General features: G+C 41.8%; 2 protein-coding genes across 2 annotated transcripts in view; both read right to left on the reverse strand.

Annotated features, from left to right (window-relative positions):
- Nucleotides 1-318: 318 nt before the first annotated feature.
- UPK1B (uroplakin 1B) lies at nucleotides 319-38071 on the reverse strand. Its single transcript, XM_056109373.1, has 8 exons — nucleotides 37987-38071; nucleotides 23096-23183; nucleotides 21127-21327; nucleotides 17898-17972; nucleotides 16099-16221; nucleotides 8771-8950; nucleotides 5888-5971; nucleotides 319-1386 (listed from the first exon to the last, which is right to left on the reverse strand). Exons 2-8 carry the CDS (start codon nucleotides 23162-23164, stop codon nucleotides 1336-1338), a joined length of 783 nt encoding a protein of 260 aa, XP_055965348.1. The 5' UTR covers nucleotides 23165-23183; nucleotides 37987-38071; the 3' UTR covers nucleotides 319-1335.
- A 33717-nt stretch (nucleotides 38072-71788) lies between these two features.
- Nucleotides 71789-72089, reverse strand: part of TEX55 (testis expressed 55) — a 7903-nt gene continuing 7602 nt past the window's right edge. Inside the window, exon 3 of the mRNA XM_056109132.1 lies at nucleotides 71789-71857. Within this exon, the coding sequence (XP_055965107.1) occupies nucleotides 71789-71857 (69 nt within the window). The remainder of the gene's footprint in view (nucleotides 71858-72089) is intronic.

Raw genomic sequence — 72089 nt, forward strand, 5'->3', positions numbered from 1 at the left:
GAGCAGAAATGTTTTCTTTATGGTGGGCACAGCTTGGTGGTTGGAAAGAGAGATGCCTCCATTGTTTCCAAGCACAGGGAGGGCAGGACTGAGCAGTGATGGCTCTATCACCACAGGAGTGAAGTAAAGGGAGAAATTACAACCAAGTAATTGTAGATCAGGGTTGCCTGGCATTGGGTTGGAAGCCACGCCCTGTCCTGTTGCAATTTCCACCCCTTTATCTTTAATTCCCATGAATCAAGTAGGTTCTGTTGGAAACCCGTTTTATTCGACTCATACATGATGACACCATTGAAAACAAAAGGAGGTGAATATAGTTAAAAGTTTGCTTTATTTTTTAAATATTAGACGAATACAGAATTCTAAGAACCTCTTTCAGGAGCACAAATGGAAACAGTTTAGAAGAGAAATATTTTGACAGTACGCCAGAGTCGCTAGAAATCCCTCATGTATCAACATCCCCGATTTAAAAGGTGTTTTAAATTGAGACTGATTAATATATAACAAGCAACTATTTTGTCCCTCTAGTCCACATAATCTTTTGAAAAATTATTTTGGTTTCTGAGCCATCTCCGGTGGTACTCAGCGTCAATGTTTTCGGGGGGTCTCTCCCTGCAGTGTTTGCATGACCAGGAGGTCTCTGCGTCCCAGCATGTGCTCCAAGCATTTGAGCCATCTCCCTGACCCCTGCATAGTTTTAATTAAAGGAAAGTTTGAGTTTGCTAAACATCTATCACTCTGCCATGTCTGACAGGAAATTTCACCCATTGTTAATTCAAGATCAACTCACAATCAGGCATTGTTCTGGAGAATAAAAGGGTCCCAGAGTAGCATTAAGAAACCATCTTAGTCTCCTGAGGTGGAGGACCTCATAGAACAAAAGGCAAAAGATACGTTTCAGCAGCCTTTTTCTTATTTCTTTCACCAGACAATGCTGAGATAAAGGAAAATCTTTGAAGGTTTCTTTTTATAAAATATAAAAAAAATGCAGGCAGATTTGCTCTCCAAACTTAGACTTCGCTTGCCATGATAATATTAGTTCTTTTGAAATGTCTTTAACCCTCAAATTAAAAATAAACAGGGATGGGCACTCTTATTATTCATTTTCCGTATCTCTTCTCTCTTACAGTCTACAAAAATGTAGCTGACTGAGGTGAAAACATGAGTGATGAGAATTTTAGAGTTTCAATAAGCTTATTCCAACAGACTTGGCCATTTTGGTGAGGATGCAGGCGTTCCTGGGACAATGCACAGATGGAAAATATTAGGAGAGCTCATCTTCAGCACCTTAAATTGAAGTCATTGGCAGAGGCGATAGGATGACGATGCTTTATTTTAATATTCAATTCTGCTCCAGTAGAACATGGTACCCAGCAGAACCCAAAACTAGAATACAAGGGGGGGGGGGAAAGAGAATAACAGAACATAAATAAGGAATAATTTCTAGAAACATACTAGGGGCAAAAGGTGTTAAGTTCATTCAGACATAGGTGATCCCGGTTTTTAAAGAAATCTTGAGCGTCATTTTAGGGACAGAATGAGCACTGGGACTCAGCTAGAATGGTCTGAAGAATATGTAACAGAACTCAAGATACTTAACTCAGGCAAGGAGTTGCAGTATCTAAGATCTGTGCCAGACATTCAGAAGAACAAAAACAACCAGTGCTGGCATGGATGTGGGGAAAAAGGGACGCTCTTTCATTGTTGGTGTGAATTCCCACTCGTCCAGCCTTTCTGGAAAATAATATGAACAGTCCTTCAAAAACTAGAAATTGAGCTTCCATATGACCCCGCAATACCACTTCTCAGAATATATCCTGAGGATGCAAAAAGCACAGTAGAAATGACATCTGTACCTATATGTTCATTGCAGCACTGTTCACAATAGCCAAAACCTGGAAACAACCCAAGTGCCCTAGAACAGATGACTGGTTAAAGAAACTTTGGTATATCTATACAATGGAATACTATGCAGCTGTCAGGAGAGATGAAGTCATGAACTTTGCTTAGAAATGGAAAGACATGGAGAGTATCATGCTAAGTGAAATGAGTCAGAAAGAGAGGGACAGACATAGAAGGACTGCACTCATTTGTGGAGTATAAAACAACATCACATGAGACTGACGCCTAAGGATAGTAGATACACAGGACAGGAAGATTGCTCCACAGGTGAAAGCCTGCCTTATGAGCAAAGGGGAGAAGGCAGCTGTAATAGAGAAGGGATCACTAAGAAAATGGTGGCTTGAGGAACAATTCGGGATGGGAGATGTGTGAAGAAAGTAGATAAAGGACCAAACATGATAACCCCTCAGTGTTTGTATTGCAAACCATAATGCCCAAAAGGAGAGAAAGAGTATGGGGAATATTGTCTGCCATGGAGGCAGGAGGAGGATGGGAAAGGGGGGATATACTGGGGATATTGGTGGAGGGGAATATACACTGGTGGAGGGTTGGGTGTTTGGGTGTTGGGTGTTTGATCATTGTGTAGTTATAACCCAAACATGAAAGCCTGTAACTATCTCATGGTGATTCAATAAAATTAACATAAAAAATCTATTTCTTCTAAGATGGGGGATTGGCCGCCTATATGGCTACTATTGTGCGGGTTCAGGGGCATGTGACTCCTTGTTCATAGTAGACCTTTACTACATTTCCCTTCCTTTCTAGAATTTCAGGAGTCCATTTGATGCTTGTGTTTCAGATGGTCCTGGAATTCTAAGATACTCAAAAGGCTTGAGGCATGATTGCTGTTAACATGATCTAGACAGGACCTTCACTATTACCCCTTTTCATTCTTTTGGCAAGTTATTATGCATTTAACTATGCACTGGGGGTATAAGTGGTACTTAGTTTCAGACTCCCCACCCCCCAAGACGAACACATTACAGAGGAGTGACTATAGCAGAGGGATGCAGGGTGTCATGAGAGTTCCTGAGAATGTAAAGAGGGTCATACTTCAAGAGAGTCATGCGGGGCCTATTGAGGAAGGTCATTTTTCCATGTTTGCTTAACTCAGTTTCTCATGTCAATCCAATCTTTCCAATCTTTCTATTTTTACTACTATATGCTTTTGGGGTGGAGTCACACCAGGCCAGAGCTTACTCCTGGCAGGGCTTGGGGTACTATATGCAGTACTGGGGATAAAAGTCAGGTCGACTGAGTGCAACCTGACTCTAACCCATTTTTCTTAAAGTTAGGCTTTTATTGGGGAGGTATGACCTGAATATTAAGACTGTTTGGACAAAGATAGACTTTATTTGCCTTTTTCACTGTTTCCATCTTTGGGTTGGTAGTACAAAAGCAGCGGAAGATAAATCTGTTGCAATGTGAGCAAGAATTAAGGAAGAGCATGGAAATCCTTCGATTTGCTCAAGGAAGGGCTGGAGTGATAGCACAGCGGTAGGGCGTTTGCCTTGCACGCAGCCAACATGGCCGACCCAAGTTCGATTCCTCTGCCCCTTTCGGAGAGCCCAGCAAGCTACCGAGAGTATCTCGCCCGCACGGCAGAGCCTGGCAAGCTCCCTGTGATGTATTCGATATGCCAGACACAGTAACAACAAAGTCTCCAATGGAGACGTTACTGGGCCCGCTCGAGCAAATCGACGATCAATGGGAGGGCCTTTACTTTACTTTACTTTATGAAAATCCTTGTGTTCATCAAGGCTCTTCACCTGCATTAAAACCAATATTTGACTTGAGATGGTTTTTGATGAAATATTGGGAATTCCTGATTGTATTAAATGTTCACCTGTGAGTACTTTTTTTGAGGTTTGGGGGAGGAATATCTGGCTGTACTCAGATCTTACTCCTGGCTCTACCCTCAGGTATCACTCCTGGCAGTGCTTAGGGGACCATATGGTGTCCTGGGGATTGAACCTGGGTCATCAAGGTAAAAGGCAAATACCCTATCTATTGTACTGTCGCTCTGGACCCATATCTATCTTTTTAAATATTCTGTATGATGCAGAGGAAGTATGAATAAAGTAGTTTTGTGATGCATGGAAATATGTAAAATATGTATGACTTATGGAAAAATGTGAGTTGTGCACTGAACTACCCGTTATTTTCATAAACACTGTTTTTGCTTGGAAATAAAGACTAACACATGAGCTATGGTGTTGAGATTTGGGTGTTTGGCAGGCATTTTCTCAAAAATTCACAGCCTGTCACTTCCAAGCAAACAACTGACAATATTTATTGGCAGTGATAAATTTGTCTTTGAAGGAAATATCAGAAAACATGTATTTGTTACTGTGAGCTTAAAAGTATCCTGACATTTAAGGTCTCTTCAATGTTGCAATATCAATGAACACATTTTATTTTGTTTTGCATGAATAAGTCAGTCAATATTAAAGATTGGTATATCAGTGAACTGTTTTCCCACATAATTACTGCATAATGTTATAGACTCATTCACCAGTAGAAGAGTTCTGAAATGTATAAGATGACTCAGTATTGTGTATTATGTACTCAATATTGCAATTTGAAGAGTATGTGGACAGAGTTTCATATTTCATCTTGTAGCTAACACCTAAGTACACTACTTGCTACTTGACCAATTTTGTGTAGTGTCTAGGAAAGATACTGAAAATATATTTAGATAAGCCTACTAAAATATTAAATTTTTTTAGTTACAAATCTCTGTTGGGCTGGAGCGATATCACAGCGGGTAGGGCATTTGCCTTGCATGCGGCTGACCCAGCCAACCCAGGTTTAATTCCTCCGCCCCTCTCAGAGAACCCAGCAAGCTACCGAGAGTATCTCACCCACATGGCAAAGCCTGGCAAGCTACCTGTGACATATTCGATATGCCAAACACAGTAACAAGTGTCACATTGGAGATGTTACTGGGCCCGCTCGAGCAAATCGATGAACAGCGGGAGAACAGTGACAGTGACAGTGACATATCTCTGTTAAGATAGAGTTTTGTCAAATCCTTCAGCCTAAGAAACATAACTACTTTCATGAAGCAGCAAATGTGAGGATCCAGTTGTCTTCCATTAATCCAATTAAATTAAGACAATTAAGACAATAATTAATGCAATTAAAGAGTGAAACATTTCCACTTTTCTCACTATTTTTTAGTTTGAAAAATAGTTATTTTTTTCATGAAAAGTTAAACATTAACATGTTATTGACTTATAAGTGAGTTAATCAGTATTAATTTTTTGTGTTAATTTTCCAAAGGGTAGATACCAATAGATACAACTCATAGCAAAACACTTTGTAACATCCTCAATAATATTAGATAGTATAAAGGGTTCTGAAATCATATTTTGGGATTGCTTTCCCAAAGCAATGGTTTTATATTCTGATGGCAAATCAGGCACATTGGTAGTGGTGGGGGAGTTGGATTCTTTCCCTAGTGCAATTCGAACTGAGTTAGACTCTCTGAGGTCAGGATCCAACCCCTCAAAGCTCCCTTCGGAGGATTTGGTGAGCAGCCAAGCCTCCAAGGCTTGAACCTCTCTCTTGAAACATGCACATGAATCGAAGTGGGCAATATGGTCGAAGGTGAGACTGGTGGAGGCAATTCTTTGGAAGAAGCCATCTGGAGAATCTTCAAAAGATCTTGTCTTTGATCTCGAATTACCATGATTTAATGAGATCAGAAGACCTGGAGAAGTTGTCAGGGGCATCCAGCTCAGACAGGAGAAAGATCTGGCCAGCCAGACTTGTTCTCTCTCCCTGATTGGGAATTAACACCAGCACCTGCATGCAACAAGTCAACAGCACCTCACTGTCCCTGTTCTTGTTCTGGGCCCACCAGCTGCCAGAGAGGCCCCAGAACCGAGGTTGTTTCCAGGCTAGTGTGGTTGGCACTCCCACCTGAAGGTCTTGCCTCATCATCATTCTCTCACAGATACAAATACCCTGAAGTACTCACAGTCCAGCAGAGAATGGCAAATCCAAACCAGGCAACTCCCCAGGCCTGTCGGTTCAATGGGCCAGAGATCAGTTCATAGCAGCCCTGGAGGAAGCGTTGATTCCACAAAGCAAAGGGACCAGAAAGGGAGAGGGGTGAGAACACAGATCACTATGTGAATCAATAACACCCCAAGTCCTGTTTAGCAAAACTCACAACCTGGGGACAGTTAGATACTTACATTGCCTTGTTGAGGGAAAGAATTCTGGCTGTTAGATCGAATGTCCTTCTCTCCCAGAAGGGAGCACAACATGACACCATAACCATGCCACTGGCCCCCGCACCAGGCTGTTTTACTCGGGGTGCCCCAGAGGGAGGCGGGTGAGACCCCCTCCTGGCCCCAATGGATCCAGCCCCAGCAGCCGAAAACCTCCAGAACTCAACAGTTGCCATGCTTGGAACGAGCCTCACCCATGAGTCAACCTATTCCTGGACTGCGTGGCCGCATTCTTGGCCATGCGACACTTCATAGGACACAACGTACCTAAACTCTAAGAGTACTACACCACATTTGATGGTGTTCAAAGTAGGAGGGAAACAGTCTTAGAGGAAAAATTTTTTTAAACAGATGTTTATATAAAAGCACACAAAGATCAACCTTTAACAACACATTAGTGATCATTTACAGAAGGTCTTAATGACCCCTAGATGAAATACAACAATCTTCATACTCTTTCCTCTCAGGATACTTTTTTTGTAGCATTTTAAGTGGTTTTTCATAGCAAATAATACAAAATATATTGTTTTGGTTCTGCTTTGGGACAGGGGTTGGGGCTTAGGATAGAAACATTCGAAATATAGTGGTGGGAAGATGTAATGGTGGTGGGACTGGTGTTTGAATATTAAATGTAATCAAATATTGTGAACTACTTTATAAAATAAAAAAAAGGATTCTGGCTGTTTTCTACCCCATTTATTAGGGCTATCACTCAGTCTCACAAAGGTGCTATAGTGAACTGTGGGTATCTCCCATTTCCCCAACCCTGTGTGGATGGGGAGATATTCTAAGAACTAGAAACCCTGCGTTGTGGAGGACAGAGCCCTGGAGATGAGGTGTGTCTGTGAGAGGAAGATTTAGGAGGAAAGATGTGACAAAGGAAAAGTCTCTGAGGCTGGAGAGAACATGCTAGGGAGAGTGAGAATGTGTGAGTTGTGGGCAAGCATATACATATTTGAAATTAATTTTCCTTTTTGCTAATTTGTTTTTGTTTTTGGGCCACCCCTAGTGCTGCTCAGGGCTTGTTCCTGGTTCTGAGCTCAGGGATTACTCCTGGCAGGGCTCAGGGGACCATACGTGGTGTTGGGTATTCAACCAGGGTTTGCATGTGCAAGGCAAGTGCCTTACCTTCTGAATGACCTTTCTGGCCCCCAATTGCTTTTCTTAAAAGACAAAGCACCCCATAAATGTTATGACTGTTAAGCCTGAAAATATCTACGTCCATTCCTAGATGGACTTCACTCATTTTGACTCTTGTCATGCTGATCTTGTTACTGTTCCTCCCAATCTGGGGTCTTTTCATAGGCAATTTACTCTTTCTCTGTCTTTGAGTGGAATTATTTCCTCACTTAATTCAGATCACTGTGTGACTATCACCCAAACAAAGCCTCTTCTTCTTCTTCTTCTTCTTCTTCTTCTTCTTCTTCTTCTTCTTCTTCTTCTTCTTCTTCTTCTTCTTCTTCTTCTTCTTCTTCTTCTTCTTCTTCTTCTTCTTCTTCTCCTTCTTCTATTGAATCACTGTTATATAGACCCTTACAAAGCTGTTCATGATTGAGTTTCAGTTATACAATATCCCAACACCCATCCCTCCACCAGTGCAATTTCCCAGCACCAGTCTCCCCAGTTTCCCTCCCACCAATTCAACCCACCCCCCCATCCCAGCTTGCCTCTACAGAAAGCACCTCTCTTCTCTCTCTAGCTTTCTGTTTCTCTATTTTAGGCATCGTGGCTTGCTTTACAGATGCCAAAAGGTTATCATCTATATCCCTTTACCTGAAACAAAGCCCTTCTTGAAAATCAGAGAAAATCTTTTGCTCCATCATTCTATGGGCGCATCATTTCTTAGCATGACCTATAGTGGCAATTGGGGCATTTTTCAAAAAACGTGTAAGGTACCACTGATGCTTGGTGCTTGGCCCAGGACTGGGTCTTGCCCTCCTGGAGCCTGAGAGTTTTTTAAACTATCAATACATTTTTCATTTACTGCCTCTACATGATGCTTTCCCCCCTTAAGTTATTGTAAGGGTGCTTAAAAGATCATTGAACGGTCTTCCTTCATTCACTCATAGTATTCTTGAAGTGTAGTTATCAGAATTTGCACAAAGCACTCCTGGGACCAATGAACCCAGAATTATAATCCTTATATTTGCATCTAACACATATATCTATGCATACATTATAATATAGATACATACATATGTACATTATATGTACACATATATGTGTGTCTATATATATAGACACATATGCACACTCATATATACAAATATACTCTCAGAATTACCATTACTTTGATTTTTCAAAAACTAACAAGGCAAATTTTGGTTTAAAATAAATTATTTTTTGAAATGCCAATTCTATGCATTGTACAGATAGTTATAATTTTTTAAAAAAGCTGAATTTTGCTATTACTATGCTCATGTTTTTTTTTAAATGTAAACTCTTTCAGATTAGGTCTGGATCAGCATTCCCATTTTACTAACAGAGAAGGAAAGAGTTAATATTTCCTAAAATTTAGGGGAGAGGAGGCACAATTCCTTACTGAGAGGTTATTACCGACTGTTAACAGTATTTACCCGTGAGGAGCAGAAGAGGTTTGGCAGGTGTTGAGAAGAGCGAGGACTCACCTGGCTGTGATAATAACCAGGCACTCCTAGTTTGCAGGCATCCAGGTTAAGAGGCTCTTTAAGTTTGCTCATAACACAGCACTGGCGAGGCCAGGGATAGTCGGCATCAATATTCTCCTTCCGGAAGGCAGATGTGTATTTCTGCCAGTCTGAAGGGCCGTTGACGCCACAGCAATTGTCCTGTCAGCAGAGGAAAGGCATGAAATCCTCTTCATGGTTTTTGCTAGACACATTGATGTAGTCACTAAGATTTTTTTGAACGAAAACAATATGGAGGTGTATCTTATGATACAGTTACTAAAAATTCTCAAAGGAAAGCTGAAGGTATTGCTAACTTTTTAAGGTATTGCTAAATGTTTAGAATTTGCCAACTGTTTTTATGTTTATTACTTTACTAATCGCTAACGACTTTGTAAACCTTTGACAAGTTAAATTCTCAAAATCTCATTTTTCAGCCTGAGTGCCCGAGAACAGATGACTGGTTAAAGAAACTTTGGTACATCTACACAATGAAGTACTATGTAGCTGTTAGAAAAAATGAAGTCATGAAATTTACATACAAGTGGTACTACATGGAAAATGTCATGCTAAGCGAAATGAGTCAAAAAGAGAGGGATAGACATAGAAAGATCGCATTCACCTGGGTAACATAAAGTAACAAAATAAGAGACTAACACCCAAGAACAGCTGTGATAAATACCAGGTTGTTCACTCCATGGCTTAGAGGCCAGCTGCACACTCTAGGGGTAAAGGCAGCTCAGATAGAGAAGGGAGCACCAAATAAAGGGTTCTGGGAAGATCCGCCCAGAATGGGAGATGCATGCTGAAAGTAGACTATAGATTGAACATGCTACCCAATGTCTCTTCTGCAGATCACAGCACTCAAGGAGAGAGAGAACAAAAGGGAGTGCCCTGCCACAGAGACAGGGTGGGATGGGGGAAAGGGGGTGGGAGGGATACTGGGATTGGTGGGGGTGGAGAATGGGCACTGGTGGTGGGATGGGTACTTGATCATTGTACAACTGAAACCCAACCACAAAAACTTGTAAGTCTACAACTGTACCTCATGGTGTTTCACTAATAAAAAAAAACTCATTTTCCTTGATTATACAATTGGAATAAATATAGTACCCACCTCATGTAGTGTAAGAATTACATTAGTATACTTAGTATACAATGCCTAAACCTAAAAAAACTTTAATTCTTAGTAATTCTAATATCAGTATAGCAATGTTAAAGAAGTATAATTATTCTCATGAGAAAATTGAGAATCAGAAAGTTAAAAAAATTTAGTGATGATATATCAAGTTTTAAGTTTCTATCTTAAAAAAACACATTTTTAGAGTAATTATATATTACACTTACAACATGAGAAAACTGAATGGAAAAAATGGTCCAGGTCTAGTGCACACCACTATGTTTTCACATAGAAAAGGAAAACTAATGATCACATAAGCTAGCATGGTAAGCCCCCGGATAAAATTGAGGATAGAAGCTAAAAACAGATTGCATTACTTTCTTCCTCTTTATGAATTCTGCTAATGTATTTTGAGGAGAGAAATTAAAACTATAGGATCTTTTAACTTTGAGAATAAATATATCCCAACAAACCTAAAGATAAATCAACTACTTTAAAAAAAGCATATTCTACTTTGCCTCTGAAGTGTGGAACCATATAACCAAAGGAAAGAATCAGTGATCAGTGTGCATTTTGACCTGAGCTAAAAGTTTAGGGAAAAGTCATTAAGTTTGAGCTATCCTTCCTTCAGAATGGCAAGGTAGATTTTTCCAGTGTGTGAGCACTGACACTGTTTTATGAAGAGCTCTGTTCTTCTCACACAGAAAATAACACTTTACCTGAACTCAGAGGTCCATTTAAATCCTGTCTTTGCTACTGATGCATGATTTGGGATAAATTACTTTATCTTTTGAATAAAATTACTTACATTTGTCTCATGCTTATGCAGAAGGCAGATGTTGGTCAAAGAGTGCAAAGTTCCGGGTTTAAAATGATTATGTTCTCTGCAGAAAGTAGACTATAGACCAAACATGATTGCCACTCAATGTTTCTTTCGCAAACCACAACACCCAAAAGGAGAGAGAGAACAGAGGAGAATGCCCTGCCACAGACGCAGGTGGGATGGGGGGAAGGGGGATGGGAGGGATACTGGGATCCATGGTGGTGGGAAATGGGCATTAGTGGAGGGATGGGTCACTGTATAATTGTATAATTGAAACCCAAGCACAAAAATGTGTAAGTCTGCAACTGTACCTCATGATGTCTCACTATTAAAAATTTTTTAATATAAAAAATGATTATGTTCTGGGGATCTATGCTTCAGTGTTCATAGTTAGCAATCTGTACTTTACACTGGATAATTGTTGAAAGATACTAAATGTTCTCATCACAAGATGAGATGACATTAAGTGACAAGATGGAAGTGTTAATGCTTTCAAAATTACACAGCTTTATCTCAATAAAGCTAGGAAAAACTATTAAAATAGAAAAAATCTTATTAACTTTTGTTAATAAAGATAAGTTACACACATATGCTACAGTTAGATAGTTAGATGGGTTCTGTGGAGGAGTGAGAAAAAGGGAAAAGGAGACAGTATGGGGAAATCGCTATGAGAAGTATATTAGACTCCCTCTTGTGCCTAACTGGGCTGGAGCGATAGCACAACGGTAGGGCGTTTGCCTTGCACGCAGCCAACATGACCGACCCGAGTTCGATTCCTCCGCCCCTCTCGGAGAGCCCGGCAAGCTACCGAGAGTATTCGATATGCCAAACACAGTAACAACAAAGTCTCCATTGGAGACGTTACTGGGCCCGCTCGAGCAAATCGACGATCAACGGGAGAACCTTGTGCCTAACCAAGAACAGAGGAATCTTGAGACAAAAGGGCCTTAAGACTGAGGGTGGAAAGATAATACAGTGGTTAGGCCCTTGCCTTGCATGCAGCTGACTTGGGTTTGATCCCCAGCACCCAATGTGGTCCCTTGAGTCCCTCCAGGAGTGATCCCTGAGCACAGAGCAAATGTTTAAGGCCTGAGCACTGTGGGAGGAGGCCCAGAAGCAAACAAACCCTTCTAACCCAGGTAGTCTGTGGCTACCAACTTCCTGAGAGGGAACTCTGGAAAACCAGTTTCGGCTAAGGCACAGCGTGCTCAGCAAACAGACCCCTCCCCTTATTTCATTTTAATCCTCATTAAGCCCCAAACACATATTAACTTACATTGCTCCCTCCCCCCCCCCAGGTTGCATAATTAAATGCTAATCATACTTCAGATATGTGAGTAAGCATGTCACAGGTCACAGGTCACAGTCCTCCCGTTGTTCATCGATTTGCTCGAGCGGGCCCAGTAACGTCTCCATTGGAGACTTTGTTGTTACTGTGTCTGGCATATCGAATACTCTCGGTAGCTTGCCGGGCTCTCCGAGAGGGGCGGAGGAATCGAACTCGGGTCGGCCATGTTTGTCGCTTGTAAGGCAAACGCCCTACCGCTGTGCTATCGCTCTAGCCCTAAGTAAGCACGTAGTCTTTATCTATATGTTCAACTTTGGCACCACCCCAGTTATGCTGCTCATGCCCAAATCTTCATGCTCAACCTCTCACTCTCTTCTCCTTAGGAAAACCTCCTCCCCTGAAACCCAGTGCAATTCTCTTCCTGGAGAGAGCCTGCATCCACACCTTGGGTGTGTATTCTGTCTTTACTAAATCTCTGCTATAATCTACAATGTCTTAGCCTTGAATTCTTTTTCCAACAGAAATAAAGAACTGAAGTGTAGCAGGACCTGGTGGGCCCGCATCCCTTCATCTCGGGGAGATGGCTTGGAGTAGGCGATGTGAGAACTGGACTGCAATAAAGCAACATGCCAATAGATGCCACCGTCTCACACAAAGTCTCAGCTAAAAAGGAAACATTCAGAGAGTAAACATCTACTTTCACAGTGTTTTAAGTGAAACACTCAATGTGGCAAAAGTATTTTGCCTGACAAAATTCTACTTTTTTTAGACAATTCATTTGTCTTCAGTACCTTTCCCATTAAAATGAATTTCCCCAGAGAGATGAGGAATGAAACAATCTAGTAAGATAAGATACAATTTTGACATTGGTTTCTAAAAGAGATTCTTGAAAAGAGAAGAAAGTCTCACTAGGAGGAATAATCTGGGGGGAAATTTAAAAGCTAAGTACAAACTCCAACCCCTTAGCCTGGAAAGGACAAAACTTACATAAGTGGTTTCTTTTGAAAAAAAATTTAATCCATTTGAATCATTACCCTCTACCTTCGTAAAAACTGGAACAAAGCTCTCATAAAACTTTGTTTATGCTGTGGGACATACATAAACATTAACTCTTTCTTTCTTTTTTTGGGGGGAGGTTACACCTGGTGATGCTCAGGGGTTGCTCCTGACTGCATGCAGAAATGACTCCTGGTGGTGCTCCGTGGACCATATGGGGTGGGGGGATTAAACTTGGGTTGGCTGTGTGCAAGGCAAATATCCCACCCACTGTACTAATGCTACATCACTATTTTTTATTTATTTAAAAATGCTGAAAAGAGGAGGACATAGTTTGAATGGTGAAGACCACGCCTAGTTTATATGAGACCCTGAGTTCCGTGAACCCCAAAGCACCACTGGGTTTGACCACATTGTCTCCTAGCATCATTATAGGGGCCTGCAGCCCCTAAAAGATCTGAAACTAAAAAGATGTTGTGACCCACTAAACTGAGTTCAAAACCGACGAATGGGCTCCAACATGCAATTGAACAACTTTGACTCATACTAGACCCATTAAAAACAAAAGGTAGAAATTTGATATGACATGAAAATTTTTTCTCCCCTGAAGGCAAGAAGAATTTGTGTAACTAAAGGGAGGAGGAGAATCAGATACGACATGGCAAAAGGTAGAATGGGTCTGGTTCACTGACAGAGAGAGGGCTGTGTGCCATTTCTGTTCTAGGATATCATACTCTAGGGCATAGGGTAAAGGTTAAATGTAGTTTAATGCCCAGATACAAAGAGTAATAGTCTCTCAATTGTCAAAGAGCCTCTCTGGAAGTTCACTAGACCACTAGGAGTCTCTCACTGAGCATATCAGTAGCAGGCTCTGTTGAGTATAGTTGAGCATCTGTTGAGTATCTGTTGAGCATAGTTGAGTAAATTGCCTAGAACTCAGCTTTATTTTGCCAGTGTAGCACAGAGAATGCGGCCAGATATTTCCCAGATAGAACCAACAGGGCAGAGTAGATGAATGGAAGAAGATGAAAAGAAAGTTGGCTTGATTTCTTGACAACATAACAGATTAGAGACATCACTAATAAATAAACTAAAGATTACGCTTGAGCAAGTGTTAGTAGAAGCTAGTATAGAAAGAAGGTTTTGAGAAGAAACACAATTTCTCTATGCTAACATGTAAGCTCCCTGGAAATTAAATCACCAGAAAGCAAAATGGAAAAGAAGAAAGACCCTTGAATTTGATTGAATAGACATTATTATTATTATTTTAACTTTCATTGATTCACTGTGAGATACAGTTATCAGCTTTCATGTCTGAGTTACAATCACACAATGATCAAACAACCATTCTTCCACCAGTGCACATTTCCTGCCACCAATATCCCCAGTATACCCCCACCTTTCCCACCCTTCCACTACGTCCATGGCAGACAATATTCCCCATACTCTCTCTACTTTCGGGAATTGTGGTTTGCAATGCAGATACTGAGAGGTTAGCATGTTTGGTTCTTTATCTACTTCCGGCATACATCTCCAATCCCGACCGATTCTTCCAAACATCATTTTCTTTGTGATCCCTTCTCTATTCCAGCTGTCCTCTCCCCACCTGCTCATGAGGCAGGCTTCCAACTATTGAGCAATCTTCCTGAGCCTTCTATCTACTGTCCTTGGGTGTCAGTCGTGTGTTATGTCATTTTATACTCCACAAATGAGTGCAGTCCTTCTATGTCACAGAAAGTATCATTATCTATGGTTAATATAGACTGATAACAGGAGCTTCATATATTTGAAGAAGAAATGAAAGAAGAGAATGGAATGGTAATCAAGGGAGCAAAAAGGATACTGAAGCAATTCCTAGGTCTTATGGATCATAGGAAATGGGAAAAAATGAGAGGGTGGAGAGCAGGCATGGTCAACAGGAGACAGGAAGTCTTCTGGTGAAACAGGAGACTGCATTCAATTATAGTCATTGGTGTTGACTAGGAAAGAAAGAGAAACTGAGGCAGGAAATAAAGAGGGCAGATGCAAGAGACGGTAAAACCAGTTCAAAGAAGGGAATTTGCTGGTGATAGATTGAATTGTTGGGGGTTGGGTGGGTAAGGAAAGTAGAAGAGAATTAGAGGGGCAGTGAGACAGTTGAGCTAGACCTGGAATAATGAACGGGATTAAGAATTTACATACATAAAACAATGTAGACCTGATAACAGGTATTCTGAAAGACTTGGAATTATGGATATTTAAGGTCTTGATATAAGGTCTGAATGCTAGTTGGAAAAAAACTGCGTGATCACGTCAAGGCAGCCCATGGTTTTCATAGGAAATATGAAAAGGCACTAAATAGGCAAAAGCAAAATAAATGGATATTGTCTCTTGAGCACCTTCCCTCCCTCTCTCCCCCCTCCCTCCCTCCCTCTCTCCCTCCCTCCCTTTCCTTCACAGGCGGTTACTGCCTGTGCTATCTCCTTAGCTCAATGTTTTTCTTTTAATGTAAGTGATGCCTGAGTTTTAAGACTCCAATATAATTTTTTTATAATGCCATTGCAACTTTAACAGAGATCAACGTCATGTTTCAAAATAAAATAGAGATCTAGGGATTTCACTGATTAATGAATACAACATTTCCCTCCCTCCTCCAATAAATGAGAGGATTAGATGAATATGCTTATATCAAAAGGTAAAGGTAAAGGTAAAGGCCCTCCCGTTGATCGTCGATTTGCTCGAGCGGGCCCAGTAACGTCTCCATTGGAGACTTTGTTGTTACTGTGTCTGGCATATCGAATACTCTCGGTAGCTTGCCGGGCTCTCCGAGAGGGGCGGAGGAATCGAACTCAGGTCGGCCATGTTGGCCGCGTGTAAGGCGAACGCCCTACCCGCTGTGCTATCGCTCCAGCCCCGAGTTCGATTCCTCCGCCCGCTCTGAGCAAATCGACGATCAACGGGAGGGCCTTTATGCTTATATCAAGTCTCTTTTTAAAGAAAACCCCCTTGGAGGCTGACTTATCTTCCCATCAGACAGATAGCCCTTCCAATCACACATACGCTGGTTTACATTCAAAACAGCACCCAAGACTACAAGGCGTTACCTGGAGCATAAGCCTGTCCCAGGTTTTGGTGACACCGTTGTTTTTCCATTGGTCATCGTTGTTTGGAGGAGTATTATTTTGGTACCTCTCAAGCATCTGCTTCAAGAAGAGGTTGGGTGTGAACTATGGTGGGATGAGGAAACATAAGACGGAGAGTTAACGGGACTGGAGACATAGTACAGTGATTAGAGGGTTTGCCTGGCCTGTGGCCAACCCAGATTCAATCCCTGGCATTTCGTATAGTCCTTGCTCATCACCAGGAGTAACTCCTGAGCTTTGCTGAGTGTTCCCAGCCCCTCAGCCCCACACCTCCGCCCCTGTTTCCAAACAACAACAACAACAACAGATGGACGGTTAACACACAAATCCCTAAGGAGGCAAAGTGATTTTTTTTTTGGTCTGTTGCTGGGAGCACTGAGCATCATTGTCTCCTGGAGTACAAATGCTCAGAAGCTCCAATTAGGTGAGGAGTGGTAGTGCTCTAGGTTGTTGAGGTCTCCGTGGATGCAGAAGAACCTCATTTGAAATTTGCAATTAGCCAAAAGTGGGCTATGCCCAGCAGTGCTCAGAGACTATTTCCTGCTCTGTGCTCAGGAATGGTTCCTGCTCCCTGCTGGTGCTCAAGGGATTAGATGTGGTGCCAGGATATTCAACTAGAATCTATCAAAGCAATCGCCTTCAAGGCAAGTGCCTTACCTCCTGTACTATTTCTCTGACCCAAGACCTTGATTTATTTTTTATTTTGGCTTTTCGGCCACACCCAGTCGTGCTCAGGGCTTACTCTACACTCTGGAACCATTCCTGGCAGGTTGATACGGGGTGGCAGGATTCAAACCTAGGTCAGCCACATGCAAGGCAAGCCCCCTGCCCACTGTACTCTCTCAAACCCTAAGATCTTTAATTTAAAAGAAATTCCAGTGAGGGGTTGGGAGATGGCTCACTGGCCTTTCAAGCATGAGGTGTGAGTTTGACCTTTCTGTTGTGTGCTGTGGGTACAGTCCCAGCAGCACTGCTCCTTGTGATCCCAGGTACCACAAACAATTTCTGGCCACACTACAATCAGGAGTGTGTGAGCACCATAACTAAGGGATGTGACTCTCCTCCCCAAAAGCACTGTGATAAAAAAAAGAATGTGAACCCCCCACCTCCATCGTGAGCACCATGTCCAGGCGTGGGGCACCAAAACCTGGTGTGCAATCTCCAATGAGCACCATCACCCACAACCTGAGCCTCGCAAACAAGTGAGTGTGTGTGACCCTGAGTCATCGTCAGAGAGAAAGGAAGGGACCAATGAGAGGAGTCCTAGTGAGACCCAAGCTTGGAAATCACACACCCTGGGTCCAGAATTCTGCTTTTTTGTTTGTTTGGTTTTGGGACATACCTGGCTGTACTTAGGACTTACTCCTGGCTCTGTGCTCAGGGATCACTCCTGGCAGGGTCAAAGAACCTATGGAGTCTTGGAGAATGAACACAGGTCGGCTTTATGCAAGGCAGCACCCTGCCTGCTGTAATATTTCTTCGGCTCCCAGAATTCTCCTCTTAACTCTTATAAAGCTGTCTAACTATGGACAAGCGACTTTGGCTTTTTCTAGGTCCCCTTTTATCAACTACAAAATGGCAATATGATGAGGACGTCTTCATAGAGGTATTGGGAAGAGTAAGTAAAACTCTCCTGTGGTTCTTCGTGTGCATTTTAGAGAACCCGCTATAGAGAAAGGGCTACCTGAAAGGCCACCGATCATGAGGATGAGGTGGCTGTCATCACAGTATTCTGTGCTCTTTGACTTTATTATACTCACAAAGTCTCGCTGTGTTGCTGCTGTGATACAAGACGCCACTTCGAAGCCATATACGATAAACATCAGAATGAAATACTGGTGAAAAAAAAAAAACAGGAGAAAGGTAAGAGATCTTCTAAGATACAACCAGAAGAGAGCCACCCCCATATCCCACTGGTCGCTGTCACGAAAGCTCATGTACTGGCCTGTTCCAGAGACTCAGAAATAAATCTTGAAGAGGCTCAACTAGTCGCCAAAATTTCTTGATATCTGAACACTCAGTCTTAGCTGAGACCTCCAGGCTGAGCTGTGGGGGGGCACAGACCAAGTTCTCAACCTCCTAAAACCTCAGCAGTCACACTCACACTCCACAGCTCCCACCAAGTCTCCTGCCAGATTTCTCAGTTAAATATTCTGGATTTTCTGAAGAGACATCTCCGAACTCTACAAGTATACTAACATCCAGGTAGGAGCTCACCAGATTGGATGGGAATATAAAAATCTCGACTAACAAAAACATTCACACAGAAGACTTAATTTGCAACAACCGCTTAGTAAACCCTCAGACAAGGATTTAATGTCCCCATGGTGAGATACAACAATTCTCACAAATTTGTTTAACCGAAGTGGAAAAAGAAGAGAAATATTAGGTGGCTTCTGAAGTTAACAAAATATGACAGCAAAGATTTTAGAGTGAACAATAAGAAACCTGCATTCTAGATCTGCTATTAGTAGTAAATGCCACTTTAGACATGTTAAAAAAAGACCCTACAAGAAATAGCAGTTAATTATTACATTTTTAAAAGCAAATTCATCTAAATACAATCATCCCTTAATTATGCATATTCAACAAACCCTCAGATATCAGCTGCTTGGGCAAGACTTGGTACAAGGTGCTAATCAGTTCTGGTTTCTCCTTTTCTCCAGAGAATAAGCAGCCTCTGAAAACAGAGATTTCTCAGCCCAGTATTTGAAATTTATGTTTTAAAATGGGAAAAATCAATACAAAAGAATAAATATGTGTCTGAATGGTTGTCAAGAGAATTGATATATTGCAAAGTATGTAGATCCTCATAAATATACTCTCTCTTTGGAGAAATTTTCCTTATGCTTCACAAAAAATTTAGTATTGCAGAGGTCAGGAAAAAAATGAACAGGATCATGTTTAAAAAACATTATCCAGACCAAGTGTCCAGTCTATGAGGGTGGACCCAAGCCTGTAATCATGCAGCTTTCACTGTTTCTCTCTCTCTCTCTCTCTCTCTCTCTCTCTCTCTGTGTGTGTGTGTGTGTTATGGGCCACCCCTACACCACACTGCACCTATTTATGGCTGCGAACTGTTTGAACAACAGGTGGCCTTGGAGTCTATGTGTGGAGCCTGGGAGTTCTGTCTGCTTTTCTCAGCCTTTGGCCCCCAGGCTTGTGGGGAAGGGGGTCTGTGTTCCGCATCAGGGGGCTCGGAGGAGCTACCAGCCGGGCAGGGGAGGCTTTCTGAAAGAGCAGGACCCTCTGCTGCCCTCACCAGCCTGCCAGAATAAAGGCTAGGACTGAAAGTAAGCCAGGCTGGGCGGGGGTGGGGGGCCTTCTGCTGTCTCATAAAGCGTCTCTGTACTCACTGCTACTGTGCTCTCTGTGGGAGCTTGTTTTGTGAGCTCCACTTCAGAGGAAACCCCTGAGGGACTGGAGATGTGGTTCAAAAGAGTGAAGCACGCACCTTGTATGTTCCATCTGTGACATTATGCACTGCCCTGAGCACTGCTGCCCACTCCCTGCTCGACCCTGCCTCAGCCCCCAGTACATGTAGTGCTGACTGAGCACTGAATGGTCAGACCTTCATAGCTGGGAGTCTGGAGGGAAGCAGGGCCAGGGCTCCCAGGCCGAGAGCAGCACTGGCTAGGATCCGAATGAAGAGGAGTAAAGAGAGAAAGTTCGGCAGATAAGGGGCAGAGAACAGAGGGACGGAGAGAAACTCATCAGAGTCACTCTGAAAAGGAGGGTTCGGGGGTGTCTCTCTTTCAGTCCCTTGGAGAGCGTGTGCTCTTCTTTGCAGAGAATGATGAGGACTATTACTTTCGGTGGAGTTCACTTGGCTGTGACACAGGTACACACACAGACACACACACACATACGCACACACGTTGTGTGCATGTGTGCTGCCCAGAGCAAGACTGAGACACAGGTGAATGTTGTCTCTAGGGAGCAGCTCCTCCGCCCCCTTTCCTTTTCATTCCTTTCCCCACCCTCCTAAGTCAGGTTCTTTGCCCTGTAAGTGACTCAAAGAAACCAGAAAACGTCAGTGTGCTGCATTCCGTGGGGATGGGGACAGGGTCAGTGTTAGCTTAGCTGACAGGCAAACTACTAGCACCTTGAGCGGTTGGACTTGTTCTAGAAAGGTGGAACTTAGGTCCTGTGGCATTTGGGCAGGGGTGGGGAAGGAGGTGGGAATCCAGCCCCCTGTGAGAGACAGATGTCCTGATCATGGGGCACAGCAGGGGCTCTCAGCTCTGTTGGCTGGACCTTGCTGCAAAGGCACCCCCTTGCCACCTCTACCTTGCCTGTCTGCATCTGGAGCTCAGAACAGCTCTACCAGGACAAGTTGAGCTTTACCACAGGCAGGTAGAAATTGCAGCTGGACTTCCCAGTGCTCTTGTATTTGTCTATTTTTTTTTTAGTGTTTTCTATGTCCCAGAAAAGCAGAGAGACTCAATAATATATGGGAGGTACAAACTGTCGTAAACTCATCAGCCATGAGCTCAAAAATGTCTGACCATGCTCATAATTTCCCTTGAAAATTCACAAATATGTCATATCCTCTCATTGATAAAAAATCAATAATAATTAATGCTTGGTTAATATTCAAATATTTTTAAATGAGTTGTCAATAATCTAGTCCTCCCTCTGCCGTTTCTTTTTTTCATGTAACTCTTGGTTGGACTTGGTGGGCACATTCACACACAGCAGTGAGCCCAGACCTGGGCAGTAAATCATAATCATCCCCAGCTGTCTCTTCTTTGGGTTCTCTGATAGAAATCTTCTGTACTGGCCATTGTGGAGAGCATCCCTGCTCCCACCTCCTGGGGGGGGGATAACCTTCACTGTGGGGAGAGACTTGCTCTTCTTCACTCCCTCTGCTTCTTCTCTCACTCTCTGCATACACCTACCACGCTATCAAAGCCTTGAGCTGGTGGAAGGAGACGCAACCTATCAGAATTGATCAGGAGACAACTGTAGAGAGTGCTAAGGGCTCACCGCTAGGAGAATTTTCCTGCTGGACTTCATGATGCCAACGATTCCCAGCACTGCAAGGCAGAAGAGGCAGATGCCCACAAACATGCCAATCCAGGCTGCCCCATAGATGTCATCATTGTCGGTGGCTTCCAGGAGCGGGTAAAGGCTGTGCTGGTCTGACACGAAGAAGATGCACTCAGCGGTGAGGGCAATGCCACACATCTGCGAGCAGAAGACACTCTGTCAGGCCAGTGGCCAGGAAAGCGGAAGGGGAAAAGGGTGGGTGCTAAGAGAGTAAGTTGTCCCTGGCTTGGGCCCTGATGGCTGACTCAAACTCCTCATTGTCTGGACACCAACAGCTCCGTCTGTCCCACAGGCAGTTAAGTGCTTCCTTCTTCAGGTCACTTTGTCTTGTGCCATTTAGGAAAGGACTCAGACAATTTTAGACCCTTTCTAGGTTTTTAGCTATGAACACTCATGCAACAGCTTCTCGTGGGGTGATCCCCCTCACCTTCTACCACCTCTGTCACTGTCACTGTCCTCCCGTTGTTCATCGAAGCGGGCCCAGTAACGTCACCATTGTGAGACTTGTTGTTACTGTGTTTGGCATATCGAATATGTCATGGGAGCTTGCCAGGCTTTGCTGTGTAGGTGAGATACCCTCGGTAGCTTGCCAGGCTCTCGGAGAGGGGTAGAGGAATTGAACCCGGGTCAGCCCGGGTCAGCCGCGTGCAAGGCAAATGCCTTACCTGCTGTGCTATCACTCCAGCTCACCACCTCATTGATCATATTTCTGGACTGTAACCTTTCAGCTAACCCTGGTTGTATTTATCGGTACTCAAGAGCCAGGGGATGTTAGTTAGAGTGGCAGGAAAGTTGGGGGTTCTCTTTTTCATTTGCATTTTACACATGAGGGACCAGGGCCCTGACAGGCAATAGCTTGTCCAGAATGAAACGGAGCGGAATCACTCATCACGCCCTCCCCCCTCCTTGGGTCCACTCACATCCTGGCCTCCGTATGGTAAGAACAAGACTCACATCTGTCCCCAAGAGTAGGAGCAGCAGAGCCCCAGGGAAATCTAACCCTGGGAAAACAAGCAAGAAACATCAAGTGTGTGTGAGTGTGTGTGTGTGTGTGTGTGTGTGTATGTGTGTAAGCACTGACTATGCTTGAAAAGCACCTTTACATACTTTAATGTGTTTAAAGCACCTTTACATCTTTAATGTTGGACAGAAAATAACTATTTCAGTTATGGTCTTTTGTAATATTTCATGACAATATTTTGTCAATTTGCTCAAGCGAACCCAGTAACGTCTCCATCGGAGACTTTGTTGTTACTGTGTCTGGCATATCGAATACGTCATGGGTAGTTTGCCAGGCTCTGCTGTGCAGGCGAGATCCTCTCGGTAGCTTGCCGGGCTCTCCAAGAGGGGCGGAGGAATCGAACTCGGTTCGGCCATGTTGGCTGTGTGCAAGGCAAACGCCCTACCGCTGTGCTATCGCTCCAGTCCATCATGACAATATGTAATTAGAAATAAAGTTCCAACTAGTATAATTTTCTAACATATTTCTTAAAATGAGATATAGTAATTTTCCTTTAAACACTCAATTTTGACTCATCTACAGTTATGATTACAGGAAAAATAGAACTTCTCGGAAAATATTCCTTAGGGTTTGGGTAGAGTGATGTGGGTAGGGTGCAGGCCTTGTATGTGGCTGCCCCAGGTTTGATCACGATAGAAAAAAAAGAAAAAAGAAAAATGTTCATTCACTAGAAAGATAGTATAGTTAAGCAGGTAAGGTACTTTGGGTTTTCTGTATAGAAACACAGCCGATCCAGGTGTTATCCCAAGAAGCACTTATTGTCCTTCAAGCTCTGCTGGGAGTGATCCCTGAGCATAGAGCCAGGAGTAAGTCTTGAGCACAGCTGGTGAGCAACCCACACCGACTCCTCCCCACCGAAGAAACAGAAGACAACTCATTACTCACACCAACGATCACATTTCCAAATATCAGGAGGCCCTGGAAGCAATGGACAGCAGTATCGTCTTTAGTCATCTTTGGAGCGTCCTAAAAGCTGAAGACACAATTGAGAACGTTGCTGTTTGGCAGAAGCAGGCCATGAGTTCTGCTCCAAGCTCCCTACTGTGACTATCGTGCCATGGCGTACTGCTTTCTTATACGAGAAAGTCCCCAGAACAAGTGTTTTCAACTATCAAGCAGTGGAGAATATTTGATTACTAAGGTTGATCACTGTAATTTTATAAGGAAGGAAAAGAAAATAATTCCTGCAAGAGTCTGATTAGTAACTTTCAAGAGGTCCTCAAGTACATGAAACACAGATTTGCATACTGATGGGTGATGAGCTGAGGCCCTGCAGGTAAAGCAGGCCGATGAGAGGCGGTGACCAGTGGGCAGGTCAAGGTGACCAGGAGGCCCTGCCCTGCTCTTCCCACTGGTGGTAATGGCAAGGAAAACACAAAGGAAAACACTATGGGCAGAGCTGACAGTTGGCTTCCATTTAGACTTTAGACGATTGTTAGAAGCTTCTCAACCATATTTGGCAAGTGAAAAAGCACCCCTGGGGCTCTGCCTTGGGTGAGGCTGCAGCCCCGGTTCATTTCCAAGGCGTTACATATGGTCCCTTGTGCCCTGTCATGGGTAATTCCAGATACAGAGTCAGGAATAGCCCCTAAGCACTGGAGTAGAAAGGAGGAGCTTATATTTAGTGCCTTCTATGTGTCACTTTATAGAACACACAACACACAAACACACACAAGCACACACTGAATTCTGTTAGCCAATTGTGTAGAAAAAAGTAAAGTGGAGGAGGCTCCATTTGTCAGATGGGAAAACTCAAGCTTAAACTGGTCAACTTACTTCCCAGAGTGACACAATCATGCAACTACCAGGAACGGGTTTGGAAACGTGGGTCTGTGGGGCCCTTCAGCTCACTCTCTGCCCGAACGGAGTGACAGTGGGCACTCCCTTCCTGAGGGCTTTCTCTACGGAGCCTGAGACTGAGTATTTGGGTCAATCCATCTGAATTCAGATATCTTGAGAAAGACCATTAACTAATCATTTTATATGCTTTTTTTGGCGGGGGGGATGGACACACCTGGTGGTTCTCAGGGCCTATTCTTGGTTCTGCACTCAGATCACTCCTGGTGGTGCCTGGGGACCATTTGAGGTTCCAGAGATTGAAGCTAGGTTGGCTCTGTAAAAGGCTAGTGCCTTCCACTCTGTGCTATCTCTCGTACGCATGTGTGCTTTAAATCAAAATGCATTTAAAAAGTATATGACTTGCATCCCGAGGTGATCCAAGTTATCCATGGAAGGTTGTTACCTCCTAGTATTGCAGACTCTAGTCAGGGAGCAAGTACATTCCCGAATTTTGATAATACATCTAGTCAGGCTCTCTGTCTTGCATCTGAAAGATGCAGTCTTGTGAATATAAGATGGTTTATAAGTAAATAAGAGGAGGGCGATAGGGGAGGAAGGTAGGGCAGTCCAAATTACAGGGAGAAGTAAAGAGAAATTAAAAACGAAGGAGCAGAGATCTAGTGCACGGTGCCCTTGAGACAGCAAACTCAGTCAGGTTTGGCTCAGGTGCTGGTTTGCGTGGGGCACTTGGGGGCAAGGAAAATCTCTTTGCCTCAGACTTCACTGTGCTTTAACTTCACTGTACACTATAATGTATTAGCAACGTTCCAAGCAATCTTTAACATGGCTAAGTATTTTTCTTTGCCTTTTCCTCTGGCTGACTGTGTATATTTAAGAGGCTAGTACATTTAAGAAGTTAAAAGTCAGAAGGGCTTTGGGAACCTAGTGGATATACCATCAGTGTTTGCTGCATGAACAGAATAAACAAGGTGATGTGGCAAGATCCTGTCTGTCGTTTATACTTGGAGATGCCATTCATTCCTTTCTGCTTGGGAGACTCATTCGTTTGAAATATCATCAATTTCCAGTGATTGTCGCACACTATACTTGAGGGAAGCTTTCCAGCCAGAAAGGAGGCAAATGTACAACAAACTCCCCGAAGGGAAGCCTTACTCATGTGGCTGGCTGGGTGAGTCATATTGTAAAGTTCATTGTGGTCTGCATAGCCCTTGCATGCATAGTTCTGACCTGTTGGGTTACCAGCTGAAGTAGATACACAAATAAATAGACTTAGGTGAAAGTTCCCACAACACACATACAGAGAGGCAAGGGAGAAGCTAAGTTCAATGCCGTTGACAAGTGGCATCGTTAGGCACCCTTTCGGCGGGGAGCAACCACGCTACTAAAAAGTGCCAAGAGCTGAAATTCAAATCCAGGTCTGCCAGGCTTCAGATCATTTCTTATCATGCTACAGTTGATAAAGTCCTGCCAGATTGCTAGTTCTTTAAGTAGAAAAAAGAATACCCGTCAAAGCTCCCGGTGGGCCTCTGGAACGGAGAGCAGGCATCAGCTATTTCTGCCTTTGCAAAATTCACATTTATTAGGCCTTTCTTACCTCACTTCTGCTTTTATTTTCTTTTTGTGTCATCAGCCCCTTACTACCACAGTGATATTGGCACACTTTCCCCAACCTAATGAGCACCCATACATTCCAGACATGGGGCGATTCACGAAGACCCAACCACCTCTCCTACCAGCAGGAACCGGGATTCTTGGGAGCAGCGAGGGAAAAGAGAGAGTGCACTCAACAGTTTCTAGCCTCTTGTTGGTCATTTGTACTTGGATTGGCTTGACGTTTTGAAGACCTAAAACACGGGCTCTAACAGCCACACATGTCAGGGGTACTGGGGGTTAGGGGCCAACTCTCCACTTTCTTTTGCAGTTCTCAGGACAACCCAGAGACTGTAGTATGATAGTGAGCACCCTGGAAGGGGTATCCAAATGCCAAGTCTGACTTACTGGGTCCTTAGGGTAGGGCCTCGAACCAGATGTTCAGGGTTTTCTTCCTCATTGTGAAATAGATAAAATACAACTTGCCTGATAGGGTTGTTGTGATCACTGAGATGAGAGAAACAGAAGTGGTTGGCAAGCACTGAGCTGGCTAGCACTTAAATTATGAAGAGTGACCAGGAAAATATATTCAGGAGAGGCTGTGTTAGGATCTTAGGCTACGGAGCAGTGACTGAGAATCTAGAGTAAAGATCTTATTTCTTATTTTTCAGCATTAAAAAATTTGAGGAAATATTGATTACAAGACTGTGCATGTCTTAGAGCAGTGTTTCTCAACTTCTTTCTTACATGGTCCCTTTCCCCTTGTTTCCTTCCTGACTGCCCCCCTCCCCCTCGGCCAGTCTTGTGCTGTGGCTGTCCTCTTGCCCTTTTCGCCTATGGGTCCTTGGAATGTGCTGGGAGCCTACTGGAGGGGGTGGTGGGGGGATGTCACGTGGCCCTCAATTGAGAAACACTATTTTAGAGGTACAATTTCATACTCCTTCAAAATGATGTTTTCACATTCCAGCTACCATCCAATTACTGATATTTATATTCTTAAAATTGTGAACATGAGGGTTAGCATGAAACAGAGTTTGCAACCCCATGCTACAGAAAGAAATAGAAATTAACAATTTAGGAGCAGATTTCCCCCCCCCCCATCATTTTAGAATTACATTTCCTATAAAGTGAAATGAGAGAAAGAATCTGGAGTTCCGACATCCGTTGACGATCAAGAATCAGAAACGCTGTCTCATTTGCCAAAAATCAGATGGGCTGGTCATGTAATGAGATTTAAAGACGACCGCTGGACTAGAGCTGTTACCGAATGGATTCCACGTTATGTCAAAAGACCATGTGGCCGCCCACCTACCAGATGGTCAGACTTCTTCGTCAAGATCATGAACGATCGATTTGAGGCTCTTCATGTTCCCGGAACGAACAGATGCCATTGGGCTACACTAGCACGCGACAGGGACAAATGGAGACGTTACTGGCCCCCGCTCGAGCAAATCGACGACTAACGGGAAGTTAAGTGATTAAGTGATAAAGTGAAAAAAATTTAATAAGCCTTGTTTAATTTAATGAGAGCATCCAAGTAGGTTATATATACATATATATATATATATATATATACATATATATATCTATCTCCACTGTCCACTGGACACCTGCTACCTTTCAGCCCTGGGAGGGAAGCTTTACTGTGACTCGTCCCATGACCAAGGGTTCCTAGGTTCAGATGTACTAGCCCCTCTGCCATTCCTCTCTCCCTATTCGGGGGCTGCTCTTCTAGAAGGGAGAGGTGCTGGGTTTATCTGTGCTTTTAAAAGTTTTCTGGGGGGCTGGAGCCATAATACAGCGGGTAGGGCATTTGCCTTGCACGCGGCCAACCCGGGTTCAATTCCCAGCATCCCTTATGGTCCCCCGAGCACCACCAGGAGTCATTCCTGAGTGCAAAGCCAAGAGTAACCCCTATGCATTGGTGGGTGTGACCCAAAAAGCAAAAAAAAAAATATTTTTTTTTCCCTTGGAAAACTGTCAGGGGAAGTCAGATCTTTGGGAGAGGGAAGAGAAAGTCTCCCAGCTGTTTTTCGGGTGTGGTCAGAGGCAGGTACCAAGCTGCACGTCTTGTGGGAGAGGCTGGCTATGCATTCCATCAACATTTCTGCCCAGTTAACCCCCACACACGGCATCATCCTTCTGGCTCTGCCAGCTCTGGGGCCTCTGATCCTTCCTGACAGTCAGCTGCGGCAGAGAGGACACTCAGGTTCTCCTCTGTACAGGGACAGCTTTTTCCCCGAAGCAGAAAGGAGTTCAAGAGGACTCTTTCCTGCCCTATTCCTTGATGCTTGTGTGCCCTGGTATCAACCTACAGAGGGATCAGTGTCTTTTATTGCTTGAGTATAGAAAACTGGAAGCACCAGGGCTATTTTGTCTTTCTAGAAGAAAATAAGATGGTACAGTGGTACTGTACCAAAATAAGGTGGTACAGTGCCTCGGAGAAACCCCTAATTGTAGAGGGGTTTCTTTTGCAGGACTTTAAATGCCGGTGTATGAAGGAAGCTAATGAACTGAGTTAGGTTTAAACACACACGCACATTGACACGTCTCTCACCAATGGCTGTTTAAAATGGAAACAAAACAAAACAAAACAAAACAAAACATGAGATTCTTGACTTCCTCAGAGAGGATGATCATGAAAACTGAACAAAAGCAGGGAATAATTGAGTTTCTTCTCAAATACAGAAAATAAACTGTGGTGTTCTCTAGAGCTCGGCAGTAGTAGTACCAAGTGGTAACAAGTACCAAAAATAAGTTCTTGAGTTTTCACTTTACTTGCCTGAAAGTATTTTTATGAATGTGAGCATTAGTTTCAGAAATTATCTTGGCAAGATGATGTCCAGTTGTTTGGTCAAATACCAGTCCAGAAGTTGCTATGGTGCTGAGTTCTTAGATGTGATTAGAGTTCATTCAGTCAGCTTTGAATAAAGGCAGATAATGTGGGTGGGTCTCATTCCGTCAATTTGAAGATCCAAAGACCCAAAGAACAGACTGAGTTTTTCTAAGGAGAAAGTAATTCTCCATCAAGATGCAACACAAAACCCTGTCAGGATCTTCAGAAGGCAGATTTCAAATTGCAGCATCAATTTCTCCCCATAATTTTCAGGCTGTTCTCCACTCTACGTATGGATTTCAGACTTGCCAGCATTCATAACCATGTGAGCCAATTCTCTCTGTATCTCTGCATCTCTCTCTCTCTCTCTCTCTCTCTCTCTCCTGTTGGTTATATTTTTGTGAATAACTGAATATCTGTATCTCTGCATCTCTCTCTCTCTCTCTCTCTCTCCTGTTGGTTATGTTTTTGTGAATAACTGAATAGTAATTTCTCTCCATTCATATATATATTTTAATTTTTTTAATTGAAGCATAACTTATCTATTAAAGGAGATTTGAGCCAATCTGGCAGTTCTTAGGGCTTCCTTCTGGCTCTGTGCTTAGGGATCACTCCTGGAAGTGTTTGGGGTATCATATGTGGTTCCTTGGTATAAAACCAAGGGATGATCTTGTTCAAGGCAAATTCCTTAACCCCTGTAATATCTCTTTGCCCGCCCCACCACAAGTGATTTTTTTTTTATAGTCTGAGACCATGAAAGGGTCAACTTGTTCTAATTCTCACTGCCAGGCTCAGATGAATTCAGTGGTTTCTGCTTCTATGCCGTAAGTGCCTCCAAAGTGAACTTTCTAAGACATTCTAAAGCTGTCTTCTTAAATGAAACAATAGAATATGTCAAAATGAAATAATTACAGTTATTTCACACTTTAAAGAAAAATTAATAATCCTCTGCCCGTCTCTCATCTCCGACAACCCAGCAGGCAGGCCCATAAGCCACCCCTGGCTGGCACCAGATAACCTCGTCATCGGTCACCACCCAGATTGCACTCTCCTGAAGGGAGCATGACATGACATTTGCCATAACCTTGCCACCGGACCCACCACCAGGTTGTTTCACTCAGGGTGCCCGAGGTGAGACATCTCCCCGCCTCTAGGGATACAGCCCCGGCAGCCGAAAACTTCCAGAATTCAACCGCCGTCATGCTCACGGCCACTCTCACATGCTCAGGCAGAGTCTCACCCACAAGTCAACATTTTCCTGGTCTGAACGACACTTCATAGGATACACCCTGTCCATATTCCCAAGAGTACCACACCACATTTGATGGGATTCAAAGTAGGAGACAACCAACCTTATTTTGGTTATGCTTTGGGGCAGGGATTGGGGCTCAGAATGGAAATACCTGAAATATGGTGGTGGGAAGGCATAATGGTGGTGGGATTGGTGTTTGAATATTAAATGTAATCAACTTTGTGAACTACTTTATCGCACTGTCCACTGTAGCACTGTCTTTCCGTTGTTCATCGATTTGCTTGAGAGGGCACCAGTAACATCTCCATAGTGAGACTTGTTCCTGTTTTTGGCATATTGAACACGCCATGAGGAGCTTGCCAGGCTCTGCCATGCGGGTGGGATACTCTCAGTAGCTTTCCAGGCTCTCCGAGAGGGATGGAGGACTTAAACTACTTTATAAAATAAAAAAATTAATTAATAATTAAAAAGAAAATTAATAACCAAAATATGTCATTTAAAATATTTCTCTCTCACAGATTTTTCTTAAATCTTGGGTGTATGCTACCACTTGTAGGTAGTGGAATCTCATACGTAGTATGAACGTAAGTCAAAATTCTCTACCTAATTATTAAAAATTAAGTATATCAATATTTAGTGGAGTTCCCAAATAGCATCTTTTTTTTTAGCTTTCTTTCTACTCATAATCTCTGCCACCAATAACTTTGTGTTACCCTTTTATTTCTTTCTATTTTATTACCTCTTTCCTTTGCCAAAATTAATTTAATAATTTATTCTGAGCCCATAAAGGACTAGATTACTGTACATTAAAAACACAATTTGACAATTGCATTGAAGATACAAACATATGTATTTTTAAAAATTTACTTTTTTTCTTTTCGGGTCACACCTAGCAGTGCTCAGGGGTTACTCCTGGCTTTGCACCCAGGAATTACTCCTGGCAGTGCTCGAGGATCATATGGAATACCAGGGATCCTTTCCTCCCTCCCTCCCTTCCTGCCTTTTTTCCTTCCTTCCTTCCTTCCTTCCTTCCTTCCTTCCTTCCTTCCTCCCTCCCTCCCTCCCTCCCTCCCTCCCCCCTCCCTCCCTCCCTCCCTCCCTCCCTCCTTCCTTCCCTCCTTCCTTCCTTCCTTCCTTCCTTCCTTCCTTCCTCCCTCCCTTCCTTCCTTCCTCCCTCCCTCTCTCCCTCCCTCCCTCCTTTCCTCTCCCTCCCTCCCTCCTTCCTTCCTTCCTTCCTTCCTTCCTTCCTTCCTCCCTCTCTCCCTCCCTCCTTTCCTCTCTCCCTCCCTCCCTCCTTTCCTCTTTCCCTCCCTCCCTCCTTCCTTCCTTCCCTCCTTCATTCCCTCCCTCCTTTCCTCCCTCCCTCCCTCCCTCCACTCCTTCCTTCCTTCCTTCCTTCCTTCCTTCCTTCCTTCCTTCCTTCCTTCCTTCCTCCCTTTCTTCTTTTTTTATTGTTTTGGTCTCTCAAGCATTGTATTCCTAGAAATGCTTGGTTAGCTAGGCCAGGTGCTTCAGTGCTTGGCCTACTGAAGTAGTGCAGCAGGGAGCCCCTGGGTCACACAATTGGTGCCGCAGAAAACGAGTCATGTGGAGCCGCGGTCAAACTCAGGTCCCTGTGTATGTAAACCTCATACCTCTGACCACTGAGCTATCTCCCAGCCCCTGCCCTTTCCTTTTCAAATACATCCTAAGAAGAATTACCAAAAGAAAAATCTGGCAAGAAGAGAGCCTTCCAAAGAGGCCCTCTACTGTCTTTTGATGTTCTTATCCTGATTTTTATGAGCCATTGATGCCAGTTCTCCATTCACAGTGATTTATCAAATCCCTTCAAATCTCCAAAGGGAGTAGGAAGACACCAAGAGAGGGCGAGAAATCCAAGAACAAGCAGACAAGCAGAGCTAAAACAGACAAACCTCCTAACTCATGATATGGGAAGTCAAGAGCTGACTGACTGTGGATAGAGTCGATCTCTTGAGAATATGACGTGTCTCTCTTCCTCCTTTCCCTTTTCACCACTCCCATGCATGATAGAATTTAAAAATGGAGCCTACTGAAACACTCTTGTTATTCCAAAGCAGCACTTTCTATGTAATTATGTAATATATAAATATTGTTTATTTATGTATTATAGATTTAAATATTATATGCATTATATATAAATATTATATATAAATAAATATTATATATTTACACTGACAGGATTAGAAAGGGAACAAATAAGATGGAATGAATATCTTTTGTTGTTCAAGGATCAAGCCATGATGGCTTTACTTTTACTTAATTTATTTTTATTGGGATTTTGGTAACATGGTTACAACAGTGTTAACATTTGTGGTCTTGGTGTTCAAAGTTACCCCACCTCACCACACCCAAGGACCCAAGATCCTTGATCAGTGAGATACCACAAGGATTAAGGTCCTTGCTTGCACAGAACCGATCCTGGTTTCATCCCTGACACCTGACACTGTGTATGTATGTTTCCCCCGCCCCAGCTCTGCCAGGAGTGGCCCCTGAGCACAGAGCCAGGAGTAAGTCTCAAACACAGGTGGGGTTCCCCTCCACATTCCCACCTGGGAAAGTGAGATTGGTAAGAACAGAAAGCAGAGTAGCTGCTGTCCACTTCAGAAACAACATTGACCCTGATGGAAAATGCTCAGCCCATTTCAAAGAGCTTCAAGGAATGACCCCTGAGAGACCCGCCCTGTGGGAGGGCCACCTGATTAACTCACAGACACACATTGCTCAACATCCTGGGAGTTCTTTTGCTTTGAGAAGTACAGATTTATTTATTTTTTTTTGAGATCAGAGTTTTTTTTGTGTGTCTTTATTCAGTTTGTTTGCTTATCAAAATTATTCCCATTCACAGTGTTGATGTTTTCAGACACAGTGAATAGACCTAAAAGTAGTGGTTCACTAAACAAACCAATTTTCAAAGGAGAAGAAAAAGAAGGGAGACCCACCCTCCACACATGAGATCATTTTCTCCACTTCATTACCTTATTTTCCATACCCACCTTTGTGGCAACCGAGACAGCACCAACCACACCTCAAACTCCAGCTCATCACAGAGAAATTTGGATTGACGAGAGAGGGAGAGAGAGAGAGAGAGAGAGAGAGAGAGAGAGAGAGAGAGAGAGAGAGAGAGAGAGAGAGAGAAGCAGGAGAGGAAGAGGTAAGAAACACAGTATGCTAGTACCTTAACCATGATCTTGACACTCAACACCACACCAGACAGTGGGGGGGGACTTTGAGGTGACAATGAAGATGGCTGTGGAAAATTTAGGCTGTAACAGTTGCCGGTTTGTTTAAAGTTAGGGTAGGATGGATCTCTAGGAAGGATAAAAATTAACTGGAAATGGAAAATATCATGTTAAATGAAGTAGGTTAGAAGAGAGATGAATCTTGATGAACTCACTTTTCTGTGGTATGTAGAATAACAGGACAAGGAAAAGCATCAAAGGAAGGAAGCTAGCTTACTCCAGGGCTTGGCTGATGGAACTGAGGGCAGAGACGGAGAGAAACTGAAGGGGGAAAGGAATAAGACACAAAAGGGAGGTAACAGCGGCAGGGGGCTGGAGCAGAGGCCTTGGACACATTGGTGGTAAGGAGGTGTTATTTAACTATATCACACAAGCATCCTGTTGTTCGTCGATTTCCTCGAGCAGGCACCAGTAACGTCTCCTTTCTAGCCCTGAGATTTTAAAAGAGCCATTTCAATGCTCTTTCAGGATTAGGAGAATGAGACCCATCATTGTTACTGGTATTTGGCATATTGAGTATGACATGGGAAGTTTGCCAGACTCTGCTGTGCAGGCAGGATACTTTTGGTAGCCTGCCAGGTTCTCCAAAGGAAAAATAAGATAATAAGATGTCGTGCAGCCGCGAATGTGGCCGCGTGCTTCCGGGAGCTGGGTTTTATAGTCTCTGTGTCTTGGCCGTTGATGGGACCAACCTGGTGCTGGCAGCAGCTGATGGTTATGATGCCTACCTAGTGGAAGATGGGGGGTCTGGTTGGAGAAGGCCCAGTCCCAACCCGAGTAGGCTTGGAGACGTCAGCCCCGGGACCCGCATGCCTGGGTTCCTCTGCCAGTTCTTTCATGCATGAGGCCCGTTTGGATGTGTGGAGAGTGATCCCAGCATGGCCGTGGCTGGCTCTGGAGGTCCTCAGCTGCTGGGGCTCTGCTCGGGGTGGGGTGGGGAGAGAAACTCAACCCTCCCCCCTCCAAGGGGCCCCGGTGAGGACAGCCAGGCACGGGGGCAGGAGACTCTATATTAGGAGACTCTAAATATAGATATATTTTAACTATATATCTGAACCGTAAAACCAGCAAAACTGAAAGCAGAGAACCAAACTAAAGAACTGAACTGAAAACGTGTCTGTCAACGCGACAAGTTGGAGGGTGGGAGGGTAAAGGGGGGGTATTGGTGGGGGGGCGGAGTATTGGTGGAGGGAAGTTGACACTGGTGATGGGATAGGTGTTGGAAGACTGTATATCTGAAACACAGCTATGAATATCTTTATAAATCATGGTGCCCAAGTTAAAAATATTATATAAAAGAGGAGCTTGTTCCTATGGTTTTGACCTCTGTAGCCCACAGAATCCTTTAGTTTTATCATTTTTTTTTGCCATACTTGGAGATACTCCTAGTGGTGCTCTTGGGACTGGGGGTGGGATGGAGGGGCCAACACAGGGCTCCCACATATAAAGCATGTGCTTCTGCTCCTTTCTGCCGTCTCCCTGGCCCTGATTAGTGCTGTTGCACTGAAAACTTTCATCCTCACAGAAAGTGCTTTTAGCTGCCATTCTGAGTTGTTCACCAACTAAATCAAGCACAGAGATGTAGCACTGGCCCAGATGTGTGCATCTAAGTGAGGACCTCAGGCCTGAGCAGCACCTGAGGGATGCCCAGCCCCAGGGCAGAAGTACTCTGCAGAATCACTGGGAATGGTAAGACTAGAGTACCTCTTATCCTCAGGTTTCTTTCCGTGAGGGTCAGTGGGCCATTAGGGGTGTGGGCAGCCTGCCTGGCCGTGAGGCCTAGATTCCAGCATTGGTATCGGATCTGTTCCAGACTTTGAGCATGTGCTCTAAGTAAGTGAGGGGAGGTATAAAGGAAGTGAAATTTCTTTCTTTACTCTTTTGTTTATATTATTATTATTTTGCTTGACTAACAGGTGTTCAAGCTCTCTGTGTATTTATTTATTTGTCGTTGTTTTCTTTTTATACCACACCTGGCTTTCCCAAGGCTTTTACTTAACGCGGAGTTCAGGGGTCATTTCTTGTGAGGCTCTGGGGACTGTATGGGGTGCCAGGAGGGATTGAACTTCGGCCAATTTTGTGCAAGGCAGGGTCCTACCAGCGGTGCTATTCTCCAGCCCTTCCATATTGTATTAAAAATTTATGATTCTTCCCAGGTAGTTAAAAAAATACAGGCAAGTTGTTTTTCTTTATGTATTTTTTTGTTTTGCTTTGTGGTCTACCTTGCAGTGCTTGAAGTCATTAGAGCAACATTCAGTAGTACTTCTGAGGCCAAGTGATGTTGGGTATCAAGTCTAGGACACTGTGCCTTCTAAGTATACACTCCAGTCTTTAAAACTATCTCTCTAGCTCTGCAAGTTGATTTTTAAGCTTGTTATAGTAGAAAGAAAAATAATATTTTTCCTTTTTACTGAGAAGGATTAACAAAAACATTTATTAAGAAGATTTGAAAATTATCTTACCATTATGTATGTAAGACTCTTTATATATTTAGCCAAAATATGTGTGTACATGTATATTCCATATAATCTAGACTATTTTTGGGTAGGGTTTCAGGCCACATCTAGCTTTGGTTTATTCCTGACTCTATGTTCAGGGAATCACTCTAGTGATGCTCAGAGGACCATGTGCAGTGTCCCGGATTGAACTGGGGTCAGCCACATACCTTAATCCCTCTATCATAAATTCTGCCACTTTTTTTTTTAACTGACTCACCATGAAATGAACAGTTATGAAGCTTTCGTGATCGGGTTTCGGTTATACAGTGTTCCAACACCCATTCCTCCATCCGTGTACATTTCCCACCACAAATATCCCCACTATCCTTCCTGCCACCCTCCACCCCCAGCCTGCCTCTATGTCAGGCACTTTTCTTCTTTGTCTCTCTCACTCTACTTTTAGGCATCATGATTTTCAATACAGATACCCAGAGACCATCATGTTTGGTCCTTCACCCAATTTCAGCACACATCTCCTTTCCAGAGCCATTCCTTACAAACACTGTTGTCATAGTGTGTACCATAAGTCATTTTTGTGTTAGCGACTTCATTCAAGCATGAATGATAATAAACATTGGCTTTTATTTTAAGAAGACATTAGGTTCACAAGGGCACCCCATATGAAGCAGGTAGTCTCCCCACCTACTCCAGATGGAATCCTGGTGACCGAGAGCTTCCACAAGCAAGGCCCCGGCATGAGAATTCCAGGACTAAATCTCCAGGTGGCATGGTGGCAGAGGACCCAGCTGTCTCTCTCCAGGTCCCCACCCACCCAGAAGACTGGCTGTCACACCCACAATTCACCTCTGGGCGCCATCTTAGCGCACCAACAGCCCTCCCCAGAGACTCCCAACTGAATCCCCAAATAGATCAGTGCTATACAGAGATGTCTCTGGAACCCAACCATTTACAATCTAGAAATTTATATTTACAATCGTGGCTGCACAGGCTCTCATGATATTCAAAATGAGTAATGGAAAATAATTGATCTAGCATCTTCCCCTGGAAGGTAGGATTGAATAGTTGTGGGAAAATTTGAGCCAAACATAATGACCCAAGTTAGAGAGAGAGTATTGGGGAAATTGTCTGCCATAGAGGCAGGGTGAGAACTGGGATGTGGGGGGTGGGGGATACAGGGGACGTTGGTGGTGGAAATGTGCAATGGTGGAGGGATGGGTGTTCCATCATTATATGGCTGAATCTCAAACATGAAAGCTTTGTAACTCTATCTCACAGTGATACAATTAAAAAAAGAAAAAAAAAGTAATGTGTAGTTCATGCCCAAGTCAATCAGCTTAATCAATGGCTGAACAAACAACAGTACTCCTACATTATAAAAAAATTAAAAAATAAAAAGTAAATAAATAAAAATAAATTGAAAAAAGAGGTAGCACTGTCCTCCCATTTTTCATCAATTTGCTCCCTCCTGTGGGCCCAGTAACGTTTCCATCGTGAGACCTGTTACTGTGTTTGGCATATTGAATACGTCACAGGGAGCTTGCCAAAAAAGTTATTAGGATTAATTTTGAAATACAGGATATCTTAAAAAATAATTAAAGCCATTTTAAGTGGGTTTTAAGCCTATAAATATGAATGAAAAATAACATTAATACTACTTGAAGCTTAATTTATATTTTGCAAACAAATGTTAGAGTAAAAATATGCATTTGTAATCTGTGGTCCTGGTGGAGCAACTCACTGATGAAGAGTAAAAATAACTCATTGGTGAAGTTAGTCAATAAACTAACTTTATCTACATAATGGAATTTTACATAGTTAAAATTGTTATTTAGATAAAGTTAATTATTTGACTAACTTCAGTGGACATATTTCCGAGCAGAAATGTTTGTAGAGAAGATATGAGTAAATTGGCTTTAAATTAGGAATTTCCTTTTGGAATTGTCAGGACCAAAGAATTTCTGACAAGATCAGGAAATTTTCTCTCTGTTGGGTTAAGAGATAGGTTAAGAAAAACACGGCCTATTTCCTTAAATTTCTTTTGCTTTTCTGGCTACACAGGGAAACGGAAGGCTACAAAAAATGTACGTTTGAGATTTAACTAGGAGATAGAGATACTTTCCCAAATAAAGGGTTTTCTTGGAATTTGGGGGGTTTTTCTATGAGGTTATTTGAAATAAAAATCAGAATGGGTTGCACAACTTTCATGATGCAGAAGACCTTTAAGGTTTCAGGGTATGAGAAACCTTAAAGCTTCAAGTTCAATCATAAAACTGCCCTGGGTTTTATCTCTGGCATTCAATACACATACAACCCCCCACCACGCGCGCGCGCACACACACACATACACACACACACACACACACACACACACACACAAAAGAAAATCATTTGAGAAAATAATTTATACCGTTTAAGGAGAACAAAACAGTAACATTAGCCTAAAATTGAAGAAATTATAGTCTATTAGTAGGAAATTAATTTCTTGCCCTTTTAGACCCTGAGCTCCCCTCCCAGGAAAGCAGCTGAACCCTTCAGCTTGTAACCAACTAACCCACAGAGACTTAGATCCCATCACTCACAGTGCCTTCTCCTGCTTGTCAAGTGCCAGGCCTCTGCAAACAGTTCTGGCTGAAGAACTTCTCTGCCCTGCAGCAATTCTTCCAGTGTCTGGGACAGGGGGACGGGTCTGAGACTGGGAGGAGACAGGTCTCATGGGCTGAACCTGTTACTGCCAGAGCCGCCCTCCTGAGGCCAGAAGGAGGAAGCAGCTCTCTGCCAGGATGCTCCTGGGGCTCCAGACTCTCAGACTCCATGAGACGGGAGCACCTCCACAGAGCTTAACTCACATCTGCTCTGGATCCTTGGAGGTCTGGGTTTGCCTCCAACACACGTTATTTTGTTGTTGTTGATTGTTTTATTTTTAGTGTGATTTGATACTTAATTCTCCTCTTGGGTCTTGTATTGACTGTTCATAGTCATGGTGTTACGTGTTTACCTATGAGGGTCATTTCTGTTTCTGTAACTTGAATATGGTACTTTTATAGGGAGAATGATTACCTAAGCAAATTTCACACGGAAGTGGTCCAGAGAACTATGGGCAGGAGACCTTGCCCATAGAGGGAGCAAATAGACCGGGAGACATTCATATGTACTCAGAGGATTCAAGTATCTGTTAACGTCCTGTTCCTCCCCTCTATTTCTTCTCTTTCATCTCCTCCTCTGGAACCAGTCTGTAACATGCAGAGCATCAACCTTTCACTTAGTGCTACTGCTTAGCATATCAGGGTAATAACTGGTGCTGGAAATAGATTAGGGCAGTGGTGTTAGAATTTGCTGATTGCTGGGGGGCTGGAGTGATAGTACAGCTAGTAGGGCGTGTGCCTTGCACGCAGCCGACCTGGGTTCGATTCCCAACATCCCATTAGGTCCCCTCAGTACCGCCAGGAGTAATTCCTGAATACAGAGCCAGGAGTAACCCCTGAGCATTGCTGAGTATGACCCTAAAAGAAAAAAAAAGAATTTGCTGATTGTTTTAACAGTAGATTGAGTTTCTCATGGCTTAAGACCATTATTGTAACAGCTGGGCTCTTTGGGAAGCCAACTCTGAGACAGGGTTTGGTGTCCATCTTAGGGTCCTTGAGACGTACACCTGTGGAAAGGAGAGGGCAGAACTCTTCCCTCCTCTGATCTGCCCATAAGTATGCATCACACTGGGATGCAGCTTTCTTTGGCTGAGGCAGCCATGGAAGGGGACTAGCAGAGAATCGGGCTGGAGCTGCCAGCTTTATTGTGTGTTCCCCACTGGCAGGGTACTACATGGGGCATCTCTGTGCCTCACACACCTTGTTCTTCATTAACTCTCCAAGAACCTGATTCTACCTATCATGGTCATTTACACAATGGAATTTTTGTCATTGTGAACAGTGATATCACAAAGGAATATCTAATATCATGTAACATATTTTACTTATTTATTGACAAACATTTACTGACATAGTTCATGGTGGGGTCTCTCCTGGTGGTGTTTGGGGGCTTCCAGAGCCACCTGGGGCTGTTAGTGATCAAACCCATGGCCTTGCACATGCGGTAACTGCTCTACCACTTGAGCATGACTCTGTCTCATTTATTGATGTTTTATGAAGTACCTGGCATTCTTCTCAGGGTTGAAAGTTAATAAAGCAGTCACAAAACAGTTTGTATTATTTTATAATTAAATATTTTAAATAGGATATGTGTGTTTACGAATTAAATTTAGGAAGAATGTAAATATTAACAGGGTTATAGCTGGACAGTGCAATATGGATGACTTTTTTTGTAGTTCAAGTACTTACAAAGGATCTATGTCACAATTCTAAAATGAGACAAAGGGGAAGTACTTAAAGCGTTATTCGTCGATTGTCTCGAGCAGGCCCTAGTAACGTCTCCTTCATCCTAGCCCTGAGATTATATTCAAGGCTCTTTAGGAGAATGAGACCCATCATTGTTACTGGTATTTGGCATATTGGGTACGCCACGGGGAGTTTGCCAGACTCTGCCGTGTGGGCAGGTTACATTCGGTAGCCTACCAGTTTGTCCAAAGTAGGAATGAGATGATAAGATGTCCTGCGACCGTGTGCGCTTCCGGGAGCTGGTTTTTATAGTCTCTGAGTCTTGGCCGTTGATGGGATTGCACGGCGCCAGGGGGCCAGTTGGTGGGTGTGACCCCCGCCTGCTGGAATTTGGAGGATCTGGGTGGAGGATGCTTGACCCAAATCCGAGTAGACTTGGAGATCTCAGCCCCGGAACCCGCGTGACTTTGTCCCTCTGCCAGTACCTTCATGTGTGCGGAGAGTGGTCTCAGCATGGTGGTGGCTGGTCCTGGAGGTCTTCAGCTGCCGGAGCCCTGGTCGGGGTGGGGAGGAAAGTTCAACCCGCTCCCCTCCAAGGGGTCTCAGCAAGCGAGGACAGTCAGGCGCGGGAGCAGGAGACCGCTCGTGGGGGGCCCAAGTCACTTAAAGCGTATTCTTTAATAAATCGTTGAGTAGCACAAAAGCATATAAGAACATTTCCACTCATATCTTAGGCATTTTTTAAAAAACTTATTTATTTGGGCTATTTTTGGTCACACCTGGAGATGCTCAGGGGTTTTCTTGGTTCTGCGCTCAGGGATTGCTCCTGACTTTGTTCGGGGCAGCAGATGGGATGCTGGGATCGAACCCAAGTCAGTCACATACAAGGCAAATGACCTCTCTGCTGTCCTAACACTCCGGCCCCCCTCTTAGGATTTCATGCTCTATGACTAGGATGACACAAGGAGAAAATACAAATATTCTCAGAATGTATCATGTGAACACAAAACCCATTAAGAAGAGACAAGAGATTTGCTTGGACAAGAAAGACCAATTTTTGCGCTTGACTAGATGATAAATGTCAGGTCTTTAATGTGCAGGTGTGCTTGGTTTATTGGTCCAACAACCGCTTTCTGGGTCCTGCTAATCGCTCCTTTCCCTCTGGCCAGGGGACTTCTTGAAGCACATCCGAACTCGGGCCCAGCGCTTCTGGTGGATTCTCGGTAATACAGCTTCCAGTTGAGTCAGAAAGACAGATACTTTCTGGCTACTGCCGCAGCTTAGACTTGGAAGTGCGGAGGTCTCGGAGGCTGCAGAAGTCTTCTCACCACTCGCTCTTCCCCCTCTTCACTGCTTGCAGTGCTCGTGAGTGAAGCCGTGTCATCTGACAGGCCTGGCAGAGCTACCGCCCCGCCTCGCTCTCACCAGCCCACCATCTAGTTCACCACTACCAGCTTCAGAGTAGAGAGTGGGTGGTGCACTGGTCCAGCTGATGGGTTTTCAGCCTGGGACCCTAAATCCCAAGGGTTGTTCAGTTCTTTTCACTGGCTCGCAGCACATTTTGTGGCTTCCCATCTCCCTTGTCCTCCAGGACCTTATTTCTCAAGCTGAAGCCTTCTGGGGATTCTCTCAGCAACCTGATTCTGAAGGGGTGGTGGTGATGTTCATCCCCTCTGCTTGGCCTCTGAAACCATCATTCTTGGCACTTTCTCTTCTCTGTGGTTCTTCCAGGGAAGCAAGTTTCCGAGTCTGTGGATGTGTGTACCACCTACCTGGCTTACCAGGGTTGCTGCTGCCCATTCACTTATTATTATTATTATTATTATTATTATTATTATTATTTTAAATTGAATCACCATGAGATACACAGTTACAGGGTTGTTGGTGATGGGGTTTCCGTCATACAATATTCATATTGTACATACAACACCTGTCTCTTCACCAGCCATACATTCCACACCAGCCATGTTCCCAGTTTCCATCCTGCCATGTCCCCCCGCCCCTCCCAGCCTGCCTCTATGGCAGGCACTTTTCTTTTGTTTTTCTCTTTCTTTTGCTCTCTCTCTCTCCCCCTCTCTCTCTTTCTCTATTTCCTTTTGGGCATTGTAGTGTGCAACACAGGTACTGAAAGATTATCATGTATATCTCTTTACCTCCTTTCAGCACTCAGATCTTGTCCAGAGCGATGATTTCCACCTATCATTGTCATGCACAGCAGAGCCTGGCAAGCTCCCCGTGGCATATTCGATATGCCAAAGACAGTAACAATAACGGGTCTCATTCCCCTGATCCTGAAAGAGCCTCCATTGTGGTAGTGTTGGGAAAGACGAGTAAGGAGAGGCTGCTAAGATCTCAGGGCTGGGACGAATGGAGACATTACCGGTGCCCGCTCAAGTAAATCGATGAACAACAGGATGATAGTGATACAGTGACGCGTTATCATAGTGGTCTCTTCCCTATTCTGACTGCCCTCCCTCCCATGCCCCACTTGTGTTCACTCACTTCCCGCCAAATTTCCCACCCCATGGGGCACCTCTTGTTGGTCTTTGGGAAGAAGAACCATCACGTTGTTTCTTTTCACGAACACTGTATATCCTGAACAGGCCCTTCTCTTCAAATCCACTTTGTGTGAGTGTGCGTGCGTGTGTGTGTGTGTGTGTGTGTGTGTGTGTGGCTGAGGGGGGGGAGTGCCAATGGGGTGGGAAAGTGACAACCACCTCTGCTTCCAATCTGAGATTTCTCTGAATAAGGAATCTGAGTTCCTAAACATCTTTGAATCAAATCACACGTTTCAGAAAGAGATTTCTCAAGCCGTGCTTACCTGCCATATTTTCAGTACTTGATTTCAGGCACCATCAAATTTACTTTTCATAATCGCTCTGTGCAGTCTACTATTAACGCTCCCCCCATTTTACAGGGGTAGGGGCTGGATGTTGAACTTTAACTTGCCTGTGGTTACAGAATGAGTTAGGTAAAGACTCTGTTCTCATACCCTGCCCTTCTTAGCTCCTTGGCTACCTTGCTTTTTGTAGTTGCACAATCAACAGAACTTTGAAAATGGCATTAACATTTAAATTACTAATCTGATTTTTTCTACTGATTAATGAGTTGAATAGAGGGTTGAATATGATTATTTCTGGAATGTGTGGGAAGCCATCATCTGCCAAATTGGCTCATAATTAAGAATATCAGAGCACCTGGACTCCTCATGGCTTGGAGCAGGTCACTAATCAGAGCTCAGCTTCCTTCTTAAAAACAATTGAGTCAAACCTGCCACCTCTGTACCATTCTCCAGGGTCCAAAAACGTTGCTTTTTCTCCAGGCTGTTTAGACTCTCTCTGAAAATTTTTCTAAAATATATAAATGCAGGCTTTTGGGCTTATAAGAGGTGTTCTCTCTTTAAGGCATCTCCTCACCTTAGTATTGCTGAGGATTTAATCATTTGAATTATGTGCTCTACCACTCACATGTGTGAATTATATGCTCTCCACTGAGCCATATTCCCTGCTCATCAGTCTTTTCTCTTAGGGATATTTTTATTCAATGTTAACACATGCTCTGATATTCCTGTGATATTTGACTCAGTTCATATTTTAGATTATAACCATAAAATATGATTACTTTTATTTTTATCATTTTAGTTAGAAAAATTTAATATTTGGCTTTTATTTAAATTTTATAAAAAGTTTACAACTTCTTTGAGGCACAGGGATTTACAACATTGCTAATGATGGCTTCCTGTGTACATAATTCCAACACCACCCAAATTATACCTCCCTTCTTCCAGGTTCCAATAATCCTCCTTTTCAAGTTTACCTCGCCCCCCCTTCCCCAATTTCGTTTGGGGGATTAATTCTCATGTTGTGTTGCATTTGGCCCTTTGTTGGTATCTTACTGCGTATCTTGAAGTTCCACATACGAAAGAGATTATTCTGTATCTATCTTCTTTCTGTTTGACTTAACTCAGCATGGTATTCCATCCATGTCACATAAAATTGTATAACTTTGTTCTTTTTTAGAGTTGCATTGTATTCCATTGTGTATATAGGGCACAATTTTTTTTCTTTTCTTTTTTAAATTTTTATTAGTGAAACATCATGAGGTACAGTTGTAGACTTACACATTTTTGTGCTTGGGTTTCAGTTATACAATGATCAAGTACCCATCCCTCCACCAGTGCCCATTTTCCACCACCACGGGTCCCAGTATCCCTCCCACCACCCTCATTCCCCCATCCCCCCTGCCTCTGTGGCAGGGCATTCCCTTTTGTTCTCTCTCTCCTTTTGGGTGTTGTGGTTTGCAAAAGAGGCATTGAGTGACAATCATGTTTGGTCTATAGTCTACTTTCAGCATGCTTCTCCCATCCTGAGAGGATCCTCCAACACCCTTTATTTGGTGCTCCCTTCTCTATCTGAGAGGGCACAATTTCTTAATCCATATTTGGGCATTTGGGTTGCTTCCGTGTCTTGGCTATTGTACTAAGTGCAACAATGAACATAGGTTGTGCATATAACCACTTGAATAATGTTTTGCCAAGAAGTGGTACTTCTGAGTCCTATGGTAGTTCTACTTATGCTTTTTGAGAGATCTCCATTTTGCTTTCAATAAAGGCTAAATTAGACAACATTCTTACCCACAGTGTATGAGGGTTCTTTTTTCACCATAACCCTGATAACATTGGTTCTTAACAGACTTTTTGATATGTGCCATTCACACTGGCATGAGATGATATCTCAATTTTGTTTTGATTTATATTTCCCTAGTCATTTTTAGTGAGCACTTTTTCATGTGTCTATTTCATATGGCTCTCTGAATGTCTTCTTTGATAAATTGTCTGTGAATCTCTTTTCTTCATTTTTGGATGGGGTAATTGGAATTTTTTTAAAAAAATGAATCACTGTGAGATACAGTTGTAAAGTTGTTTGAGATTCGATGATAGTTGGAAATGATCACTCTGGTCAAGAACTGAATGCTGAAAGGAGAAAAAGGATCACACATAATATCCTTTCAGTACTTCAGTACTTGTATTGCAAACCATAAATCCTAAAAGGAGGGGGAGGGGGGAGAGAGAGAGAGAGAAAGAGAGAGAGAGAGAGGAGAGAGAGAGAGGGAGAGAGAGAAAGTGCCTGCCTGATACAGAGGCAGGGTGTGGGCAGGAGAGAAACTGGGGACATTGGTGGTGGGAAATGTACACTGGTGAAGGGACAGATGCCAGATGTTGGAACATTGTATGACTGAAACTAAATCATGAACAACTTTGTAATTGTATTACTGACAGTGACTCAATTATAAAAGGAAAGAAAGAAAGAGAAGAAGGTGAAAAAATATAGTTATCCATGATTTGGTTTTAGTCATTCAGTGTTCCAACACCTGTCCCTTCATCAGTGTACATTTCCTTTCCCCCACCAAAGACCCCAGCCTCCCAATTGCCACTCCCCCCACAGAAGACATTGCCCCTATGGCCCCACGGAAGACACTTTTCTTCTCTCTGTCTCTCTGTTTCTCTCTCTCTGTCTCTCTGTGTCTCTATCTCCCCCCCTCACCCCAGAGGGATCATTTCCAACTATCATTGTCATAGTGGTCCCTTCTCTGTCCTAGTTGCCTCTTACTTCCCTAAAAGCCTCCCCTCTTCACACTTGAGGCAAGCTTAAAGCATGGACCATCCTTCTAACCCTTACTTCTACTGTCCTTGAGCGTTATTATTGGAACTTTTTTGGTTGGGTTTTGTGAGTACTTCATAAATCTTGGATATTAACCATTTATTATGAAAGATGACTTCTACTTAAAAAAATTGTGTGTGTGTGTCAGGGGGAGGGGAGCACATATGTTGATGCTCAGAGATTGCTCCTGACTGCACTTAGGAATTACTCCTGGCAGGCTTGGAGCAAAGCTCATGATTGAACCTGGGTCAGCATTGTGCAAGGTAGGTGCCCGACCCGCTATACTTTTGCTTCTGCCCTTACTTTTAATATGTTTTACTGAATTTCTGTAAATTTCAGGTCTCCCAAAGAAGAATAGAAAGAGCTATGCTTGGAATATCACGTTTCACTCAAATGAGAGAACGAATCCGGAGTTCTGACATCCGTCGACGATCAAGGATCAGGGACGCTGTCTCATATGCCAAGGTATCGAAAATCAGATGGGCTGGTCACGTAATGAGATTTAAAGACGACCGTTGGACTAGAGCTGTTACTGATTGGATTCCACGGGATGTCAAGAGACCGCGTGGCCGCCCACCTACCAGATGGTCAGACTTCTTTGTCAAGGTCATGAACGATCGGTTTGAGGCCCTCCATGTTCCCGGAGCGAAGAGATGCCATTGGGCTACACTAGCACGCGACAGGGACAAATGGAGACGTTACTGGCGCCCGCTCGAGCAAATCGACGACTAACGGGAAGTTAAGTGATTAAGTGACTGAATTTCTGTGAATTACAAAGTTTCAGACTTCAATGATGGCATACACTGACTGTTTCAACACCAGTCTCTTCAACCAGTTTCCACTTACCCCCACCAATGTTCCTAGTCTCCCTCCACCACCTAAGCCTGTCTCTGTGGAAGGCACTTTTTCTCTTTTTTTCCCTTTTAGGCACTGTGGTTTCCAATACTGCTACTGAAACAATATTAAGCATATATTTTCTTTCAGCACCCAGTCCTCACCCAGAGTGACCGCTTACGTCCCTCTTTTGTCAGAGTAGTTAGTCCCTTCCTGCCCCTCCTCTCCTCCCCTGCAGTGGCAAGCTTCTTTCTACTAAGGACCAGTTCTCCTGCTCACTATTTTTATTGCCTTTTTTTCTTTATATCTTGCATATGAATGAGAGAAAAACAATTTCTTAAAGTAAATTTAATCTTAAGAAATAAGACGACTTGTTTATAATTGAGAGGACTTAGGTCTACTTCAATAGCTATTTACGATTATCACATGGGATTTTTATATAGGTCAACCATATTCTAATGAGGTAATCATCAACCAGTCTGGCACCCAGTGAAGAAAAGACTCCATAATATTTCTAAAGTTCAACATTAAAGGGCAAGTCTATAAAACTTGTGCTTGTTGCAGAAATATTGTTGAGGAGTGGATCTAACATGCCCTAAGGAAAAACTTTATTTCTGACATCAGTATCTGGAATTGTGTATACTTTTTTTTAAAAAAAAATTTTATTAGTGAAACACCATGAGGTACAGTTATAGACTTACAAATTTCTGTGCTTGTGTTTCAGTTATACAATGATCAAGTACCCATCCCTCCACCAGTGCCCATTTCCCACCACCACGGATCCCAGTATCCTTTCCACCCCCCGTACCCTCCCCCGTCCCACAATTGTGTATACTTTGAATATTAAAAAAATCTACTGGACACTATAAATCTTCAATCCAAATGAATTTCACCTCCATTCTTTTTGCTCCACTGACTCTATTCAAATTAGAGAGAACCTGTAATTGGTCCAAGCCAATGTGTGTATGTATATATAGACATACACACACTCTACAAGTTAGACTATTGCTCCCACCCAACGATGTACATTTCTTTGTCTCCAATTTACAGTTTCACAATTTACAGTGCTTTTTGTACTACTTCCCCCTCTGGATTCCATGCTGTCATGTTCTCCTTGTGCTCCTGCTTTCCTGGTAGTTCTTTCTCAGTCCAACTGCAGTTTTTTTTTTCTTTGCTGCTGTGAAGATTCCAGATCTTGGATCCAACTCCCCATCCTGGATCTAACTCTGCAATGGCACTTCCATAAGAACCAGCAACCTCCTTTCTCACAGGAAATGGCCTCTCTCTCATCTTTCATTCATTTTCCCCACTTCCTAGTCAAATGTTCAGAAGGAGAAAACTAATTTGTCCAGATTTCAGGTCTTTTTTTTTTTTTTTTTGCTTTTTGGGTCACACCCAGCCGATGCTCAGGGGTTACTCCTGGCTCTGCACTCAGGAATCACTCCTGGCAGTGCTTGGGGGACCATATGGTATGCTGGGAATCGAACCCAGGTCGGCCGCAGGCAGGACAGACACCCTACCCGCTGTGCTATTGCTCCAGCCCCCAGATTTCAGGTCTTTACCTTCTTACAATTTCCAGTGAATACCAGAGAGTGCTCAGAAGTACGTGGTATCGGGGACCAAACCTGGGAACAGCCACTTGCAAGGCAAGCGCCTACCCACCATTCTATCACTCTGGGCTGGAGCGATAGCACAGCGGTAGGGCGTTTGCTTTGCATGCAGCCAACATGACCGACCCGAGTTCAATTCCTCTGCCCCTCTCGGAGAGCCCGGCAAGCTACCGAGAGTATCTCGCCCGCACGGCAGAGCCTGGCAAGCTCCCCGTGACGTATTCGATATGCCAGACACAGTAACAACAAGTCTCATGATGGAGACGTTACTGGGCCCGCTCGAGCAAATCGATGAACAACGGGAGGACTGTGACCGTGATCTTCTTACAAATACAGCTGTATTTTACCTGGAATCTTTTTTTTTTTTATACTTTACCACCAGATTTTGAATATTTATGTTGGAGGCTTTCTCAAGGTGATATTTGTTGAGTAAATACACTTTCGATTCCCCCCACCCATTTTAATCGTGATTCACAATACCATTAATGATGCTTTCATGTATGCACTTTTCTAACACCATACATACCACCAGAGTGCCTTCTACTTTTTATTTATAAAAGTTTTTGTTTATCTGGTTATGGATACTGGATAGGACATTATGCAACATGAATTACACCTACCCTCAAAATCAGAAAAGATCTCATAACTTTCAGAATATAAATCCAAATTTGCTATTTCTCTCTTTTAAACAGTTCACTGGCTCCTATTTGCAGTCAGTTTAAGACCAAAACTCCTCGCCGTGGTTTCTAATAAACTCCATGTGTTCTGTAACTCCATTTCTCTTTATGTCTGTTCCATGTCTGCACGGGGCTTTTGCTTTTGTTATTCCCATGAATGGGAATTCATTTCTCTCAGTGGTTTCTAATCAAATCAGGCAGGTACAGCTCTGAAAAGCTTTTTTTTTTTTCTGATAAATTTCCCCACTTGATCCCCTTCACTTTTTTTACACAATATTTTATTTTCTTTTAAAAATTAATGACATGATTAACACCACTATTTTATCTTTTTCATTTCTTTCTTTCTTCCTCTGCCCTTGTTGCCTCTCCAACTTATAAGAGTTTTGAATGGATAAATGGATTTCATATTTGGGAGGTTTAGGGTGAATTCTATCTTGTCAATCATTTAAAAAATGTCATTGCTTTAAATAATGCTTGAAGAGAAGGGGCCAGACTTTAAGCCCTGGCACTTGGGTCCCTCCATGAATGATCTGAGTGCAGAGCCGGTTAGTTCTGAGCACTGCAGAGTATGATCCAAAAATAAAAATAACAGCAATAGGGCTGGAGTGATAGTACAGCTGGTAGGGCATTTGCCTTGCACCCAGCCGACCTGGATTCAGTTCCCAGCATCCCATATGGTCCCCTGAGCACCTCCAGGAGTAATTTTTGAGTGCAGAGCCAGGAGTAACATCAGAGCATCACTGGGTGTGACCCCAAAAGTAAAAAAAAAAAAGCAATAAAAAGGGCATGTCTGAAGTGCCTGTTACACAAGGTGTTTTCAATTCTTGATGTATTGACCCAAATTATATTTACTTTCTTCTATTCTGATTTTAAAAAGGAATGTATGTTCATTGTCAGTAGTAAAATTCACTACACCTTTTTTTCTGAAGAGTGAAAAACACAATGAATATTTTGGTATAGTATCATTTATTCAGCGATTCATTGAGTTACTATTGTGTTCTAACATTTCTACCTTCAAGACATTTCCTTTACAATTCCTCTATATAATTTGAATCATACTTACAATTTACAATTTTTGAAGACAGCTGTTTTCATTTCAAAACATGGAACAATCATTTTTAATCAAAATAACAGCAAAGTATCATCTCACACCAGTGAGAATGGCATATATAAAAATACTGGAAACAGGACTGGAGTGATAGTACAGCTGGTAGGACATTTGCCTTGCAAGTGGCCAGCCTGGGTTTGATCCCTGGCATCCCATATGGTCCCCCAAGCATTACCAGGAGAAATTCCTGAGTACAGAGCCAGGAGTAACTCCTGAGCATTGCTGGGTGTGACCCAAAAAGCAAAAAAAAAAACACAAAAAAACCAAAAAACCAAAAACCAACAACAAAATCAAACAAAACTAAAAAAACAACTAGTATTGGTGGAGATGTGATAAAAATGGAATTCTTATTCATTTCGGGGGGGGGGGGAGAGAATTTGTTTGGTTAAATCCCTATGGAAAAAGTTAGGGGATTTAAGAATAAATTAAGAATAAAGCCCCCATATGAGTCAGCAATTTCATTTGTTGGCATCTAACCTCCTCATGGGCTGGAGCCATACCATAGTGGTTGGGTGTTTGCCTTGCAATAGCCGGCCCTGCCGAGCTGGGTTGATTCCTCCGCCCCTTTTGGAGAGCCCGGCAAGCTACTGAGAGTATCTCACCCTCACGGCAAATCCTGGCAAGCTCCCCGTGACGTATTTGGTATGCCAAACACAGTAACAACAAATCTCACAATGGAGAAGTTACTGGGCCCACTCAAGCAAATCGACCACTTCATCGAGGGTGCTACAGTGCTACCCTCCTCATACAAAAACACGAAAGAGAAAAGACATATGCACACCTATGCTCACTGCAGCCCTAAGTATAATAGCCAGCATATGGAAACAACCCAAATGCTTAAAGACAAATGGATGAACAAGAAGTGTGGCGCATACACAATGGAGCCACAATCAAAGGGGAAATCATGCTGTTTTCTGCAACTTGGACACAACCGGCGGATATTATGCTGAGCAAAATAAGCCAGTGGGAGGAGGACAAGCACCGATGATTCCACTCATCTGTGGTATACAGGGGAAAAAAGGCACGAGTGTAGGCAGTACCAATTGGTTACTACTGGAGTACAAACAGAGCCAAAATAGGAGTGGATTGTGTGTGCTGGAGGCGGCTCAGGGGATCAGAAGTTAGGGTACTTGCCTTGCACGTGGCTGACTTGTGTTTGATACCTGGTACCCTATGTGCTGCCCCCAGTCCTGCCAGGAGTGATCTCTGAGTAAGGAGTAAAGCCCTGAGCACCATCGAGTGTTCCCTAACATTGAAAAAAAAAGAAAAAGAAAAAGTCATGAAGGAAATGACAGCTTTACCTGAAGCCTTGGGTCAGACATGCTTACAGAATTATTACCAGGGCTTTCTCTTTCCATTTCTTCGCTTAGTGCATCTCTTTCATCTGGTGTAAGCAATTTATATCACTTTACAATTAACTGGAAATCTAGTGAGTAAACGTTTCTAAATTAATCAGCGTGAAAAGAAGTATTGTGGATCCTAGGAATATATCCCAGAGAGGCAAAAAAGTCTAGTCGAAGTGACATCTGCAGTTGCCTGTTTATTGCAGCACTCTTTACAATAGCCAGAATCTGGAAAAAACCTGAGTGGCTGAGAACAGATGACTGGTTAAAGAAACTTTGGTACATTTACACAATGGAGTACTATGTAGCTGTTAGAAAAGATGAAGTCACGAAATTTACATACAAGTGGTACCACATGGAAAGTATCATGTTAAGCGAAATGACTTAGAAAGAAAGGGATAGACATAGAAAGATTGCATTCATCTGGGGGATATAAAGTAACAAAATAGGAGACTAACACCCAAGAATGGCCGAGATTAGTACCAGGAATTTTACTCCATGGCTTGGAGGCCAGCCACACATACTAGGGGAAAAGGGAGCTCAGATAAAGAGGGGAATACCAAATAAAGGTGCTGGGAGGATCCTCCCAGGATGGGAGAAGCATGCTGAAAGTAGACTACAGACCAAACATGATTGCCACTCAATGTTTCTTTTGCAAACCACAACACCCAAAAGGAGAGAGAGAACAGAGGGGAATGCCCTGCCACAGAGACAGGGTGGGATGGGGGGATGGGGGGTGGGAGGGATACTGGGATCCGTGGTGGTGGGAAGTGAGCACTGGTGGAGGGATGGTATTCGATCATTGTATAATTGAAACCCAAGCACAAAAATGTGTAAGTCTGCAACTGTACCTCATGATGTCTCACTATTAAAAATTTTTTAATAAAAAAAAAGAAGTGTTGTGGAAACCTCTAGTCAATGGCTAGTCAATAAATAACCTAGACTTGTGTCTGCTGTGGTTGAAGAGGAGGGAGTCTGTACGGGGCCATTCCACATGGCCGAGCCTTTAATCTGTGGATCTGGTTTAAAGTACAGTAGATTGTGTCAGAACTGAATTGCAGAAAGTTCATTTTGTGTCTAAAGATTGTGTGTTGGTGTGGGAAACCTTTTCCCCACTAACCAATGGTGGATTTGGGTACAGAATCCTTAATAACATCTATTATCATCTTATTCATTTTGGTAGTATTAAGTACATTCATATTGTTATCTCCAGAAATTTCCATCTTGCAAAACTTAAGCTCTCTAACTTCCAATTTTCCTCTGCCCTCCAGCAGTGCCTCTATGAATGTTCAATTTTAGATATCTTACATAAGTAGCATCACACAATATATTTCTTTCAGTGAATGGATTATTTTTTTTCCCTTTATTTTATTTTATTTTATTTTTTTTCCCTTTATTTTATTTTATTTTTTTTAAAGTTGTAGATTTACAATTTTTTGTGCTTTGGTTTCAATTATACAATGATCAGATACCCATCCCTCCACCAGTGCCCATTTTCCACCACCATGGATAATATCCCTCCCACCCCCATCCCCCCATCCCCCCTGTCTCTGTGGCAGGGCAATCCCCTGTCTTCAGGATTCTTCCATAATGTAGTATGAAGCAGGATATTATTCTTTTTCAAGACCGAAAATACTACATTGTATTAGTATACTGTTTTATTTATTGATTCATCTCTTGATTATAAAATTCCATTTATTACTTATAGTTTCCACTTTGCAGTTATTATAAACAGTGATATGAAAATTCATGTATAAGTATTTGTATGTATATATTTTCTTTTTTCTTTTGTTTTTTTTGCTTTTATTGGGTCACACCCAGAGATGCTGTGGGGTTGCTCCTGGCTCTGCACTCAGGAATTACTCCTCACAGTGCTTGGAGGACCATATGAAATGCAGGGGATTGAACCCGGGTCGGCCGCATGCAAGGCAAATGCCCTACCCACTGTACTATCGCTCCAGTCCCTGGCTATATATTTTCTTTCTTTTAAATTTTATTGATTCACTGTGATTAGTTACAAGCTTTACATATAGTTACAAGCTTTCATTTTTGGGTTATAATCACCCAATGATCAAACACCCATCCCTCCACCAGTGCACATTCCCCACCACCAATATCCCCAGTATACCTCCACCTTTTCCACCCTCCCACTGCCTCCATGGCAGACAATATTTTCCATACTCTCTCTCTGCTTTGGGGCATTATGGTTTGCAATACAGATACTGAGAGGTTATCGTGTTTGGTCCTTTATCTACTTTTGGCACACGTCTCCCTTCCCGACCGATTCCTCCAACCATCATTTTCTTAGTGATCCCTTCTCTATGCTAGCTGTCCTCTCCCTGCCCACTCATGAGGCAGGCTTTCAATATGGAGCAGTCTTGTGTTATGTTATTTTATATTCCACAAATGAGTGCAGTCCTTCTATATCTGTCCTTTTCTTTCTGACTCATTTCACGTAGCATGACAGTCTCCACGTCTATCCACTTATAAGCAAATTTCATGACTTCATCTCTCCTAACAGCTGCATAGTATTCCATTGTATAGATGTACCAAAGTTTCTTTAACCAGTCGTCTGTTCTCGGGCACATGGGTTGTTTCCAGATTTTGGCTATTGTGAACAGTGCTGCAATGAACACAGTAGAAATGATATCTGTACCAATATGTTCATTGTGGCTATATATTTCCAATTTTTCCATGTATTTACCTGAGTATGGGCCTGCTTAGTTATATAATAACAAGACATTTCATGCTTTGAAGAACTGGCAAACTGTTTTCCAAAGTGGTTGCATTACTTGACATTCCTACTCATAGTGAACAAGTGTACTAATTTTTCCACAACCTTATCTATATTTTTATTATTGTCAATATTTTTATTATAACCACTCTACAGGGTGTGAAGTGTTACAATAGTTTCACTTCATATGATCTACAAGATTCTTGAAAACTTTGTTAGTTGAGGCAAAGTGATGTATAACAAGAGCAGGTCCTTGTTTGATGTAGGCCTGGATTCTGTTTTTCTTATCAATGTTGTAATAAATGAGTTGAATGAAAGACTAGCTTTAGGATTCAGTATATTTCACTGTTGATTTGATTTATATCTCCCTAATGACTAATGGTATCAGTTTTCTTTTAATGAAAGTGGGAGTATGTTTGGGAAATCTAATTTCACCTTCTTTTGTGAGGAGGTAAGAATGGCCAGGATGCACAGCGAGCTTCTCAGGATTACTCAGGTGAATTTTAACATCTGTACTGTTGATAATACCATGGCTAAAATAAAAAACTCTAACCAAGTCGGGCACTGCTCTAAGTTCTTTTTCATGTTACTCTCATTTAATAGCTCCTCAAATGGCCACAACTCATATCTGTAGAATTGACTCCTTCTTTATATACTTCCTTGTAAGATTTCTTCAAGGGACAGCATATCATTTTTTAAAAAATTTAAGGTATTTTTATTTACAATAGTGTAAATATAAGAGTTTTTGTGTACATTATTTCAGCAGCACACCTTCCACCAAGGTACCCCTTCCCTCCACCAAGGTCCAAAGTTGTCCCCCATCCACCAAAGTTAATTTCTGTGGACAAGTTTTCCAGTTTGTTGCCTTTGGTTTTGTTTCTACCATACTGTGTCTTTAGATCCTACATATGAAAGAGATAAATCATTGTGTATCCCTTTTTTTCTGACTTCCCTCAACACGATGTCTTCTAATTCTGTGTTACCACAATGAGAATGTCTTTTAAGCTCTGTTTTCTCTGAAATAAAATTATTTTTTGTAGGGGGGAGCATGCTTGGATCTGTGTTCAACAGATACTCCTAGACTCTGCTCAGGGCCACTCCTGGAAGTTCCCTGGGGACCCAATGAAGTACTGGAATTCAAATCTTTGTTGCGGCTACAACTGCATGCAAGGCCAATGTCTTACCTGTACTATCTCTTCACCCCGACATTTTAATTTAACTTATTTTCTTCTGTGTTTTGGCCATACTTGGAAGTGTTCAGGGATTAGTCCTGGTGGTGCTGGGGCAGAAGGGGTGATGGTGGTGAGCCATAGGCAGTGCTGGGCATCAGTAATATGCCAGGAACGCACCTTAACCCTTATACGATCTCTCCAGCCCAAGATAGACCATTAGTTAATAAATTAATTAGTATTTTTGATGTTTGGTCACACCAGTGATGCTCAGGGCCTACTCCTTACTGTCTGTTCATGGATCACTTTTGGTGGAGCTTGGGGGAGGGGTTGGATCATATGGTGCCAGGGATCGAATTCAGTACTGCAACAGAGCAAGTGCCCTATCTACTGTACTATCTCTCTGGCTCTAGACAAGCCCTTTTCAAGCGTTTTTATTAGTGAGATTAAGACACTGCCCATGAAGCTTCATTCTCCTTCAGTCAAATATGTTCAGACATCATCATAAGCTCTCTGGGAAAGGTAAAATTGACCACTGTGAAATGTATCACAGGATGCGAGTGAAAAGGGATGAAGTCTCTGGTGGTATTTGGTTTGAAGTGTCCTTTTTTTAAAAAAATTTTTTTATTAGTGAAGCACCATGAGGTACAGTTATAGACTTACAAATTTTTGTGCTTGGGTTTCAGTTATACAATGATCAAGTACCCATCCCTCCACCAGTGCCCATCCTCCACCACCATGGGTCCCAACATACCCCCGCCCCCCCCGTCCCACCCTGCCTCTGTGTCAGGGTATTCCCCCTTGTTCTCTCTCTCTTCTTTTGGGTACTGTGTTTTGCAAGAGAGGCATTGAGTGGCAATCATGTTTGGTCTATAGACTACTTTTAGCATGCTTCTCCCACCCTGAGAGGGTCCTCACAACACCCTTTATTTGGTGCTCTCTTCTGTATCTGAGCTTCCTTTTCACCTAGCACGTGTGACTGGCCTTCGAGTCATGGAGCAAAATTCCTGGTACTAATCTCAGCCATTCCTGGGTGTTAGTCTCCCTTTTTGTTGCTTTATGTTCCCCAGATGAATGCAGTCTTTCTGTGTCTATCCCGCTCTTTTTGACTCATTTCGCTTAACATGATACTTTCCATGTAGTACCACTTGTATGTAAATTTCATGACTTCGTCTTTTCTAACAGCTGCATAGTACTCCATTGTGTAAATGTACCAAAGTTTCTTTAACCAGTCATCTGTTCTCGGGCACTCAGGTTTTTTCCAGATTCTGGCTATTGTAAAGAGTGCTGCAATGAACAAACAATTGCAGATGTCACTTCGACTATACCTTTTTGCCTCTCTGGGATTTATTCCCAGGAGTGCTATAGCTGGGTCAAATGGGAGATCAAATTCTAATTTTTTGAGAATCGTCCATACTGTTTTCCAAAAGGGTTGGACCAGCCTGCATTTCCACCAGCAGTGAAGGAGGGTCCCTTTCTCACCACATCTGCGCCAGCATTGCTTGCTATTGTTCTTGTGGATGTGGGCCAGTCTCTGTGGTGTGAAATGATATCTCATTGTGGTTTTCATCTGCATCTCCCTGATGATTAATGATGTGGAGCATTTTCCCATGTGCCTTTTTGCCATTTGGATTTCTTCTTTGCGAAAGTTTCTGTTCATTTCCTCGCCCCATTTTTTGATGGGGTTGGGTGATTTCTCCTTGTGGAGTTCAACCAGTACCTTGTATATCGTTGATATCAACCCCTTGTCGGATGTGTATTTGGTGAATATCCTTTCCCATTCCGTAGGCTGTCTTTGTATTTTGGTCACTGTTTCTTCTGAGGTGCAGAAGCTTCTTAGTTTAAGATAGTCCCATTTGTCTATCTCTGTTTTCACTTGCTCAGCCAGTGGCGCGGCATCTTTAAAGATACCATTAGCTTCAATATCATGAAGAGTTTTGCCGACTTTGTCTTCAATAAAAATTATGGATTCCAGTCTGATGTTGAGGTCATAAATCCATTTCGATCTTACTTTTGTGCATGGCGTTAGGCAGAGATCTGAGCCCACTTTTTTGCTTGTAGCCGTCCAGTTTTGCCAGCACAATTTATTAAAGAGGCTTTCCCTCCTCCATTTCACTTTTCTTGCCCACTTATTGAAGATTAGATGATTATATGTTTGGGAGGAGTGTCAGTATATTCAACTCTGTTCCATTGGTCTGCAACTCTGCCTTTGTTCCAGTACCATGCTGTTTTGATTATTACTGCTTTGTAGTAGAGCTTGAAGTTAGGTAGGTTGATTCCTCCCATTTTCTTTTTCCCAAGAATTGCTTTAGCTATTCGTGGGGGCTTATTGTTCCATATAAATTTCATGAGTGTTTGCTCCATTTCTTTGAAGAATGTCATGGGTATCCTTATAGGGATTGCATTGAATTTGTACAGTGCCTTGGGAAGTATTGCCATTTTGACAATGTTGATTCTCCCCATCCATGAACAGGGGATATTTTTCCATTTCCTCGTGTCCTCTTTTATTTCCTGAAGTAGCGTTTTGTAGTGTTCTTTGTACAGGTCCTTTACTTCCTTAGTTAAGCTGATTCCTAGGTACTTGATTTTCTGGGGCACAATTGTGAATGGGATTGTTTTCTTCATGTCACTTTCTTCTCTTTCACTATTTGCGTATAGGAAAGCCATGGATTTTTGGGTATTGATTTTATAGCCTGCCATGAAGTGTCCTGTTTTTAAGAAACATATTAAAGCAATCTGGATTAGGGATGGACATGAGTGAGCAAAACACAATAATTAATTTCAAAAGTTACTGTTAACATCTAAGTTCCTTTTGGTGTGTGTGTGTGTGTGTTTGGTATTCCACATGTGGCAGTGTTCAGGGCTTAATTCTGGTTCTGTACTCAGGGGTCACTCCTGGCATTCCCTGGGAAACATCTGCAGTCGGGGGTGGGGGGTGGGGGGGTGGGGGGAGACGGGGCAGGGGTAATTCAACATTATCAGCTGTGTGCAAGCAGTCACTTTAACCCCTATAGTATCTCTCTGGCCACATTCAAGTTTTGGATCACTAATAATATTGTTAGCTCTTTATCTTTGTGTTACTTTGATCAAACAACTGATTATTACCTTAGTCATATTGCACAACTTTTCCCATAGCTCAATGAAAGTTTTGTGGCTTTCACCTGGTTTTTTCAGCCAACAATAAATAGTCTGGCTGCTTATCTGAGTAGAAAACATTTATTAAATCTGAGACTGTTGCCACGTATTGTGGACTTCCAGTAAAATGAATTAGAAGAAAAATAAGCTTTCGTGTTATAAGTAGGAGCTTTTGGATACAATTATGTTAAATGAAATCCAAGTATAAAAAACAGGATAATGTGCATTTGTTCAAATAGAATCTTAGTTCATTATAAAGCAACCACAGAATGATACCACATCACCAGTTAAACAATACAAAATATCAAGTCTGTTTTAATGTTTAAATACAAATTAATTGGAAATTATAGCTCACAAAAGTAGTGTCAGGTGATTACTTTAGCTATGATTTCTGGGCAAATATCTCATTCCGTGCAGCACATTAAGCCTTTTTGCTTAGAAACACCAGTTCTACTGGATATACATTCCAGATACTGTAAATACCCATCAGGGGATAAAGGTAATGAGGAAGTGACATTTTGCCTTTCTCAGACCTGTGTACATATTTGAGTTTTGTAATAGGTTAAAAATTAGTAGATATCTATCTCAAGAACGGATTAAATCACATCCATCAACGGCAAAATGTAAGGAGTAAAGGAAGAGGGAAAAAGCAAAAAAAAAATAGCTGGAGGAATTAAAAAACAGAAAAATCATATTACACTAATAACCTCAACTTTAAGAGATGAAACATGATTTGCCACATTTTATAATAAAAATTTATAAAGTATACTTGGAAACACAATCTATTCATATGCTTATGAGAATTATGTATAAATTGTTACTATTCTTTTGGAGATCTCTTTGAACATGCTATTGTGAATTTGTTCTGTGCTTTGGAGGAATCAGTAATGAACTATCAAGGCATGAATAAGTATAACATGATTAGCTAGACACATCTGTAACTGTTATGTAAGTAAGTTTTACAAAAGTATTCTGTGGATTTTTTCTTTAAAATTATAAACAAATTTAGACTACCAATGACCATTCAGAAACTTTTTTTTCAGGTTGGCAAATAGACATCGGTGACATTGGTGGTGTGGTGATAAATACGGTTGAGGAGAGGTTCATTATTTGTCTATTTGAGAATTGCCTCTCTTTTGCATCATTTGCTGTATCTGAGGAAAAAGAAAAAAAATTTTTCCAGTTGTGACTTTGGCTTACTTGGAATTACCATATCTTGTAGGGTTAAAATATGCAAAAATTTAGATTATGTAAGTGATGCTTTGTACTTACCTGATACAAATAATTAATACTTTGATAAATCAAAGCTACATCTTGTCATCTCCAGGGAAATTATTAAAAATATGAAGATCTTAGGGCAGTAATTATGGCATATAATACTGTAATTATAGATGAGCATCATATATATTTGTTAAAACCTATAGACTGTATAAAATACACTCCTAATATAGACCATAGATATTAGTTGATAGCAATGTATATATATATTATATATTGATATATATATATTATATATATATATTGGCTCAATTGTAACAAATGCATCACACTACTGCAAAATGTTAATAGTAGAGGAAATCAGGAATGGTAATTGGGGGTAAGGAAGGGGATATATTGAAATTCATTTCACTTTTTTGGGGGGTCTTTGGGTCACACCTGACAATGCTCAGAGTTTACTCCTGGCTTTTCACTCAGGAATTACTCCTGGCTGTGCTTGAGGGACCATGTAGATTCTGGGGATCGAACCCAGATAGGCTGTGTGCAAGGCAAACGTCCTATGAACTGCACTATCACTCCAGCCTTTCATTGTACTTTCTGATAAATTTTTCTGTAAATCTGAAACTGCTTAATAGCAAAAGTCACAGGGTCAGGAAGATAGTTCAGCAGGCTGGAAAGCATTCTTGACATGTAGGAGCCCCTGGCTTGGATCCCCGGTACTACAAGATCTCCCGGAGCACTCCTTGGAACAACTTCCAATCTCTGCTGGGTGTGGCCCCCCAAGTCAAAATTAACAAAACCAAACATTAATTTGAAAGAAATCAACACATTATGGAATAAACAGTATATTGACTAAATTAATAGTATAAACATTAACTAAAAAGAAATCAACACATTATGGAATAAACAGTATACATTGACTAAATTAATAGTTTAAGCATTAATTAATACAAACCTAATAAACAGAGTAGTTAACAATCATGTTATATATCTTGATGATAAAATGTTTAATTTTCCAGAAAAATTAAGACTCATATGCAAATTAACATCCCTGAGACTAACAACATGATCTAGACTATTTATCTAGTATAAATTGGTAGAATCATAAGAAGTAGATAAAGTCCAAAATTATGTTGAAAAAAATTTAACGTGCTACCAAAACATTAATGGATCTTGCCAATAATTGCAAAATATGTTTAAGTCCAAACTAATTCATCTACAATAATTAGTTTCAAAACAGTAAATATATTTAAAAGTGAAATGATTAAAACATTTATGTTACTATTGCTATAGCTATCTAGATTTAGTTTAGTGAATGTTTAAATGGGATATATATATATATTCATATATATTCCCATCCTTCCTACTTTTAACCATATTATGTCCTTAAGTAGAAGTTTTTCTTTGCATATTTTTATCATTATTAAATATGAAAAGATTTTATTTAGAGCACTTAGTCAATTCATATTTGATGTAATTAAGTAAATGGAGAAAGGATAGTCTCTTCAATAAATTGTGATAGAAAAACTGGACAGCCACGGGCATAAAATGAAATTTTATTAGTACTTTACCCCACGCATACAAGTTGATTCAAAATATTTTCAAGACTTTGATGTTAGACATAAAACCATAAATTACATAGAAAAAAACATAGGTAAAATACTCTGTGATATTGACTTTAGTGATATTTGGTAATTGAATTCCAATGAAAGGGAGATAAAAGAAAAGTAGACCAAATTGGACTCATAAACTAACATGGTTCTGCACAGTAGATGTATTCTTAGGGTAAAAAGACACATACTAAATGGGAGGAAATATTTGCACACTATATAATTCAACAAGAAAACAATATTTTTGAAAAGCAGAGAGAAGAACTGAACAGGCTTGTACAGAAAGATAGCACACAGATGTCTAATAGGAACAGGAAAAAAGCTTTATTTATTACTTATTAGGGAAATACAAATTAAAGATAATGAGATCATATCACACATGTGAGAATGAACTGCACCAAAAGCTATAAACGAGTGTTGGTGGGTATGTAAAGACAAAGGAAATCCTGTATGCTACTAGAGAAAACGTAAATCATCTCTGGAAAATAATGTGGAGATTGCTCATATTTAAGAAAGATGTCCCATATGGTTCAGCAGTAAGATTCATAGACATATAGCTGAAGAATAAAAAGGTTTAATTCCCAAAGACATATGCACATTCCAGCCGAACTTATAAGCGAAGATCCAGAAACAATCCAAGTAACCTCAGACAGATGAATGCATAAAAAAGATGCGATATGAGTAATATTCATACTATTCAAAACGTGATGAAATTCAAGATGTCGTATGAAGAGTGGTACTATTCAATATGTGTCATGAACAGTGTGGTACTGTCATACTACTCAAGATGTGGTATGAATGGTGGCACTGCCCTGCACTGTAGCACTGTCCTCCTGTTGTTCACCGATTTTTCTTGAGCGGGCCCAGTAATGTTTCCATTGTGAGACTTTGTTGTTACCGCTTTTTGGCATATCGAATATGTCATGGGTAGCTTGCCAGGCTTTGCCCCGTGGACGAGATACTCTCGGTAGCTTGCCTGGCTCTCCAAGAGGGGCGGAGGAATCGAGCCCAGGTCGCCAGTGCAAGGCAAACTCCCTACCCTCTATGCTATCTCTACGGCCCAGGTATGAATAGACCACAAGTATTATTAGCAGCATAAGTATTCACCTTGCCCTTTGCTACTGTTTAGATAGAGTCGGAGGGGGCGGGGTGACTCCAAGCAAAATAAGTCAGAGAGATAAAAATACAGAAAGTCTCACTCATATATGGGTTATAAAGAAACAAAGCAAGGTAACACATAGTGCCAAACAACAACAAACTTCTAGATTTGAAATTCAGAGCTGAGGTTAGCAAGGGGGTGTGGGGGAGAGGGCTCTTGGGGGCCAGGGTTCCAATAGATTGTGATGGGGAAATATTGGAAATCTGATAGAGAATCTGAAATTGTACTCTGATAAAATAGTCTACTAATACAATGCTAATTATTACAAAATATATGCAATAATTATAACTATTCAAGCACCTGGGCTGGAGCGATAGCACAGCGGGTAGGGCATCTGCCTTGCATGCAGCCAACATGGCCGACCCGAGTTCGATTCCTCCGCCCCTCTCGGAGAGCCCGGCAAGCTACCGAGAGTATTCGATATGCCAGACACAGTAACAACAAAGTCTCCAATGGAGACGTTACTGGGCCCGCTCGAGCAAATCGATGATCAACGGGAGGGCCCTTACTTACTTACTTACTTACTTATTCAAGCACCTGCATCTTTGATGCTTTAAAGCATACTAAAAATTACCTAAGTATTTTAACTGAGTAAATCTCTGTAATGGGCTAGAGCGATAGCACAGCGGTAGGGCGTTTGCCTTGCACACAGCCAACATGACCGACCCGAGTTCGATTCCTCAGCCCCTCTCGGAGAGCCCGGCAAGCTACCGAGAGTATTCGATATGCCAGACACAGTAACAACAAAGTCTCCAATGGAGACGTTACTGGGCCCGCTCGAGCAAATCGATGATCAATGGGAGGGCCTTTACCTTACCTTTTAAATAGACCGTATATCACTCCTAAAAAATGTAGAACTTTTCATTTTATTTATTTTATTTTTGATAGGTTTTGATAGTCCTCTTGGTTGTTTTTGTTTATTTTGGGGCCACATCCAGCAATGCTCAGGGGTTACTCTTGGCTTTGTACTCAGTAATTACTCTTGGCTGGTACTTGGGTCACCATATGGAATAATGGGTATCAAACTCAGATTGGTGGCATGCAATGCAAAGGCCTACCTGAAGTACTATCTCTCTGGCCCCAAGTTTTGACAGTTTATAGTTTTTTTAATAAAAAGCTCATTATATTAAAATTGTTTAGTTTATATACATGGTAGCTCCTGTGCTCCTTACGATATTTGGGGGTTCTGTAGAGAGATTTTCCATTTCATTTCTGGTTATTCTGAGTTGTCTCATTTTTCTTTGTCCCATTTATTTATTTTTGGTTCACCCAGCGGTGCTCAGTGTTCTCTCCTCTTTCTTCATTTAGGGATTATTCCTCGAAAGTCTGGGGAACCACATGAGGCGCCAGGGATTGGAACGCCTGTCAGCTACATAGCAGGTAGGCAACCACCCTACCTGCTACACCATCTCTGTAGCACATCTTTTTCACTCTTAGACCTTTTAGAAATTTACCAATTTTATTAACCTTTCAAAAACTTAATTTCCGCCCCCTCTTGTACCCCAGGTCTCACATACCGTCATGTGCTTTTCTAATGAGTCACATCTCTGGCTTCCTAGCATCTTTAACTTTTATTCATTTTATCTATTGCTTTTGTTTGTTGATTTCCATTATACAGCCTATTTCATTTTCTACTCAACACACACTTATCATGCTTTTCCATTCATGGTTCTTGAGGACTTAACGTGATTACTGATTTGAGAATATTCTTTTAAAATATATAAACAATTAAATTTTATATTTTTTCTTTAAATTTTGCTAAAATATTTCTTCTAATTATTAAAAGTGTATTAAATTTATAAGTACTTAAATCTTTATTGTGTTTTTTCTGCTACTGATTTATAGTTTAATTTGTTATGGTATGTGAATATACTATCTTAGAAAGTTAGAAAAATTACCAGGTATTCATATAAAACTAATATAATGCTATATTTCAAAAATACCCCCAAATTACCATGTCTATAAAGAAAGGGGAGAATTAAAGCAATTGTTATAATTCTATTCTCTATGTTCAAAAACTAATTAGGCATATAAACTAGGAAAAACACAGATAAAACTTTTAACCTAGGGATTAAACTTTTATAATTAAAAATTATGTCTGCGATGAAAAATATATCGGTGCTTTACCACTAATGATATTTTATTCAGTACAGAAAAAGATGAATACATTTGAAGTCATAGTAATTAGAGGTTATCCAATACATAAAGAGGAAAAAGAATTAAAAAATAAACAGAGTATCAAGTGAGTTGTGAAGTAATGTCAAGTGACCCAATGAATATGTAATGGGAGTTTTGAGGAGAGGAACATAGGGCAGAAAATATTTGAAGAAATAGTTTTCTAGTTTGATGAAAACTTTAAGCCCAATTCCTAGAGGTCTAAAATGCCAAGCATGGGAATTTAAAGAAAACAACAGTATTACTTTAATTGGTAGTGGAAACTGTCTCAGTAATTTTAAAAGTTTTCAGCCATCTTTAAAGCTGAATTTATGGTAGTACCTTATGATTAAATGATTTCATTTCTACGAATAAACACAATAGGAAAGCAAGCAAGACTATATAAACACTCACTGTATATAAATAGCACTACTCATAACAGTCTAACGGTAAATGTCTAATGTCTAGCATTTAGAATAAAAAATGCAGAAAAGAAAATGAAATAATATGCACAAGTTGAATAAATACTTAAAAGAAGCCACCCCCAAATTGTACGTATTATCAGGGTGTGTCAGAGGCTGAGGTATGGGGATATGGGGATCAAAGGCTTTCTTCGCAGTCAGCACCAGCAGTTTCTACTTGGAACGTGTCTGTCCTGTAGAGCTTCATTTTTTAGAATCGAAGATAGTTCTTTAATTGTTCTTAATTGTGTTTGGGGTGCTAAGAAAGCATTAAACAAAACAGAAGGTCGGAGAGACAGTATCACAGTAAAGGTGTTTGCCGTGTACATGACCAACCTGCGTTTGTTCCCTGGCATTCTAAAGGGTCCCCTGAGTCTGCCAAGAGTGATCCTTGAGCAGAGCCAGGAGGGACTTTCCTCCCGAACACTGGGAGATGTGGCCCCCAAACAACCCCCTACCCAAAAAAGTACTTAAAAAGCAACGAATTAGTTGAGTATTGCTTATAGGGTCATTGATCTTAGAGCTAACAGCTAATGCCCGCAGTTGGAGGGAATGACCAAATGTACTTCCTTTTCCTTTTTCCCTTTTTTTTCCGGGGAGGATGGGGAGCTGTTGGGACACACCTTGCAGTGCTCAGAGCTTACTCCTGGCTTTGAAATTAGGGATAAGTATTGGCGTGGCTCAGATCATATGGATGCGGGTGATCGAACCCAGGTCAGCCTTGTGCAAGGCAGACAAACTACCCGCTGTACCATCACCTGGCCCTCTCAAATTTACTTTCTGCATTTGAGTTTTATCAGCATTATTTAGTGCCTTGAATTTGCTTATCATAAGTTAAGCAATAGCTATTGCTTCAGCGGGTAGGGCATTGGCCTTGCACACGGTCAACCCAGGTTCGATTCCTCCGTCCCTCTTGGAGAGCCTGGCAAGCTATCGAGAGTATCCGGCCCTCATGGTAGAACCTGGCACGCTCCCCGTGGTGCATTCGATATGCCAAAAACAGTAACAACAAGTCTCACAATGGAGATGTTACTGGTACCCACTTGAGCAAATTGATAACAATGGGAGGACAGTACTACAGTGCTACTTATATAATACCTAATAGTAGTTAGCAAGTCTAGAGTGAGGATAATGCTTACTAACAAAGAAATAAGCATGATATGAGATTCTGAGAAGCTAAGAATGTTCTAGAATGTTCTATGTCTTGAAGCCACTGGTGTGAATTCATAGACAAATGAATTAATGACTTTTTTAGGTGCTTGTGGCTGTCAGGGGTCACTCTTGGTGGTGCTGGATTTATGACTCCTGGATATGTGGTGTTAAGGGACCAAGCCTGCTCAGCTTGGTGCAAGGGTTGAACCATCTCTTCAGCCTGTGAATTAATATTATATAGTTTTGACTTGTATATTTTATGTACATATGTGTGTGTTTTAAAAGTTTTAAAAATGAAAATATATATATTCACCACCAAACCAGAATACAAGAAAAACCATCCAACTGCTTTACTATATGTAGCACTGTAGCACTGTCCTCCTGTTGTTCACTGATATGTTCAAGCGGGCACTAGTAATATCTCACGACAAATTGTGAGACTTGTTACTGTTTTGGGCATATCGAATATGTCACGGGGAGCTTGCCAGGCTTTGCTGTGCGGGCGAGATACTCTCGGTAGCTTGCCGGGCTCTCCGAGAGGGGCAGAGAAATCAAACTCGGGTCGGCTGTGTGCAAGGCAAACACCCTACCTGCTGTGCTATGAAACACTTAGAAAATTTACTAAGAGGCTAATTCTTCAGTATGATTAACAGTATTAATAAAACAATAAATATCATGCTTAGCAATTAAATATTGAAAACATTTTTAAAGGACAAGCAAGGTAACCCACTGAAACTAATTCCACTTAACATTAATTCTATTGCAAATTCCTAACAAGGAGAGTATATTAGTTAGGGATTCATCATGAAACAGATCCCACATTAAAAAATAGAGTCCAATTTAGTTTATTAATGAGAGATTACTTAAACAGAATAAAAAATAAGGGAGTCACAGGAGATAATCCAAAGTTAGTAAAAGTTTAGCTAACCTCAGGTCTGAAGTTTAAAAGGAGGGAATGTTACTGAAATTTAGGAGCAATGAATCACATAAAGAAAGGAACAGTGACCTTCAGACAATTCAAGATGGACAGATCATAAGGAAAAAGGCCAGGAAAATAAACTTGACCTTAACCTCTTTACAATCTTCCTCTGGAGTTTCCCCTAGTATGAACTCAGCTGGAAGTCAGAAGAAATGAGAATCTGTTGATGTAGTCCATACAGATTAGCTTCTCTGAGGGTAGAAAAGAGAGAGAGGTAGATTTGAAGGGATAAAGGGAAGATCTGTAACACATGCAAAAAATAATGGGAAAAAGATAACAATTGAAAAGTTTAAAACAAAACAAAAACTACCACCATTTGCAAGTAATATGATTGCATATTTTAAAAGTTTGAAATTTTAAGTTTCTTTATATAATACCCAAATTACAAAGTCTCTATGAATAAGCCTATCAAAAGCCTATGTAAAACCTTTATGCAGACAGTAATAGTATTGAGAAATACTTTTTTGAGAAAAATAAAAGACCAAAAGTAAATGTAGGGGTTAGAAAGAGTCAATGAGTTAGAGTGCTTGCTTTGTGGATAAGAGGCCCGTGTTCAATTTCTGATACCACATGGCTGAGCACTGCTTGCAGGGGAAGCCTTAAAAATTGAGCTGTGAAAGCTCAAGACCTTAGAATAGGATCAACAGAAAGAGCCCAAATCAGGCAGAAGGAAAGAGATCATAAAACTTAGAGCAGAAATCAATGACATTGAAACCGAAGAAACAATCAGAAAGATCAATGAAACCAAGAGCTGGTTCTTTGGGAAAATAAATAAGATAGATAAAGCACTAGCAACACTCACAAAGAAAAAGAGAGAGAGAACCCTAATAAACCAAATCAGAAATGAGAAGGGGGATATCACAACAGAAACCAAAGAAATCCAAAAGATCATCAGAGACTACTTGGAAAGTCTGTATGCCATGAAACAAGAGAACCTAGAAGAAATGGACAAATTCCTGGATTCCTATCATCTCCCAAAGCTGAATAAAGAAGATCTAGAGTACCTGAATAAACCTATTAACACCAAGGAAATTTAAACTGTAATCAAAAGTCTTCCCAAAAACAAAAGCCAAGGGCCAGATGGATTCACTAGCCAATTTTTCCAAACATTTAAAGAGGACATACTGCCAGTCCTTCTAAAGCTTTTCCAGGAAATTGAAAAAACAGGAACTCTCCCAAACAGTTTCTATGAAGCCCATACCTCTCTAATACCAAAAGGAAACAAACACACCACAAGAAAAGAAAACTACAGGCCTATATCCCTGATGAACACAGATGCGAAGATTCTCAACAAAATACTAGCAAATAGAATTCAACAACTCATCAAAAAGATCATACACCATGACCAAGTGGGATTCATCCCGGGGATGCAAAGATGGTTTAACATTTGGAAATCAATCAACATAATCCATCATATCAACAAAAGTAAAGAGATAAGTACCAGGAGGATTACTCCATGGCTTTGAGGACAGCCCCACACGCTAGGGGAAAAGGCAGCTCAGATAGAGAAAGGAGCACCAAATAAAGGGTGTTGGGAGGACCCTCTCAGGATGGGAAATGCGTGATGAGAGTAGACTACAGACCAAACAAGGTTGCCACTCAATGTCTCTTTTGCAAACCACAGCACTCAAAAGGAGAAAGATAACAAAAGGGAATGCCCTGCCACAGAAGTAGGGTGGGATAGGGGCATGGGAGAAGGGATGGATACTGGGACTGGTGGTGGTGGAAAATGGGCACTGGTGGAGGGAGGGGTATTTGATCATTGTATAACTGAAATCCAAGCACAAAAATTTATAAGTCTACAACTGTACCTCGTGGTGTTTCACTAATAAAAATTAAAAAAAATTGAGCTGTGAAGAACTGTTGAGTACCACTGGGTATGCCTCAAAAGCAAATAAATAAATAGAGAGGATAAGGATCGAAAATACTCATTGTTTCTTTTTTTTTCTTTTAAAATTTTGTTGAATCACCGTGAGAAAGTTACAAGCTTTCATGTTTGGGTTACAATCACACAATCATCAAACACCCATCCCTCCACCAGTGCACATTTCCCACCACCAATCTCCCCAGTATACCCTCCTTCCCTCCCCTCCCCCTGCCTCCATGGCAGACAATATTTCTCATACTCTCTACTTTTGGGCATTATGGTTTGCAATACAGACACTGAGAGGTCATCATGTTTGGTCCATTATCTACTTTCAGCACACATCTCACATCCCGACTGATTCCTCCAGCCAACATGTTCTTAGTGATCCCTTCTCTATTCCTTCTGCCTTCTCTTCTCCGCTGATGAGCAGGATTCCAGCTATGGGGCAATCCTCCTGGCCCTTGTATCTACTGTCCTTGTGTGTTGGCCTCATGTTATGTCATTCTATACTCCACAAATGAATACTCATTGTTTCAAGCTGTCACTTCTCCCCAAGTCTAAAAATTCAATCCAATCCAATCACAGTAAAAATATCACTATGTGTGCTTTTGTCAAACTTGACAAGTCATTTAAAATATGAATATGGAAATGCATAGTTCCAAGAACATCCAAAACAATTTTTTAGTGAATCAAAAATGGCTTTATTAAGATAAATTTACTTAGAGATGGAGCTGGAGCAATAGCACAGTGGTAGGGCATTTGCCTTGCACGCAGCTGACCTGGCCGAGCTGGGTTTGATTCCTCCGCCCCTCTTGGAGAGCTTGGCAAGCTACTGAGAATATCTCACCTGCATGGCAAAGACTGGCAAGATCCCCGTGACATATTCTATATGCCAAACACAGTAAGAAGTCTCACAATGGAGACATTCCTGGGTCCGCCAGAGCAAATTAATGAACAATGGGAGGACAGTGCTACATTGCTACTTAGAGATATGTGAGAGGAGAAAAAGAGTAATATATGTTGAAGGGCTGGAGTGATAGCACAGCAGTAGGGCATTTGCCTTGCACGCAGCCAGCCCAGCCGAGCCGGGTTCGATTCTTCCGTCCCTCTTGGAGACCCTGGCAAGCTACCGAGAGTATTCAATATACCAAACACAGTAACAAAATGTCTCACAATGGAGACGTTACTGGGCCTGCTCGAGCAAATCGATGAACAACAGGAGGACAGTGACAGTGACATATGTTGAAGAGGGAGCACAGGCTTCCTCGGAGGGAGAAAAAGCTCCAAGACATTTTCAAAGAAGAATAAGAATAATAATAAGTAGTTTGCTTTCTAATAAGTCTTAAATATTTAATAAAGGGTGTTAAATATTTAACAAAGGGTGTTAGACAGTTTGTGCTGTTTGAGCAAGAATGATAAATATACTATAAAAATAAAATAAAGAGCAGTGGAAGGAATGGTCATTTTAAGAAAAGGTATTTGATCAAATAAACTACTTGGAAGAAAGTAAAGTGTGACGCTTCCTCATACATTAATATAAATGTAAAAGATAAAAATCAAGTTAAATTAAAAAATGACAAAACTCCACAAATTAAATAATGTAGGGCACTATGCTCAGGTACTTGGACTATGGGGAGGCTTCAAAAATAGGATATCAACAATACATAAATAAAAATAACTTTAAATTTTAGAATTAAGAACTTTTATTCAGGGACTGGAGCTATAGCACAGTGGGTAGGGCATTTGCCTTGCATGCTTCCGACCTAGGTTCAATTCTCAGCATCCCATATGGTCCCCCAAGCACCGCCAGGAGTAATTCCTGAGTGCAGAGCTAGGAGTAACTCCTATGCATTGCTGGGTGTGACCCAAAAAGCAAAAAATAAAAAAGAAAGAACTTATACTCAGGTTATAGAGATAGTACAGCAGGGAGGGCGCTTTCCTTGCACAAAGACAACGTGGATTCAATTCCTGCATCCCACATGGTCCACTAAGCACGGCTAGAGCCAGTACTCACCCCTGAGAATACATTTAAGAGAAAGAATAAGAAGGCAGAGAAAGAGAGGAAGACACAGCAAACATAATTACCAAGAGCTCATTCAGCATATGGAAAATAGTTTTGAATGGTTAAAAACAAATGTTAAAATAGCGGGGAAAGTATATTCAAGTTGTCTATAAATAAAAGCAAAGATAATTCAGATTTAAATGGCAGTGATTTACTAACCATCCAGATGGCAATATTAAAAAGAATAATAATTCTAAGGGTTGGAAATAAGTGGTAAAGATGTAAAACCACTAGAAATCTAATTCAGACTGCTGGTTGGACTGTAAAGTTATATAATCAATTTGGAAAACTTTGAAAGAATCTACCAGTGCTAAGCCAGTATATTCTTAGGATCCAGCAGTCAGTCGCCTGGATATATACTCAAGAGAAATGTGAGCATGTATATCAAGACTTATGTGCACAAAGATTCATGGGATTTTTTTTGGTGATATCATCAAAATGGAAAGAATCTGAATGTCCACATCCATCACTGAATGAGTAAACCGCGGCATTTTAAGCAATGAATCTCATTCAGTAATGACAATACAGGACTCTGAGCCATCACAACAGTCACAACAATCTGACTCTTTCACGGACATTGTTTGAGCAAAGAACTCAGATACAAATGATTCCCTACTATATGCCCCCCTTATGCAATGTGGAAAAAGCTGGCAAATGTACACAACAGTGTTTCACAATTCACAGAAAGTGGTAAAATATAAAGAGAAGGGAGAAAGCCATTGTCACAAAGGTCTGAATAATAGTTCTTTTGAAGGGAACTATAACTCAAGGAAAAGGCAAGGAAGTAATTATTGGCATACTGGCAACGCTTTAGTTTTTCGGTTTTGTTTTGTTTTTGGGCCATGCCTGGGGGTACTCAGGGCTTGCTCCTGACTTAGAGGACCATATGGAGGGATTCAACTCTGGTCAGCTGCGTTCAAGGCAAATGCCCCACCTGCTGTACTATTGCTCTACCTGCGACTCCCATCCACATTTCCCATCTATCTCCACCTCTGTGTTATTTTTTAACTTGAATGACGGTTACAGGTTTGTTCACTTTATGATAATTCACTGAGTTGAACTTTTTGTGTGTGTACATTTGTTTTCCAACAAACAGAAAAAAACAATGGTCTCCTCCTATTTCATACCTGAGACAGCATAAAACTCAGGGGGTCCTCGGGCTTTTCATACACCAAGTTCTCAGTGATCTGCTGAGAGAAAGCAAAAAGCATCATATCTCGACTTTGACTTCAAATTATGGACTCAAGGTATCTTTGAGATGCCATTTTGCACCAAACTAATATGTCACTTGTCACTTGTCATTCCATTGATCATTAATTTGCTTGAGCAGGCGCCAGTAATGACTCCATTCGTCCCTGTTGTATGTTAGTGTAGCCCAATGACATATTGGGGGCTCTTTCAGGGTCGGGGAATGAGGCCTGT

This window comes from Sorex fumeus, unplaced genomic scaffold (assembly GCF_029834395.1).
Source record: "Sorex fumeus unplaced genomic scaffold, SorFum_2.1 ptg000265l, whole genome shotgun sequence".
Taxonomy (NCBI): domain Eukaryota; kingdom Metazoa; phylum Chordata; class Mammalia; order Eulipotyphla; family Soricidae; genus Sorex; species Sorex fumeus.

Coding starts and splice junctions, on each gene's coding strand:
- UPK1B (XM_056109373.1), bottom strand. CDS start 23,164: ATGACTAAAGACGATACTGCTGTCCATTGCTTCCAGGGCCTCCTGATA. Junction 21,328..23,095: donor TTGGAAATGTGATCGTTGGT/GTGAGTAATGAG, acceptor TTCTGCTCGCAG/ATGTGTGGCATTGCCCTCAC. Junction 17,973..21,126: donor GCAGGAAAATTCTCCTAGCG/GTGAGCCCTTAG, acceptor TTTTTTCACCAG/TATTTCATTCTGATGTTTAT.